Source organism: Neovison vison, chromosome 8 (assembly GCF_020171115.1).
Source record: "Neovison vison isolate M4711 chromosome 8, ASM_NN_V1, whole genome shotgun sequence".
Taxonomy (NCBI): Eukaryota; Metazoa; Chordata; class Mammalia; order Carnivora; family Mustelidae; genus Neogale; species Neogale vison.
Genome location: NC_058098.1, coordinates 14430065 through 14499306, shown reverse-complemented (window position 1 = coordinate 14499306; position 69242 = coordinate 14430065). Strand labels below are relative to the sequence as shown.

At 48.3% G+C, this 69242-nt stretch overlaps 4 protein-coding genes and 1 pseudogene across 4 annotated transcripts; 3 read left to right on the top strand and 2 right to left on the bottom strand.

Annotated features, from left to right (window-relative positions):
* Positions 1–15284: 15284 nt before the first annotated feature.
* Positions 15285–15435, top strand: LOC122916596 (annotated as a pseudogene).
* Positions 15436–22643: 7208 nt separating this feature from the next.
* WFDC3 (WAP four-disulfide core domain 3) lies at positions 22644–35677 on the bottom strand. Its single transcript, XM_044262951.1, has 7 exons — positions 35618–35677; positions 33694–34234; positions 33083–33214; positions 32267–32413; positions 24653–24784; positions 23456–23641; positions 22644–22878 (listed from the first exon to the last, which is right to left on the bottom strand). Exons 2-7 carry the CDS (start codon positions 33770–33772, stop codon positions 22862–22864), a joined length of 693 nt encoding a protein of 230 aa, XP_044118886.1. The 5' UTR covers positions 33773–34234; positions 35618–35677; the 3' UTR covers positions 22644–22861.
* A 75-nt stretch (positions 35678–35752) lies between these two features.
* Positions 35753–57260, top strand: DNTTIP1 (deoxynucleotidyltransferase terminal interacting protein 1). The gene is made up of 13 exons (XM_044262950.1): positions 35753–35905; positions 36484–36554; positions 37214–37310; positions 42059–42157; positions 48424–48492; positions 48754–48810; positions 49067–49125; positions 50033–50078; positions 52175–52233; positions 52336–52396; positions 54915–54986; positions 56725–56780; positions 56890–57260. The coding sequence occupies exons 1-13, from the start codon at positions 35801–35803 to the stop codon at positions 57026–57028; spliced, it is 990 nt and encodes a 329-aa protein (XP_044118885.1). The 5' UTR covers positions 35753–35800; the 3' UTR covers positions 57029–57260.
* Positions 57261–58098: 838 nt separating this feature from the next.
* On the top strand, positions 58099–61670 carry UBE2C (ubiquitin conjugating enzyme E2 C). Its single transcript, XM_044262949.1, has 6 exons — positions 58099–58272; positions 58827–58854; positions 59578–59664; positions 60594–60798; positions 60894–60953; positions 61419–61670. The coding sequence occupies exons 1-6, from the start codon at positions 58172–58174 to the stop codon at positions 61475–61477; spliced, it is 540 nt and encodes a 179-aa protein (XP_044118884.1). The 5' UTR covers positions 58099–58171; the 3' UTR covers positions 61478–61670.
* A 4368-nt stretch (positions 61671–66038) lies between these two features.
* TNNC2 (troponin C2, fast skeletal type) lies at positions 66039–68788 on the bottom strand. Its single transcript, XM_044262304.1, has 6 exons — positions 68516–68788; positions 67022–67073; positions 66739–66882; positions 66532–66646; positions 66266–66402; positions 66039–66126 (listed from the first exon to the last, which is right to left on the bottom strand). Exons 1-6 carry the CDS (start codon positions 68516–68518, stop codon positions 66095–66097), a joined length of 483 nt encoding a protein of 160 aa, XP_044118239.1. The 5' UTR covers positions 68519–68788; the 3' UTR covers positions 66039–66094.
* Between the last annotated feature and the right edge of the window lie 454 nt (positions 68789–69242).

The following is a 69242-nucleotide window of genomic DNA, read 5'->3' as shown; positions in this document are numbered from 1 at the left end:
ATGATGAAGGAACTCTCCCAATGAAAAAGTATCAGGTAGATTCACATGGGCTGATGGCCATCAGTCATCTGAGTCCATGAGGATAAGAATGCCCACTTAACAGTAGAAAAGAAAACCTGACTCCAGGATTCTCTTGCCCAGAAATCTGCAACTATCCTCCGGTATTCGGCACCTGTAAGTCTGTTTACACCAGATTCTACTACAACACCTTGACATTTCTGTGTGAGCCCTTCGTCTTCTCTGGATGTGGAGGCAACAGAAACAACTTCAAACACAAATATCTCTGTGAAAAATACTGTATTCCTGAAAAGTAAGTCTCCCAACTCCTCACCCCACCCCCAATGACACCAAATACTGGAAACTCTGGTTTGTTTCTTTGTTTCTTTGTTTTTTCAGGAAAAAGCATGTAAGAGGGCATAGGAGACTGAGCAATGGGACAAGGGATTTTACCTAGGTTGGGGACAATCAGTCACGGGCACAAATTTCAATGTCTCAATCATTTAGTCCAAAAAAACCCTTTTGTAATTGTGGAAATTGAAGCCCGGGAAGGTCAGTGACTTACCAAGCTCATTCAGAAGTAGGACATACATCCAGATCCCCTAGCTCTCCACACAGCATCTCACTACTACCATGATGGCCTCAGGTCTTTAAGTTCCCATCCAACCTTTATTGTTGTACAGTTAAAAAGAAGCAGTGAGAGTTGGCAGGATAGTTCAGTATCTACAGTGAATGTTACACAATGGGTCAGGCTCAAGAGCAAAGATCTCAGTTTATTCATTTGTATATCCTTGGAGTATAGCACTATATTTTCTCACTAATATTTTATAAATGGATTATGGATCAGGACAGATATAAGAATTAAAAACATCTCTGAAGTTCTGTTGAGACATAAAGGACCCATGGATTCTACCAAAGACCATAACAATCACTACATTTATTTATTAACAGAGACAGAACTGTTGGAAGAAAGGATGCTTAACATGACAGAAGGAAGAAACAAAGAAAAAGGAATATTCTTTATGCAAAAGTATACCAAAATAATTCTCAGTAAATAAATTGAACTATTACTGGAAGATTTTCAAATTCAGAATTCTTGCTTAATTTCTTTGCCCGGCTTTGCCTTTCATACTAATTAGATATATAAAATTTCAACTGAAAAATTCCTGTATGTCAGGCCTGGTCTAAATTCACCTGTCTTTCTCATCCCAGATTCTTCCAATGTAAACCACAAGTGACCTCTCGGAGTATAGTAGCCATGTAATGTTCAGTCTGTATAAAAGCAATTTTTGTTGATATTTCCTTGATATGACCTGCCAAAGCTGGTTTGCTTCTTTATTTTGTCACTGATCCCAGTGGATTTCCATGCAAATGGCACTAAAATAATCATCATTAAGTTATTTCATCTGCCCAAATCAGTGAGCATTAAACCCTCAACAATGCTCGTACTCTAGGGAAATGTCTCCAGTGCCCCCGGAAACCTGCAATATAGAAGTTGTGACTTTACACCTGGAAGCTGCAAATCTTGAACCAAGTTGAACTTCTATAGTCAGAGTATAGAGAGTCATTCCCCTTTGCCCTGACTGCTCTATTCATATTCTCACCAAGGACCCAGTCTTACAAAGGAGTCCAGCGATATGAACAGCCTTTACCAGTATTCTAAGGACCATATACAGTAGGGGGTACTGTAGCCCAGGGTAAATCCATACACGGGCATTCTAGGTCAGTCCCAACAAAGGCAACCCCTGTCTCTGAACTTTGTGCAGAGCTTTGGAGACATCTTGGGAATTGACAGAAAGTATAGGTTTGAGATATAACCCCAGCCCTTCACTCAGGAATTGCTCCCGTGTAAAAAGGGGCAAATGTAAAAGGTAGCTTCTGGGTATTGAGCCAAAGTCTAGTATTCCAGACCATTCTGAATCCACCGAAAACTTTTTTCTAGGTCTGGCATTATGTATATAACCTATCTGGTGCCCATTCATGGATTCTGGAGATTTTCCTCCCCCTGACTATGTGAAGCACAGTGTTACATAAAGAGGACTCGAGTGTAATTTCCTTGAAAATCCTTTCAGAACTAGAGTCTAGTGTTCCAAAGAATGACTATAAGTAAAATATTCTCTAAGGACAATTATTACCCAAAGTCCATTTTAGCCTCAGATGTTCAGATCTCTTATGGCTGCTCAAGGGATTGTCCAAGTTTTGTTCTCACTCAGTCCTAAGTTTACCTCTAAGAGGAAGGTTTGTGTGTGCTGTCTGTGGTGTTGAAGGAAGATATTCACAAGTGCCCATAATCATCAGTAAAATGGTACAGAGCCATACATTTGTGGACCTCTACAGAACTACACACCCAAGGAGTAACACAGAACATCAATCCACAAGAAACCCACAAGAGTTTCACATTAAATTCACGTGAGATATGAAAAACAATCTGAGGGGTTTGAAGTGGCGGGGGGGTGGGAGGTCGGGGTACCAGGTGGTGGGTATTATAGAGGGCACGGCTTGCATGGAGCACTGGGTGTGGTGAAAAAATAATGAATACTGTTTTTCTGAAAATAAATAAATTGGAAAAAAAAATTCACGTGAGATATTTTGAGGGGATGATCCCTGGTAAAAGGAGGACATAGATAACAGCATAAATCTAAATCTATAAATTGGGGTACAAACATAATTCATATCCTATATGAAACGTATGGGATAAAAACATAAATTGGGGTACACACCAAAGACAGAATGAAAAGATTACAGTCCTGAGTCTGGTCTCTTCCCAAGGTCCTATCTAATCACAAGAGAAACTTGAAGGGAAAAAATTCCATTATATATGACAAAATTAAAAGTAGTTTAAGAATGATTTGATTTCTCTTTCCAAGAGCCCCCCAAAGAGAAGGAATTGGTGCAGCAGATCTTGGAATGTGGAACAAGTTTGCCTGTCATTCAAGAGATCCTCAGTGCTTGCAAAATCGGAACTTTGAGAAGTCGGCTACAGCGGGTAATGTGCCTGGCTTGTTGGAGGTGCTCACGTAGCAAAGAGAGGTGGAATCCCAGGTGGGATAGCGGTGTCTCCGGACCCATGGGGTCACAAGAGGAACAGGTGGTACCTGAGTGCGGCAGACTTCCCAGGCATAGGAGTGGGGAAGCCAGCTGAGAACGAGTAGAGGAGCCAACTTTCTGCTCTGTGTTGCCATAAACTGTGAACCACTGCATAGTCCTGCAGTCGCTTTCCTAGGGGGTCCAGCAGAAGACAGAAGCGTGGTGAGACCCTCTCCCCCAACCCCCCCAACCCCACCCCTTCCCCACCCCACCCAACCCCCACCCCCGCCAATCCCTGGAGGAAGAGCATGGCTTGGAGCCAAGGAAGCCCCTAAATTTTGGAGTTTTGAAACTCAGTTGCATGACTGAGATAAAAAGGGCTCAGTCACAGGACAGGCAAACACAGAGTTCTGACAGTTCAGACAGAAATCGGGGAGACAAGAGTAGTTGATTGCTTTTCTGTGAAGGCTCACTGAAGAGTATGGGTGCCAATTTTCAGCTCTGGGGCTAGAGAGTAGGCAGAGCCATATTCATCCCGTCCATCAGAGCGGAAAACCTTCAGAGAGAAAAAAAACAGCTCCATCTGGTGGAGTCTGGAGCCCCTTACACGGAGCCGGCCTCCTGCACTCTGGAGGCGCTTTTCCACCAGGGCAAGTCCCATCCCCCGCCCCGCACATGCCCCTGCCCCAGAAGGCCGGCACAAATAAATGACTGGCACCAAGTTTACTGATCATAGGGGGCTGCAAAACTAGCTCTTGGGGAAAACAGTATATAGCATTCTTTGTATTTTTATTCTTTAGTCTTTTAGTGTTATTTTTCAGTAATTTTCTTATTTTTTAATTTTTTTAATTTTTATTTTTTATGTATTTTTTTAATTTTTTGTTTCCTTCAATTGAAATTTATTTTATATACAATATAATAATTTTATATATGTATATATAAACATATATGTATATATTTTTGTTTTCTATATAATAAAATGACATATAAATATGTATCTTTTTCTTTCATATATTTTTTTCTTTCTTTCTTATTTTGAGATCTAGGTTTTTTTTGTTTTTTTTTTTTAAAGATTTTATTTATTTGAGAGAGAGAAATCACAAGTAGGCAGAGAGGCAGGCAGAGAGAGAGGAGAAATCAGGTTCCCTGCGGAGCAGAGAGCCCGACGTGGGGCTCGATCCCAGGACCCTGGGATCATGACCCGAGCCGAAGGCAGAGGCCTCAACCCACTGAGCCACCCAGGACCCCCTTGAGATCTAGTTTTTTTAACCAGCAGACCAAAACACACCCAGGATCTAGGGTTTTTTGGTTTTTTGTTGTTGTCATCATTGTTGTTTTGTTGCTTTTTTTTTCTTTTTTGTTCTTTTCTTTTCTGGATTAAATGACAAGAGAGAGAAATTCACTGCAGAAGAAAGAAGAGAAGGTAGTATTCACTACCAGAAATTTTAAAAATATGGATGTAAGTAAGAGGTCTGGACTAGAACTTAAAACAATGATTATAAAGACAATAGCTGAGCTTCAAAAAACATAGAAAGCAAAAGAGAACCCCTTACTATAGAAATAAAAAAAATTAAAATCTATTCAAACCAAAATTTTAAAATGCTATTACCAAGATGCAGTCCCAAGTGGTGTCATAAAAATGAGGATGAATGAAGCAGAAGATCAAATCTGTGATATAGAAGATAAAATTATGGAGAATAAGGAAACTTAAAAGAAGAAGGAAAGAAAACTATGAGATCATGAAGGTAGACCTAGGGAACTCAGCAATTCCATGAAAGAAATAAGATGCATATTATAAGAGTCCCAGAAGATGAAGAGCTGGAGGAAAAGGGCAGAGAGTGTGTTTGAACAAATCACAACTTCCCTAATAAGGACAAGGAAACAGGCATTCAATTCCAAGAGGCACAGAGAACTCCCCTCAAAATCAGTAAAAATAGGTCAATACCTCAACATATTATAGTGAAACTTGCAAATAACAAGGATAAAGAGAAAATCCTGAAAGCAGCTCTAGACAAGAGGTTCTTAACCTACCAGGTTAAGACACATAAAGCTGGCACCAGACCTGTCCAAAGAGACTTGGCAGGCCAGAAAGGACTGGCAGGATATATTCAGTGCACTAAATGGGGAAAGTATGAAGCCAAGCATACTTTACCCAACAAGGCTGTCATTCAGAATAGAAGGCAAGATAAAGAGTTTCAAAAGACAAACAAAAACTAATGGAATTTGTAAAATGCTAAACCAGATCTGTAAGAAATATTAAAGGGGACCCATTGTGTGGAAAGAGAGAGCAAAAATAACAAAGACCAGAAAGCAACCGAGATGATCTACAGAAGCAGTGACTTTATAGATAATACAATGGCACTAAATTCATATCTTTCAATAATTACTCTGAATATAAATGGACTAAGTATATATAATACTCCAATTGAAAGACATAGGGTATAAGATTGCATGGGGAAAAAAAGACCAATTGATATGCTCTTTACAAAAGAGTCATTTTGGAACCAATGACACCTCCAAATTGAAAGTGAGGGATTGGAGAACAATTTATCATCCTAACAGACATCAAAAGAAGCCCAGAATAACCGTACTTATATCAGACAAACTAGATTTTAAACCAAGGACTATCATAAGAGATGAAGGACACTAGGTCATAATAAAGGGATCTATCCAACAAGAAGATCTAACAATTGTAAAAATTTATGCTCCTAACTTGGGACCAGCCAAATGTATAAATCAATTAATAACAAACATAAAGAAACACATTGATAATAATACAATAATAGTACCAGACTTCAGCATCCTACTCACAGTAATGGACAGATCACCTAAGCAGAAAATAATGAAACAATGGCTTTGAATGACACACTGGACCACATGCACTTAACAGATATATTCATAGCATTTCATCCTACACTTTTTTTGAATGCATGTGGAACATTCTCCAGAACAGATCACATACTGGATCACATCAGGCTTCAACAAATACAAAAAGATTGATATCATACCATGCATATTTTCAGACCACAGTTCTATGAAGCATGAAATCAACCACAAGAAAAATGTGGAAATGCCAAAAATACATAGAGGTTAAAGAACATCCTACGAAAGAATGAATGGGTCAATCAGGAAATTAAAGAAGAATTTTTTTAAAGATTTTATTTATTTATTTGTCAAAGAAAGAGAGTAAGCACAGTCAGGGAGAGCTACAGGCAGAGGGAGAGGGAGGAGAAGTTTCCCTGCTGAGCAAGGAGCCTGATTTGGAAATCAATCCTAGGATCCCAGGATCATGACCAGAGCTGAAGGCAGATGCTTAACCTACTGAGCCACCCAGGCATCCGAAGAAATTAAGGAAGAATTTGAGAAGTACATGGGATCAAATGAAAATGAAAACACAACAGTTCAAACCTTTGGAATGCAGCAAAGGTGGTCCTACAAGGGAAGTATACAGCAATATAGGCCTTCCTCAAGAAGCAAGAAAAGTCTTAAACACACAACCCAACCTTACACCTAAAAGAGCAGGAAAAGAACAGCAAACAGAGCCTAAATCCAGCAGAAGAAGATAAATATAAAGTTTAGGGAAGAAATCGATGATATAGGAATCAAGAAACAGTAGAACTGATCAACAAAAGTAAAGACTGGTTCTTTGAAAGAATTAACAAGACTGATAAACCCCTGGCCAGACTTACCAAAAAGAAAAAAGAAAGGATCTAAATAAGTAAAATCATGAATGAAACAGGAATGATCACAACCAACATCAAAGAAATACAAATAATTATAAGAGAGTATCATTAGCAAGTATATGCCAACAAATTAGACAATCTGGAAGAAATTAATAATTCCTAGAAACATATAAACTGCTAAAACTGAAACAGGAAGAAATTAAAAACCTGAACAGAGGGGCACATGAGTGGCTCAGTGGGTTAAAGCCTCAGCCTTCGGATCAGGTCATGATCCTAGGGTCCTGGGATCAAGCCCCACATCAGGCTCTCTGCTCAGCAGGGAGCCTGCTTCCCCCTTTCTCTCTCTCTGCCTACCTCTCTGCCTACTTGTGATCTCTGTCAAATTAATTAATTAACTAATTTTTTTGTTTAAACCTGGACCCAGGGGCACCTGAGTGGCTCAGTGGGTTAAAGCCTCTGCCTTCAGCTCAGGTCATGATAGGTCCTGGGATTGAGCCCTGCATTGGGCTCTCTGCTCAGTGGGGAGCCTGCTTCCCCCTCTGTCTCTCTGCCTGCCTCTCTGCCTACTTGTGATCTCTGTCCAATAAATAAAATCTTTAAAAAAAAAAAAAAACCTGGACCCATGACCAGCAAAGAAATTCATTCAGTAATCAAAAATCTCCCAACAAACAAGAATCCAGGACCAGACAGCTTCCTGAGGGAACTCTACCAAACATTTAGAGAAGAATTAATACCTTTTCTTCTGAACCTGTTCCAAAAAATAAAGATGGAAGGAAAACTTCCAAACTCAGTCTAGGAGGCCAGAATTACTTTGATCACAAAAAAACGAAAGACCCCACCAAACAGGAGAATTCTAGACCAATATCCCTGATGAACAGGGATCCAAAAATTCTCACCAAGATACTAGCTAATGGGATCCAAGAATACATTAAAAGGATTATTCATCAGGACCAAGGGGGACTTATTCCTGGGCTTCAGAGGTGGTTCAACATCCACAATTTTATTAATGTGATATTCCACATTAATAAAAGAAAGGACATTTGCAAATATCTTCTCCCATTCCATGGGTTGCCTCTTTGTTTTCTTGACTGTTTCCTTTGCTGTGCAAAAGCTTTTGATTTTGATGAAGTCCCAAAAGTTCATTTTCGCTTTTGTTTCCTTTGCCTTTGGAGACATATCTTGAAAGAAGTTGCTGTGGCTGATATCAAAGAGATTACTGCCTCTGTTCTCCTCTAGGATTCTGATGGATTCCTGTCTCACATTGAGGTCTTTTATCCATTTTGAGTTTATCTTTGTGTACGGTGTAAGAGAATGGTCAAGTTTCATTCTTCTACATATAGCTGCCCAGTTTTCCCAGCACCATTTATTGAAGAGACTGTCTATTTTCCACTGTATATTTTTTCCTGTTTTGTCGAAGATTATTTGACCATAGAGTTGAGGATCCATATCTGGGCTCTCTACTCTGTTCCACTGGTCTATGTGTCTGTTTTTATGCCAGTACCATGCTGTCTTGGTGATCACAGCTTTATAGTAAAGCTTGAAATCAGGTAACGTGATGCCCCCAGCTTTATTTTTGTTGATATCCAGGATCTATAATGAACTCCTCAAACTCAACACACACAAAACAGACAATCATATCAAAAAAATGGGCAGAAGATATGGACAGACACTTCTCCAATAAAGACATACAAATGGCTATCAGACACATGAAAAAATGTTCATCATCATTAGCCCTCAGGGAGATTCAAATTAAAACTACATTGAGATATCACCTTACACCAGTTAGAATGGCCAAAATTAGCAAGACAGGAAACAACATGTGTTGGAGAGGATGTGGAGAAAGGGGAACCCTCTTACACTGTTGGTGGGAATGCAAGTTGGTGCAGCCTCTTTGGAGAACAGTGTGGAGATTCCTCAAGAAATTAAAAATAGAACTTCCCTATGACCCTGCCATTGCACTCCTGGGTATTTACCCCAAAGATACAGATGTAGTGAAAAGAAGGGCCATCTGTACCCCAATGTTTATAGCAGCAATGGCCACGGTCGCCGAACTGTGGAAAGAACCAAGATGCCCTTCAATGGACGAATGGATAAGGAATATGTGGTCCATATACACTATGGAGTATTATGCCTCCATCAGAAAGGACGAACACCCACCTTTTGTAGCAACATGGACGGGACTGGAAGAGATTATGCTGAGTGAAATAATTCAAGCAGAGAGAGTCAATTATCATATGGTTTCACTTATTTGTGGAGCATAACAAAAAGCATGGAGGACATGGGGAGTTAGAGAGAAAGGGATTGGGGTAAATTAGAAGGGGAGGTGAATCATGAGAGACTATGGACTCTGAAAAACAGTCTGAGAGGTTTGAAGTGGTGGGGGGTGGTGGGAGGTCGGGGTACCAGGTGGTGGGTATTATAGAGGGCACAGATTGCATGGAGCACTGGGTGTGGTGAAAAAATAATGATACTGTTATGCTGAAAATAAATAAATTTTTTTAAGTGAAAAAAAAATTAAAAAAAAGAAAGGACAAGAACCATATGATTCTCTCAAAAGATGCGGAAAAAGCATTTAACAAAATAGAGCAGCCTTGGGCACCTGGGTGGCTCAGTGGGTTAAGCCGCTGCCTTCGGCTCAGGTCATGATCTCGGGGTCCCAGGATCGAGTCCCGCATCGGGCTCTCTGCTCAGCAGGGAGCCTGCTTCCTCCTCTCTCTCTCTCTGCCTGCCTCTCTGCCTACTTGTGATCTCTCTCTGTCAAATAAATAAATAAAATCTTTAAAAAAAAATAGAGCAGCCTTTCTTGATAAAAACCCTCCACAATGTAGGGATTGAGGGAACATACCTCAATATCATAAAAGCCATACATGAAAGACCCACAGCAAATATCATTCTACATGAGGAAAAACTGAGAGCTTTTCCTCTAAGGTCAGGAACACAACAGGGATGTCCACTCTCACCACTGTTGTTCAACATAGTACTGGAAGTCTTAGCCTCAGCAACTGAACAACAAGAAGAAAGAAAAGGCATCCAAATCCGATGAATTCAAACTCTCACTCTTTGCAGATGATATGATACTCTATGTAGAAAACCCAAAAGGCTCCATCAAAAAATTGCTAGAACCGATACAGGAATTCAGCAAAGTCACAGGATATAGAGTTAATACACAAAAGTCTGCTGCATTTCTATACACTTAACAATGAAGCAGAAGAAAGAGAAATCACAGAGTTGGTCCCACTTACAATTGCACCAAAACCCATAAGATACCTAGGAATAAACCTAACCAAAGAGGTAAAGGATCTGTACTCTGATCCAAAGAAATGGAAAAACATTCCATGCTCATCAACTGGAAGAACAGATATTGTTAAAATGTCTATACTATCCAAAGCAACCTACATATTCAATGCAATCTCTACCAAAATACTACCAGCGCTTTTCACAGAGCTGGAACAAACAATTCTAAAATTTGCATGGAACCAGAAAAGACCCCAAATAGCCAAATTAATGTTGAAAAAGAAAATGAAATCTGGAGACATCACAACTCCAGACTTCAAGCTCTATTACAAAACTGTAATCATCAAGACAGCATGGTACTGGCACAAAAACAGACACATAGATCAATGGAACAGAATAGAGAACTCAGAAATGGACCTTCAACCGTATGTTGAACAACAAAGCAAGAAAGAATATCCAGTGGAAAAAAGACAGTCTCTTCAACAAATGGTGTTAGAGAAATTGGACAGCCACAAGTAGAAGAATGAAACAGGATCACTTTCCTACATCATACACAAAAATAAACTCAAAATGGATGAAAGACCTAAAGGTGAGACAGGAAGCCGTCAAAATCCTAGAGGACAACACAGACAGCAACCTCTTTGACCTCAGCCACAGCAACTTCTTGCTAGACACATCTCCAAAGGCAAGAGAAACAAAAGCAAAAATGAACTATTAGGACTCCATCCAGAAGAAAAGCTTTTGCACAACAAAGGATACAGTCAACAAAACTAAAAGGCAACCTATGAAATGGGAAAAGATATTCACAATGTCTTATCAGAGAAAATGCTAGTATCCCAAATCTGTAAAGAGCTGGATGTTATATGCAATTAATGAATCTTTGAGCACTACATCAAAAACTAATGATGTACTATATGTTGGCTAACTGAACATAATAATAAAAAAGAACTTATCAAACTCAACACACAACAAATTAAAAAATCCACTCAAGAAATGGGCACAAGACATGAACAGGCATTTCTCCGAAGAAGACATACAAATGGCCAACAGACACATGATAAAATGCTCAACATCACTCAGCATCAGGGAAATACAAATCAAAACCACAATGAGATACCACCTCACACCAGTCAGAATGGCTAAAATTAACACCTCGGGAAACAACAGATGTTGATGGGGATGTGGAGAAAGGGGAACCCTCTTACACTGGTGCTGGGAATGCAAACTGGTGCAGGCACTCTGGAGAACAGTACGGAGGTTCCTCAGAAAGTTAAAAACAGGGGCACCTGGGTGGCTCAGTGGGTTAAAGCCTCTGCCTTCGGCTCAGGTCATGATCCCAGGATTTTGGGATCAAGCCCCATATCAGGCTCCCTGGGGAGCCTGCTTCCTCCTCTCTCTCTGCCTACCTCTCTGCCTACTTGTGATATCTATCTGTCAAATAAATAAGTAAAATCTTTAAAAAAAAAAAAAAAAGAAAGAAAAGAAAGTTAAAAACAGAACTACTCTAGGACCTAGCAATTGAACTGGCAGGTCTTTATCCAAAGGATACAAACATAGTGATTGGAAGGGGCACATGCATTGTTTATAGCAGCAATGTTCACAGTAGCTAAAATATAGAAAGAGGCCAGATGAATTGACAAAGAAGATGTTGTATATATACAATGGAATATTATTCAGTTATCAAAAAATCTTGCATTTTGGAATAATGTGAGTGGAACTAGAGTGTATTATGCTATGTGAAATAAGTCCGTCAAAGACAAATACCATATGATTTCACTTCTATGTAGGATTTAAGAAACAAAACAGAAGAACAGAAGGGAAGGGAAGGAAAAATAAAGTAAAATAAAAAACAGAGAGGGAGACAAACCATAAGAGACTCTTAAATCTAGGAAACAAACAGGGGGTTGCTGAAGGGGAGATGGTGAGGGGATGGGGTAACTGGGTGATGGGCATTAAGAAGGGCACTTGATGGAATGAGCACTGGGTGTTATATGCAATTGAAGAATCACTAAATTCTACCCCTGAAACTAATAATACACTATGTTAATTAAATTGAATTTAAATTTTTTAAAGCTTTTTTAAGAAGAGATACTCAGTGCATTCACCCTCACATCTGGGTGTAGAGCAGGACCTTGGAGAAGATGTACAAAAAGGGAGATAATCCCAAAGAATCATCAGGAAGACTTCAATCTCTTCCCCCATCTAACCGTCTCCTTCCATCTCCTGTAGGAGAATAAACAGATTAGAGAAAACCTCCAACTCTTCCTTGGTCTAGTCTTTACTGGGTCTGGTAGATCACTGTCTCCACATGGAATTTCATATTCAGCCCCCTCACACCAGTCCTATCCTGCCAGGTTCTCTTCATCAGATCCATTCATGATCCAGCCAGTGCCAAACCTCATTAGTTCTATCTGCTATTGCCAGAATAATTTTTTTAATTTTTATTTTTTTATTTCTTTTCAGTGTTCCAGAATTCATTGTTTATGCACCACACCCACTGCTCCATGCAATACGTGCCCTCCTTAATATCTACCACCTGGCTCACCCAACCTCCCACCCCCCCCCCTCCAAAACCCTCAGATTGCTTTTCAGAATCCACAGTTTCTCATGGTTCATCTCCCCTTCCAATTTCCCCCAACTCCCTTCTCCTCTCCATCTCCCCATGTCCTCTGTGCTATTCCTTATGCTCCACAAGTAAGTGAAACCATATAACTAACTCTCTCTGCTTGACTTATTTCACTCAGCATAATCTCTTCCAGTCCCGTCCATGTTGATACAAAAGTTGGGTATTCATCCTTTCTGATGGAGGCATAATACTCCATTGTATATATGGACCACATCTTCTTTATCCATTCATCCGTTGAAGGGCATCTTGGTTCTTTCCACAGTTTGGCGACTTTGGCCATTGCTGCTATGAACATTTATTGCCAGAATAATTAACCTCAAGCACCATTTCTGTTTTTCATTTTTTTTAAAGATTTTATTTATTTATTTGACAGACAGAGATCACAAGTAGGCAGAGAAGCAGGAAGAGAGAGAAGAGGAAGCAGGCTCCCCCCTGAGCAGAGAGCCCGATGCAGGGCTCGATCCCAGGACCCCGGGATCAGGACCTGAGCCGAAGGCAGAGGCTTTAACCCACTGAGCCACCCAGGCGCCCCATTTCTGTTTTTCAGACCTTTGATCCAAGACATGCAGTCTGTGGTTAAAATTTTAACCCAATATCCAGGTTCCCCATGTCTGTTTCATATTATTATTGTCTCCTATATGGTGTTTTTGTCTGAACTTCACTTGTCTTTTTTTTTTCTTTTTTAAGATTTTATATGTATTTGTCAGAGAGAGAGAGCACAAGCAGGGGCTATGACCGGCAGAGGGAGAAGCAGTCTCCCCGCTGAGCAAGGAGTCTGATGCAGGACTACGAGATCCCAAGACCCTGGGATCATGACCTGAACTGAGAGCAGATGCTTACCCAACGGAGTCACCCAGGCATCCATCAACTTCACTTGTCTTTTTTTTTTAAGATGTTATTTATTTATTTGACAGAGATCACAAGTAGGCAGAGAGACGGGTGGAGAGAGAGGAAGGGAAGCAGGCTCCCAGCCAAGCGGAGAGCCGGATGCGGGACTCGATCCTAGGACCCTGGGATCATGACCCAAGCTGAAGGCAGAGGCTTTAACCCACTGAGCAATCCGGGCGCCCCAACTTCACTTGTCTTTTTATGAGTAGCATAGATTTTGGGGAGAAGAAAGTGACTTAAAGATCCTCTAATCCAGTTCTGACCTATTGTGGAAGTGAAGGTCTGAAATGTGAGGCGAGACAAATTCCTCATCATGTCTCATAGCTGCATTTATGTCGTATACCTCAACTCTCAGTTGGGAACTTCCTTCCATGCATGATGCACTCTCTCCTACGTCTTCATTCATTCAGCACATTCACTGAGCACGTGCTATAAGCCAGATACCGTATAAGGCACCATGAGGATGGAGAGATTAGCAGGCCCAGGGCTTCAATATGACTTTATATGTCAGGGAAAGAAGTTTCAACATATTCCAGCTGAAATGGACAAAAATGGAGGGTTTCAAAAAAAGAGTCATGTTTCTAAGTGACCATTTGGAGAATTCTGGCTCTGATCATGGCGGAAGGGCTTACATCACACTCCCCAACATCGCTATACAATCTCCTCCGAAATCCCTGATTGTCCCGGCCGTCTGTAATGTGCAGGTGATACTCCAAGGATCCAACCATGACACGGGTGCCGAATTTGTAGACAGGCTTCAGAGCTTTGAATTTTTTTAAGATTTTATTTATTTATTTGACAGAGAGAGACATAGCAAGAGAAGTAACCAGGGAGAGTGGAAGAGGAAGAAGTAGGCTTTCCGCTGAGCAAGGGAGCCTGATGCAGGGTTTGAGCCCAGGATCCTGGGATCATGACCCTAGCCGAAGTCAGATGCCCAATGACTGAGCCACCCAGGCACCCCAAAGAGCTTTGATTTTTTTTTTATTTTATTTACCTACTTGCCAGAGAGAGAGAGAGAGCAGAAGCAGGGGAGCAGCAGGTAGAGGGAGAAGCAGGCTCCCTGCTGAGCAAGGATCCAGATGCAGGACTCCATCCCAGGACCGTGGGATCATGATCTGAGCTGAAGGCAGAGGCTTAACCCACGGAGCCACCCAGGTGCCCCAAAACTCTTTTTCTTATTTATTTTTTATTTAAATTCAATTAATGAACATCTAATATATTATAAAACATAAAACTCTTCACAGGAGTCTATACGGCCCTGAGGACTCATTGTGAGCTGCATCCATCTCTTTCCCATTCCTACAGCAGCTTATCTCCCTTTTAGGGAATTCTCTCTCTCCATCCTGTGATGTCTTGTAGGGGTCAAGTCCAGGTGCCTGCTAACCACACCTGAAGTCAGGGAACCAGACCGCTTCTCCACACAGCACTGCGAGGAGGCAACTGAGTTAAGATCAAAATTCCCATCCGGGCGTCATTTCACCCCTAGAGGACATTTGGCAATATCTGTAGACACCTCTTGTTGTCAACACATGAAGTCTGCTGGCAACCAGTGGGGAAAGCCAGGGATGTTCCTAAACCTCGTATAATGCACAGGACAGTCCCTCTACCACAACAAAGAATTATCCAGTCCAGGGGCGGTCTGTCTTCGGCTCAGGTCTTGCTGGGAACGAGCCCCGAATCGGGCTCCATGCTTCCTGCAGAGACTGCTTGAGATTCTCCCTCTCCCTCTGCACACCCTCCTCACTCCTGCTCTCTCTCCTCTCTCTCTCTCTCAAATAAATAAATAGTCTTTTAAAATAGTATTAATCATTTAAAGAAGTATCCAGTCTAGCTTTGCGCAGTGGCAGTATCGTAGCCAATGAGGTTTATCCTAGGCGCGATTATTGCTAATTAAAGAAGTATCCAGTCTAAAATGATAGTAGAACCAAGGTGGAGAAATCCTTAATCAGGAATCATATTCTTTGTCTCTCAGAAAACCGAAATCCTGAGAGAAGGAGCAAAGACATAGAGAACATGACTGTCACAGCAGTGCCACCACAACCCAATCTAGATGACCTTCCTGCTTAGAGGATGTGCCCCCTCCTTCTTGACCACGCCCACGGTGCCACCAGTCCCTGACCATGGAGCCCCAGCGGTCCGTGAGTAGTGTGAGTACCAATATCCTTCCGGCACCCTCTCGTTTGAGTTAGCCGGTATCTTCCTGCTGCTGGTCGCCGAGAACCCTGACCCCCAAGTACCTGTCAGATGAGGGCTCCCCCAGCTGCGGGGCGAAGCAGGCACGTAAACATAGCAAAGTAAAGTTCGGCATGAATGAACTTTACTAGAATTTACCATCAGGAAAACCAGAAAGAAAACTATTTTCGTTTCTGTCTAAAGGTACGTTTTGCATCTGGCACCTTAAACAGTTCATTATTAGGAGCCCAAGGATCTGGACCCCTGGGCGGGTACGGAGCCCGCTTGCTTCCCTTTTGAGTTGTAGTGCAATGAAGGCGGAAGCAAACAGGGCAGAGAGAAGAGACTGGACGGCTTCTATAGGGCCTTGAGCAGAGAGAATGGTGGGAAAAGAAGCCTATGTTGAAAAGACCAGAAAAATATTAAAACTGGGAAAATGTTAAATATGGATATTAAATTATATTAAATATTAAATATGGAAAACATTAAAATGGGAAAATGAAACCTATAAATGGAGCACTGCAGAACAGGAGAACCTAGAAATTCTGATACACAGAACACTGTATATCAAGAAACATCCACAACGATCTACCCGGGAGTCGAGGAAATGTTGCGAAAAATAGAGGCTTTGCCACTTCAATACACTTCTGGTTTAATGGCAGTAAGAGAGAAGGTAAAAGCCTTTGAAGCCGTTTGGCCAAGAACATGGCAACGGGTGAAACAGCAGCTACAGAGTTCCAGGGTCTTGTTAAATATAAAAAAATTCATATGTATTTAAAGAAACCAAACACTTTAACAATTAAAATTATGCCGATCAGGGCGCTTGGTGTGGCTCCGTCGATTAAGCAGCCCCACTCTTGGTTTCGACTCAGGTCACCGTCTCACGGGTCATGACATCGAGCCCTGCAGCGGCTCTCCACACGGGGAGTCTGCTTGGGGACTCTCCCCCCCTGCCGCTTGCCCTGCTTTCTCCCTCTTTCTCTCCAGTAAATAAATAAATTGTTTTTAAAAATCATGTCTATTGGGGCATCTACATGGCTCGGTTAAGCGTCTGGCTTTGGCTCAGGTCATGATTCCAGGGTCCCGGGATCGAGCCCCACCGCAGGCTCCCTGCTTGCGCTGTCTCTCTCTCTCTCTTGTAAATAAATAAAAGCTTTAAAAAATAATAAAATAGGGGCACCTGGGTGGCTCAGTGGATTAAGCCTCTGCCTCAGCTCGGGTCATGATCTCAGAGTCCTGGGATCCAGCCCCATGTCGGGCTCTCTGTTCGGCGTGAAGCCTGCTTTTCCCTTTCCCACTCCCTCGCTTGTGTTCCCTCTCTTGCTGTCTCTCTCTGTCAAATAAATAAAATCTTTAATAATAATAATAATAATAATAAAATGGGGCACCTGGGTGGCTCAGTGGGTTAAGCCTCTGTTTCCAACTCAGGTCGTGGTCTCAGGGTCCTGGGATCCAGCCCCACATCCGGCTCTCTGCTCAGCAGGGAGTCTGCTCCCCCGCACCGCCTGCCTCTCTGCCTACTTGAGATCTCTCTGTCAAATAAATAAATAAAATCTTTTAAAAAAAAATAATAATAATAAAACTGCAGTTTCTTTGGCCCACGCCACCCTTCACCTACTGAACCAAAACATCTGGGATGGAATTTGGGAATCTGCACGTTGACAAGCCCCCTCAAGTAGTTCTGTTCTAAAACCAGCCCCTGGCAACCTCTCCTCTGCTTTCTGTCTGTGTGGATCTGCCTGTCCTAGACCGTTCTTATGAACGGAAGCATACAGGAGATGACCTTTCGTGTCCGGCTTCCTTCCCTGAGCGCAGTGTTTGCAAAGCTCCTCGTGCTGTAGCAAGAGTCAATACTTCATTCCTTTCCGTGTCTGAAGACTACTCCGTTGGAGGGCTAGGCTGCATTCTGTTTTGTTTATCCATGGATCCATTTATCTGTTGATCCTATGCCCTGCTGGGCAACTGTGTTGCTTCCACCTTCTGACTATCGCAAAGGGCCTTCTGTGAACATTTGTGTACATGTTTTGATTTGAACACCTGTTCTCCAGTCATTTAGTTAGAGACCTGAGAGCAGACTTCCTGGGTCCTATGGCAACTCCATGTTTAACTTTTTTTTTTTTTTTTAAAGCAGGCTCCCTACTGAGAAGGAACCCAGGGATCTTTTTTTTTTTTTAAGATTTTGTTTTTTTTTTATTATTTATTTGACAGACAGAGATCACACATGTTTAACTTTTTGAGTGCAAGAAACACTGATACAATGTGATCATGTCCCCAAGGTAAGGGTTACCTAAAGGACAGGTTCATTCCACACGGCATGAAAAGGGAGAGCATAATGTTAGGTCTCGGAATTGATAAAGCGCAATTCAGTAGGGCTCCGGAGGAAAAAGTGTAACTTTTTCTCAGAGTGACTGGAAAAATCTGGGAGGAACTCAGATAATACTGAACTTTCCCCTTAACTAGGCTTCTAGAGTATCAATCCTTAACATTTCTCTGGCCTGGAAGCAGTCTATGACTTAGGCCTCTGCTGCCCTCTGGTGGCTCCGAGAGTAAAGGCACCCAGCCAAGAATTCTTTCCATTCAAAACTCCCTGCCCGTTGTTGTTCCCACAAGCGTCCCCAAAGCAGCTGAGCCCAGCATCTGAGCTCCCCACCGCTCCAAATAGGCCTTGAGCCCTCGCTGAATACCCGCACTGCATCTTCACAGTCTGGACTCTGTCCCCACCCTCACAAACTGCATTTCATTTCCCCCTCTTGGTTGCACAAGGTCCTGGCTCAGGCTGGAGGGGGGACCCAGGTCACTCTTGGAAGAAAACAATTCAAGAGCTGCTATCTGATGGCCGGTCTGTAGGACCAGGGTGGCGGAGTGACCAGAATATAAATGAGAAAGCATGAAAGAGAGAGTACGAATAGGTCACAGATATCCAGGGCCAAGCTCCTCCCACCTGGGACCTGCTCTGCCAGACACAGGGTCTCAGGGCTGGAAGGGACTGTGACTCTTGAGGAACTAATGTTTGTCTCTCTGTGTGCCCTTCTCCTTCTCTTTTCTCCCTCCCTCCTTGTCCTTCTCCCTCCCTCCTCCATCGCTCCCTATCATTCCTTCTCTCTGCCTTCCTGTCTCTCCCTCTTCCTCCTTCCTTCTCCCTCCCTTTCTCTTCTCTCTTTCTCCCTGCCTTTCCCTATCTCTCCCTCCCTTCCCCACATCCCTCTTTTTCCCTCTCCCTACTCTCTGCTTCTCTCTCTCCCTGCCTCTCCCTATATCTCCTTCTCTCTCCCTCTCTCTCTCTCTCTCTCTCTCTTCTTCTCTCTCTCTCCCTCCCTCTCTCTCCCTCCTTCTCACTATAGAGAAAGAGGCAGCCCGCCCTAGCTCATGCAGCCAATCTGGACTGGAACCCAGAATTTCCCCTGCCTGTTCCTTTTCCTTACTTCCAAAAATATCACAGTTGATCCCAAATCACTTGCCTACCTCCGTTTTATAGCGAGAGAAAGTAGAATATCAAAATTGTTGAAGCATACAGACCGAGGTACAAACTAGCCCCACAACTCACTCTGAGACCTTGGGCGAGTTCTGTTTCCTCATGTGAAAGACACAGGACTTCCCAGGGCTGCTGTGCAAGCCCAGTTCTTAGCCCAGCACCTGGGACATAGTTGGTGCTCAGTAAGGGTTAGCTGTTAACTCTTTGGGGTGTTTCTTCGTTCTTTTCCAATGCTTGGGAATCTATAGGAAGCTGGCCTTCTAGGCACCAACGCCCTTGACAAAGGAGCTTAACTTGGGTAGGAAAAGGAAGGTAGCCCTTAAGAACACCCCCTTGCCAGGGGCACGGGTTGCACCTCACCCCTCTTGCCTCTTTCAACCCACCTATCCCACTTACCAATGACGTTACGCTCCGCAGAGAGAAAGATCCAGAAGAGCAGCAGGGAGAGGATGCAGGGCCCATGATGTCACTGAGGCAGCACACGCATGTGCCACCTGCGGTCTCCACCACCTGATGGTCAAGGAAAGGGATGGAGAAGTGGGGAGCTCAAAACCCACTGACTCTGGTCAAAGAACGGGTCTTAGAGGACTCACATTTGAGGATCAGTATGTGTCAGAGCCCCAGAAACTCCTGCCCACTGGGCAGAAGGGTTGGAGGAGGTCATGGAGAGGACATGACTGCCACTTGACCTGCAAGCTGGCCCTGAGCATTTGGGGGGGTTCCTCCCCATTCCCTGTCCTTGGAATGTTCCGCCACTCACTGTTTCCATAGTGGGAGCCATTTTCAAGGATGTAGCCTTGAGGGTTCAAGATGTTGTTGAGACCCTCTGGCCGGTGCATGGGACTGAGCCCTGTAAAGGTCTCTCTGTAAACTGTTAAGGTTCAGGTGGTCAGGTGCTGAGATCTGCTGGCTTCTGGACCCCAAGACAAGCGTCCTGTTTAAGTTCCCTTGCACCTGCCACCTGCTGATGGGGAGTGATCTTTCTTCATCTCACCATGCCCTCTGTGTATAGGGAGCTGGTTTCAGATTTCACCCCCCAAGGTGAGCCAGCAGGAAGCTAAGGTTGGGGAGGGGCGTGGTTGTGGTTTTTCATTCTGGTCAGAGCTCATTTCAGGGTGCAAGTTTAGGGCATCTGTAATGGAAGGACCCACTGAGATCTGCTTCCCCAGGCCTGAGGCTGAAATGGTCTTAAACTGAGAAAGGACAGGTTCTGATGGCTTCTTTGGTTTAGGGTACAACAGTAGGAAAAGAGGCCTAGAAAGGCCCAGAAGAGGAGGAGGGAGAAACGGAGTTTGGCCCCATCTCAACCTTTGACCTCCAACTCCAACACAATCAAACAAAAACAAATTCAACCCTTTAGTTCATGCACCTCTCGAGAGCTCGCTCTCTCTCTCTCTCTCTCTCCCCTCCCCCCCACCCCATGTCATTGCTCCCATGTGGACAGGATGGGCTCCCCAGATGAAGAGGAAAGATCTGGAAGGGCCATCTCTCCTGGTGCTCAGCCTGAGCTGGGCTGGGACTCACACCTTCCTTTCCAGTCCCACCCCCACCCCCAGCAGAAAATCATCCTACCACATTTTAAGATCCCAGGATTGCTGTTTTCACTGAAAGCTTCTCCATATTGATTTTTTAGATGGTGTCCGTGTACTATCTCTTTTTTTAATAAACAAAAACACGATAAGGAAAACAATGGAAGAAGAACCTACCAAATTGTTCAGCAGCCAATTACACGGACACGGGAGGTCCTCCTAGGTCCCTGCACTATGAGCCTGGGACCCTGAGGGTCCCTAGGATGCCACTGCAAGGCTCCCACTAGCCACTCCTCTTCAGATCAAACGCAGACGTGTCTTCTCAAAGAGATGAGTGTTCCGAACCAGTAGAAACCAGAATTTCACAGGCCAGTGTGAAAACAGAGGGAAAGGGAGCACAAAAAGACAACAGTGATGGAAATTTTTTTTAATTTTAAAGTTTTATTTATTTATTGGGGGAGGGGCATAGGGAGAGGGAGTCTTCAGCAGACTCAGAGCCCGACGGGGCTCGATCTCACGACCCGGAGATCACAACCCGAGCAGAATTTAAGAGTCAGACACCCAACTGAATGCGTCACCCAGGTGCCCTGGAAGGTTTTTTTTTTTTTTACGTTGTAACTTGCCTTTTTCTGTTTCTTTGAGTTGGGAATTATAAAAAAAATTTTGCAATACTCACGGTGAGCACTTGTTATAAAAGTCCTGCCTACTTAGAAATTTCTGTCCAAATTTTGAATGCATGTGTCCTCTAACCCAGTACGACACACGAGGTTCATTACTTCCCTCCCCCATTCTCTCCTTCCTTGCTAATAGAATCTCAATTTTTAAATCCAGGTGGGCCCCTCCCTCAGCCTCAAGGATGAAGCATGTTTCATCTAAGAAGTCACATTTTCTCCTTCCTGTTTGCAGACATTTGCTTTTCCAGCCAATGAGAGGACAAGGGAAACATGGGGAGGGGTCAGCTTGCAGGGAAGATGGTCTCTGTCATTAAAAGGAGAGAGCATTTGAGGGGAAGGTCTTTTCACCATTACCCTTTCCACAGACCTTCCTGCTGTGACATCCAGGGTTCCAGCAACTGTCCCACATCCGTGAGGGGACCGTCTTGAGGACAAAGGCCAGCACGCCGAGGTTGGTGGGGAAGGAAGGCAGGAGCCTCCTCATTAGCACTGTGGATGCCTCTCTCCACACTCCAATGTGAGGAAATTAGATTGTCTTTATTGACGAAGCCACTGTTTGGTGGGTTTTCTAATACTCAAAGCTCAACACATTCCTTACGGACAGACTTGGGAATTATATTCATTCTTTCAGTCACTCAACAAACACTGATTGAGGGCCTTTTCCGGGGGGAGGGGGGATCAGGGGGCGGTGTCAGGCTCTATTGGAGAAACTAGAATTCTACCACAAAGAATTTCCCCAGATGTGACTGCAAAAGAAGACCAACCTTTATATGTACAGGGAGTCATGTTCACCAAGAGAAGACTAATTAAATTAGCTATTTTCATGGTATCCCATTACAAAATAATGTGATAACATAAATTTCTCCAGGATATAGAATGTGATCTGTTTTGCATGCATTTTTAAAATTTATTTTATCTTTTATATTCTGAGAACCTGAAGGCAACCCTTCCCTATAGCAAAGCTACTTGAAGGGACAAACTGCCTTGTCTTGGAGCCAAGGGCAGGCCCCCAGAGAAGGAGATCCAAGGTGGGACCATCCAAGAAACTATAGTAAACTAGTTTCCCACCCCAGTTCCATCCCCAGCTCACATTCTCTATTAAAAGATCAGCAGGTCCAAGAAGAGCCCTGATGGTCCCACTCCTGAGGCTTGAGAGAGAGAATCTATGGCAAATCAGCTGAGACTGACTCCCACCCAACTCTGCCCTCACCACTGGGGCAGCCCCCACTTTCAGTGTTCTCGGAAAGGATGGGTTGCCCTAAGTCCCGTAATCCTGCAGCCATGCTCAGACCCCCTAGCTCTCTCTCCTCATCCTGGCCCTCCAACAGCACAGGCAAGAAGGTCAGTACAGTCTTTATTGGGGAAAAGCAGTACCACACACCATTGCCCAAACCCATGACTCTGTTTCCCTTGCTCAGGGCCACAGCAGGAACAGAAGCAGAGCAGAGAGGGCAACGAGAGCCCCCAGGAGGGTCACAGCTCCAGGACATCACTCTCTCCTGGCAGCCAGGAAAAGCCCCCCTGTCATCACCAAAGCAGCTCAGGACAAATCACGACAGCTAAGGCACCAGGATCCCTACAGAAAGAAGGAGCCGCAGGTCACACTTGTGCCCTCCTGTCTCCGGCTTCCCCCTACCCTAGAGAAGTTGGGCATGCATGGCTCCCCAAAGCCTTGGATGGCACCATTTCCCAGACAATCCAGTCCAAACGGCAGTGAAGATGACTCACTCAGATGTCAACCTTGTATCTCCTAGCACCAAAACAGCTCACTCTCGCCCCATCCCGACCCGGGTCCCCAAGTGTGTCACACACATTCCACCTTTATGCCTTTGCTCACCACCAGACCACCTGTCCAGCATGTTCTCTGTGCTTTCCTCCCTTTGCCACATCCTGCCTAGTCTTTAGGGCCCAGATCCAATCCTACTTGGGCAGAAAGACCTTCCCAAGGAGCCACACCCACTCAGAGCCTAGAAGCCCATGCGGTCTATATAAAGGTTTCCCATCTGGGGCATTGGATCTTTCTCTCCCACCAGACTCTCCAGGGCAAGAACTTTGTCTTGATCCTCTGAAGGCTCCTACCCAGGAGCTAAGCCAGTGCTCTCCACACACAGCAGTCAAGTGCGCTCTTATCAATGAGGTTGGCCGTGACTCACCTCTGGCAGAACCAGGGCTGAGGGTCCCGTTGGGGTTTGTGGCCAGTTCCGCTGGCAGAATGGGCGGGACACAGAAGCGGCCACAGCCTGACTTGCAGCACTTTTCCCCGGCCTGGCAGTTCTCATCCATCATGCAGGTGACAATGCACAAGCCCACCAGAAGGCGTGGACACTCACCACCCCGCCCTGCGGGGTCAACAGAAACAGGGAGGGATCGGAGTGTCAGCGCCACTGACTCTGGATGCAACTGAGACTCAGAGGCTCCAGACGAATCCATCCCTGACTGTAGCCAGATCTTAACCAAAAATCTGCCTGGGAAACCTTGGAGTTAGAGCCTCTGAGAATCAGTGGGGCCGTGAGAGATCATCTGGACCAGCAGTTTTCAAATGGTCTCCCACAGACTTCCCCGGAGGTCCCTGGGTTTCATACCTCTGTGTGTGGGGCTGCGTGGAGTGCCACGGAGCTCCCCACCCCCTCCTCCCATGGCTGGGCCTCTCAGTGTCCCTTCCTCCAGGAGGCCTCCCTCTGCCACCCAGACAAGGTTTGGTGCCCTGCTTTGTGTTCCTCTCATCAGAATTCATTACAGCTCTTGATCTGTCTACCTTCCCTGATGATAAGGACAAGAATCTATCTTCAGAAACTTGAACACTACCTGGGAATCTACACGTTGTCTAAAAACAACATCTGAGCCAGTAATTCTGAAGTGGAGTTCTACAGTGCCTGGTACGAAAGGAGCATTCAAAAATATGGATTCGTTTAAAAATACATATGTTGAAACAAAGAAATCAGATCAGGAATGCTCTTATCTGTTGTGAATATGTCGCTAAGAATCTGGTCAGAAAACCATGACCTCGGGCAACTCCCTCACCTTACAGATGAAGAAACTGCCTCAGGACAAGTCTGCTTCCCTGAGGTTACAGAGCTGGTCAGCAGCAGAACCAAGACCAGAAGCCACACCACCTGGCTTCCAGTCTTGGGACTTTTCCTTCTAACTCACTGCCTTCCCCGAGTTCTTTCAACACCAGTGCGGGCCCCTGGGCCCCAGGAGAGGTGAGGTGGCTTTGGGCTGGGTCTAGGAGGACAGGAGGGATGAGAACTCTGACTCCTCCCAGGGAGGGAAAGACCAGAGGCCACAGATGGCTCCCTCCCCAACCCACCCTGAAACTCACGAATCCCTTCCCCAAGGGGCCAACATACCTCCCTGAATGTCTCCACGGCATGAGTGGCCACAGCCGGTACTGCAGCACTTATGCCCCTGGGGACAGGACTCGTCCCTGTCACACAGCTCCTCGCACGGAAGGGGGTCAGCAGGACATTCACCACCAGACGCTGCCACAGAATCAAAGCATGGGACCCAGAGGTGTTCAGACCCAGTGTTCCTGGATATTTTCACTGTGACTCTTGAGTTTTCTTATATTATATATATTTCATTGTGCATGTTAATCCGTATGATTGCTTAAAATATGTATTTATGTGCATATATATATGTACTTTCCAGTCTTTCTAATTCTTTCTTTCTTTCTTTCTTTTTTTAATGCTGGTCATCGACTACTAAAGTGATCTCAAGACTCACAATCTGGAAAACACTATGGAGATCTAACCCACTGTGGCAAACAGACTTACAGCCAGCCCCACATTCACTGTCCCTCCCTCCTTCCCGCGGTAGACACCTATGCTGGTGGCCCCCAAGGAGCCACACCTCCCATATGGTCTCTGGGCTGGACTGTGTGTCTTGCTTTGACGAACAGGACACCAGCAAGTGTGATGCAAGCAGAGGCTTGAAAAGCACTTGTGTGTTGCGGTTTGCCCCCTTAAAACACGCTCCGCCTTGGAAACCAGCCGCTATGCCATGAAGAAGCTTGAGCTCAACTCCAGAATGATGAGATGCCCCACAGAGAGAGGAGCTGGATGAAGAGACGCATCCCGCCCGGTCCAGCCACCGTCAAGTTCCCCGCTGGGCTCCCAGCTGCACGCAGCTGTATGAGTGACCTAGCTTTGCCGTGTGGGCAGAAGAACGGCCCAGGTGAGCCCCGCCAACCCAAACAGCCAAGGGAAAGAGGCAACTGTTGTTATTTTGAGCCACTAAGTTTGGGAAGTATTTGTTATACAGCTGTGGACAACTGAAGCACTTGCTAATGAAACCACAGTTAGGTTTGGAGAGGCAGTGAGCCCAGCCAGCTGCGAAGCTTTGCTTCCCCAAGTTACCTTGTAACTAGGAGTGGCCACAAACTAGGACAGAAGCTGGAAAAACTTGTGCATTCTTGACCCGGCTACTGCACCTTTCCAACTGCGCCCTGACTTCTCTTTCTTCCAGTGCAAAGACAGAGCTAACCCAGGGAGGTAGAGCCATCTTCTTTCAACCACGAGGCAACAAGTATGACGAAGCCAAGGCAGGCAAAGGGGAAGGACAAAAAAAAAAAGTAACCTCATCCTCGGTATCGTGGAGACACCATCCAGCCTTGGTCCCCACTTCAGGACTTCTTGTTATGCGAGGAAAAAAGGAACCCCTCTTTTGTTAATTTTCTGTTGCCTACAGCCAGGCACATCCACCATGTGCCCCTTCACGACCCCTCTGAAGATAGCGACACTCAGAAAAGAGAAGGGGTGGGGCGCCTGGGTGGCTCAGTGGGTTAAGCCGCTGCCTTCGGCTCGGGTCATGATCTCAGGGTCCTGGGATCGAGTCCCGCATCGGGCTCTCTGCTCAGCAGGGAGCCTGCTTCCCTCTCTCTCTCTCTCTCTCTCTCTGCCTGCCTCTCCATCTACTTGTAATTTCTCTCTGTCAAATAAATAAATAAAATCTTAAAAAAAAAAAGATTTAAAAAAAAAAGAAAAGAGAAGGGGTTTGCCCAGAACGACAGAGTGAGTCAGTGGCAAAGCAGGACAAAACTCAGCCTCTTGGTTTGCAAGCAAGAAGCACTCTTTGTACTACATTGTCCTTAAAACACGCAGGCCCCGGGCCAGGTCCCCCGGAGCAGGCACACCCTAGGAACCCACATCCAAACCAAACTGCCTTGCCATGACTCATTCATCTCAGTGTTTATTTCAGCTTCTTTAAGTGGAGAAAAGGAGCGACAGGCTATTAAAGGCATTGTGGAAAACCGAAGCAGGACTGGCCCAGTGCCTCTGAGTTGGGACATGTAAGTACAATTGCCTATGGCTGGCTCTGGGAAGTCCGCCATGATGGAAAAAAGCCAGTGCTGGCCTCCCAGGAGGCTATGTGCAGCTGACAGTCAGGGTCTAATAACCCGGGATCACGGGATTTTCCTGAACAGTCCCTATTTCAAAGAATCTCTGCCATTGTCAGAACACATCGAATCTGATTTTTTATCCAGAACACATGGTCACGCTAATTGAAAGATGTGCCTTTCCACACCTCCCCACCTACTTGACAAACACTACAATCTATTTAACAAAGAACAAAGCCTTTCATCCCACAGTTGAGAAGGCTGGGCATAAAAAAAAATACCTCTGGTGGGAAAAACCTAGCAATATAACTTCTTGTGGAGCTACACAGAGAAGCACCCTTCCCAGATGTCACCATTTTGCTGAGCTTGGCCCTGAAGTGACTAGTGCCAGGAGCGCTCTGCTCCTCCTCATCCCCACGACAGGCATGGAGAAACCTCTACTCTCTTCCAGGCTAGGCTTCCTTGAGGTCCCTGGAGTTTTGTCAAACAGTAGACACAGTTAAGGGACTCTTGGGGAACAGGCTGAAACCCTGAGAGTCAGAGCACACGCCCTTTGACCAGTACCCACCACGGCCATCACTGCATCCCCCATGAATTCCTGCCAAATAATTCCCTACTCTCAGCTCAAACACTGGAGCTGATGGCCTCCACACCAGACTATGCCATCCTTACAATATTTAAGATTTCTTTATCTATTTATTTTAAAGAGAGAGGGAGAGAGAGCACACATGGGAGAGGCAGAGGGGAAAAGAGAGAGAGAGAGAGAATCTCAAGCAGACTCTGCGCTGAGCACAGAGCCTGATGCAAGGGTCCATCTCACAACCCTGAGACCACAACCTGAGTAGCTGCTTAACCAACTGAGCCACTTGGGCACCCCACTTTTAACACTTTATACTCAACTGAAATCTGGATTCCATCAGTCCTTGTCCTATGCCCAGACACCTTGTGAAAACATGGCTAGCACCATGATCCCAGGCAGGACACTCTGCCTCTCATTGTCTCAGGTTTCCCAAACTAGGTAAGCTCAGTTCCTCATACCACATGGTTTCCAGGCACCTCATAGTTATCTAACCAGGAATCTAACCAGGATGAGGAAGAGGAATGAGAGTCAGAATGGAAATGGTCATCCCCACTCTTTATATATGCCCCTATCCCAAGACCCACGCTATCACACACAAAAAAAGTGCAATAAAAACCTGACACCCTTGGGTGCCTGGGTGGCTCAGTGGTTTAAGCCGCTGCCTTCGGCTCAGGTCATGATCTCGGGGTCCTGGGATCGAGTCCCACATCGGGCTCTCTGCTCAGCGGGGAGCCTGCTCCCTCCTCTCTCTCTCTCTGCCTACTTGTGCTCTCTCTCTCTGTCAAATAAATAAATAAAATCTTTAAAAAAAAAAAAAACCTGACACCCAGGAAATACTCAGACATAGGCTTTACTGTTGCCCCAGCTCTAACCATCCACTATATTTGAGAGAAGGACAGTAGTGCTGATATAAAAGTGAAATCTCAAAACTTCTTAAGCCAAGAAGGGCCCTCTGAGCCATCATACCTCCTCTTGCAAACAGCCAGACAGACAGCCAGACAGCCAGACATCCGGAAAAGGAGCAGGACTGGCCTGTCGTCAATGGTAGCAGAACTAAGTCCCAAATTCCCAGCTCTGACACCAGGACCGATGATGTGGTCCTTCAAGCCACATCATTGTGATTCCCTACAGTCCATGAGGATTAACCCAAGAACAAGAGCTGGAACTCACTCACGGGGAGACTGGGTGGCTCCCTGCTCAACAGGGAGTCTGCTTCTCCCTCTCCCTCTGCCCCTCCAGGGCTCCTTCTCTCTCTCTCTCTCTCTCTCTCTCTAATAAACAAACCTTTACTTTTAGTCTCCTAATAAAGAAATCTTTTTAAAAAGATTTTTTTGAAGATTTTATTTATTTGACAGAGAGGGAGAGATCACAAGTAGTCAGAGAGGCAGGCAGAGAGAGAGAGGAGGAAGCAGGCCCCCTGCTGAGCAGAGAGCCCGATGCGGGGCTTGATCCCAGGACTCTGGGATCATGACCTGAGCCGAAGGCAGACGCTTAACCCACTGAGTCACCCAGGTGCCCCAAAAAGATTTTTTTAAATAAAGTAAAATGAAAACCAGACTGGGCCTCACTTCCCTGCTTTTACTAGCCCCACAGAGGCTTCCCGGTGCGTTTAGAACAAAGCTTTAGACAGAAGCCCTGGAGACTAACCCGAAATCTGGACTCTCCCTAAGTGGAGCCACTTCCTTCTCTTTCCCTTTCCTCCAACCCCACTGACCTCCTTTCACTTCCTTGAGACAGTAAGCTCTTCCCTACTCCCAGCCTTGGCAAGTGCAGCTCCCGCTCATCCTCCAGGGTGAAAGGACACCTCCTAGCCTCTGCCTTTGGCTTGGGTCATGATCTCGGGGGGCTGGGATCGAGCCCCACTTCGGGCTCTCTGCTCGTTGGGGAGCATGCTTCCCTTCCTCTCTCTCTGCCTGCCTCTCTGCCTATTTGTGATCTCTGTCTGTCAAGAATAAATAGAATCTTAAAAAAAAAAAAAGAAAAGAAAAGAAAGAAAGGACACCTCCTCTCCAGCTCGCTTTGATGTCCCTTTGCAGCCCTCATCACAGCTGGTGCCCAGTATTTTTAACCACGGCGGCCTTGCTCACCACGGGACATGTATGCCAGCCAGGCAGAGGCTCAATAGGTAGTGAGCAAGGGAGAAAGTAGGGGCGTGGACAGACAGGTCAGACTTGGGATGGTGGGGAGGGAATCTGAACAGAGAGGTGCTGGGCATCACAGCACAAGCTGCTGAACGTTATTTGGCAGGCTTTCTAAAGGCTTTTTAAATACATTTCTTGGGGCACCGGGGTGGCTCAGTCATTGAGCATCTACCTTCGGCTCGGGTCGTGATCCCAGGGTCGTGGGACTGAGTCCCACATCGGGCTCTCTGCTCAGCGGGAAGCCTGCTTCTCCCTCTCCTGCTCCCCCTGCTCGTGTTTCCTCTCTTGCTGTCTCTCTGTCATAGAAATACATAGAATCGGGGCACCTGGGTGGCTCAGTGGGTTAAGCCACTGCCTTCGGCTCAGGTCATGATCTCAGGGTCCTGGGATCGAGTCCCGCATCGGGCTCTCTGCTCAGCAGGGAGCCTGCTTCCCTCTCTCTCTCTCTGCCTGCCTCTCCATCTACTTGTGATTTCTGTCAAATAAATAAAATCTTTTTAAAAAAAAAGAAATACATAGAATATTTTAAAATAACAAATAAATAAATTCTTCCAAAGTGCATGATACAGACCCCCAGTGACATGGGTTTAGGAGATGGGGGCTTTGGGAGGTGACGAGGTTGTGAGAGGGGAGCCCCCATGAAGGGGACGCTGCCCGCACTGCGCCCGTCCACCGTGTGAGCTCCTGGAGAGGACAAGGCAGTCTGTGAACCAGGAAGCTGGCTTTCCCCAGACACTGAATATGGTGGCATCTTAACCTTGGACTGCTCAGCCTCTAGAATTTAAGACATAAATTTCTTTTATTTATAAGCCACCCAGTCCATGGTATCCTGTTCTAGCTGCCCAAAGGACATTATCACTCTTTGAGGTAAGTACACTCATCTCCACTGTACAGAGACAAAGGCCAGGACCAGAGAGGCCACACGGCAAGCAGAGAAGCACGGCTCCCATCATACTCAGACCAGAGCTGCCTCACGGGGCAGGTCCCAGTGTCTGCCCCAAGCCCTCGGGCGGCCTGACCGTCCCACTGCCTTACCAAGCCAACCAGCAGTGGCTCGTAAAACTCTGGCCATGTCAGAGCTGAGGGAGAGCAGGAACCGTTCAGAGCCCAGGACGGACAGCCTCCTGTGACGCCAGGTGTAGTTACCAGTCCCACTGAGCAGCCCAGCCCAGCCCTGGAGCCCTAGGGAAGTCATTGCCCACTAAGAGAGCAGCCAGTTCCACCTCCCACTGGACGAGGACCCACACTCAGCCAGTAAGTATGCTCCGGGAGATCTGCAGGGAGGTCACCGTTGCAGGCGGCCTGGCTCCAAGGGAGGAGGCAGTCCTGTCTGGCCTGCCAGGGCTCAGAGCTGCTCACAAAGGGCCTGGTCTGGGTGCCAGCCTGTCCCTCAGCCCCTGTCACTAGGCCATCAGCTTCACACACTGGAAGACTGTGCTGGGCCCTGCAGGCTGGCAGTGAGTGACTGGCCTGACACAGGTTCCCAGGCTCTGGTTCCCAAACTGGGCCAAAAGAGTCCTGGCAAGGAAGACAACCCTCTGTTCTCTCTTATGGGCAGGGTGCCCGAGCGAGCTGCTGAAGCCAGACAGAGACAGCCCCACGGGGTCCAGGGAAGGGGCTGCTACCTGGTGAGGTTTGGTTGGGAGGAAAGAGGCGGACACATGCTGCGGAGTTCCAGGGTCTCCAAGAGGAAGAGGTCCGAGGAGGAGAAAGCGATCCTGGTTCTTGATAAAAGGGGCTGGTTAGCAACCGCACTCCTGAGGAAGCCCAACTTACAGGCAACAGGAAGGAAGCCAATGTCTACTGAGGGCTAAACACTTTCCATACTTTGAACCTTTACAACAACGTCCAAGGCTTATTCTTTCCATTTGACAGAGAAGGGAAATGTGGCCCAGGGAAACAGAAGACACTTGACCAGGGACCTGCCGGCCGGTAACTGGGGAGCCTCAGGCTTGAACCCAGCTCTCTGATGACCAAAATATAAGCTTTTCTACTGGAATAGCTGCCACATGCACTCACAGAGAATGGTTCCAGTTTCTTTAGGAAACATAATGGAAGGTATGATGTAAGACCCCATTTAATGCAGTGAAGAAAAAATAAAACTCAGGAAGTACTTTAAAACTATAAAACACCCTGAAATACACCAAACACACCTGGACAATGGGAAGACATAAAGATTCAACATAAAAATGTCAGTTGTGCCTAAGTTAATTTTTTAAAGATTTTATTAATTGGAGAGAGAAACAGTGAGAGAGCAAGCAAGAGCAGGGCAAGGGGCAGAGGGAGAGGGAGAAGCAGACTCTCTACTGAGCAGGGATCCCAACATGGGGCTCAATCTCAAGACCCCAAGATCATGACCTGAGCCAAAGGCAGATGCTTAACCCACTGAGCCACCCAGGTGCCCCCCCTGAAATTAATTTATATATCTACCAACTCTCTTAAAAATAGCAGCCTCCATATTTTCAGGGAGGGGAGTAGTGTGAAACAATATCATAATAAAATTTATTTGGAAGCACAAACAAGCAAAATTAACCATAAAAATCTGGAAACGACAGGGACATGAGAAGGAACAAGCCATAGAGACATGAGAGTGTTGTCAATTTCTAATACTTTTTGGAGGCCTCTCAGGAGCCAGGGGAGGAGGCAAGCACAAGAGCAGAAAATGCCACAAGCCCCAGATCTCCCTGCTGGCAGCCTCCTCTGCCTGCCTGGATCCCATGCCACAGATCATCCTGGCTGGGGTACCTTTTGTCTGTGGTTTGTTTGTTTTTAAGGTTCTCAGAACTTGGCAGGCAATTATTGTGGCTCAAAGTAAGGAAAAACCGTAATAGTATGGTGTGGGCTTATTTGAGAAAGGAGACAGCAGGCCAGCGAGCCCGGGAATGCCCGGGGCAGTATTTCTTACCCAGCTTGGGTTTAGTGACTGGGACCACACAGCGCCTGTTGCAGCCAAACGTGCAGCATTTCTCTGTACCTGGACAAGTCTCATCAGTGACGCACCTTTGGAAGCAGAATTGTTTCCGAACAGCCCTGGGACAATCTCCTTTCTTCCCTGTAGGGAAAAAGGGAGACAGCCACACACACACAAAAAAGAGAGAGAGAGAGAGAGAGAGGCTATCTATCTATCTACCGGTGGCTCCCACAGATTTAGCAAAAGGGAAAATCAAAGAAAGGAAGGAAGACCTGAGCTTCTTTAGGACACTCAACCCTGGTGCTAAGGCAAAGACAGTAAGAATGATGAGAGCTCACATTTACTGAGTTCGCCTTGTGCCAGGAACCTCTCATTTGATCCTCATAACAATCCCAAGAGGTACAAACCATTATCCCCATTTTACAGGTGAGGAAATTGTGGCTTAAAAGCTTAACGCTTACAAAGAGTGGCTTATGGCTTATTTGTAGCAAGGAAAGTCTCCCTGGCTTGAGCTCTACTCTTGTGATCACTACCTCTAACAGGCTTCCCCTCACAGTTTGGCCCCCCAGCCTTCACGGGAGCCCTGAGTGCAAATAAAAGGCAGAGATCATTAGTGTGTCTTCTTTTCTGACAGAGGACAAAGAGCTGGGGGTTGCGTGATTAAAGAAGAAACCCCCAAACCGGGGAGAGATGCTGCAGACAAGCTCCATTTCCAGAGCCCATCTAGGAGGTAGGAGGTTCTCTGGGTCTTTCTACCCCAGAGGCAAGGTCAGAGAGCACACCTGGATTGTGCCCCTCCAGCCAACATACCTTCTGGAAGGCCTCCTCGGCAGACACGACCGCAGCCGGTGCTGCAGCACTTTTGCCCAGCAGGACACGACTCATCCCCCTGGCACAGCTCTCTGCACGGGTGATTATCAGGAGGGCATTCTCCTGCTTTCACTGCAAAAGATGTCCCACGAGGTTGAGGTGACCAGCTAAGCCTCAAGAAATGGGGAATGGAAGCCGAGCACTTCAAGGCTCTTCAGCCTCTGCCAACATTCCTATCCAAGATAGCTCTGCCACTGCTGTCCCCTCCCCTCACACAACCCCTGACACTTGCCCACCACTACTGAATGTCGGGCCACTTTGCAGATAAAGAGAGGGAAAGGTTGGTGTGATCCTGTTCACGTTTAAGGAGCTCTAGGGAAAAGCCAGAACCTCTACTAAGCCAGACTGGAAGGCCTACCTCCTTGTCCAGAGAGGGTAGAGAAAGCCAGGAAGACCTATTCCGGCTGTCCTGAGAATCTATGCATCCAGTCCTGTCCTACAGAGATGACCATCTCCACAAAGAGGACTCTCACTCCAGGAAGAGACAGGGGAGGTCTTCTTCTTGGTCACTGTCTGTTACTGTTGGTCGGGGACCCCAAATAATAGCTCACCATGCTCTCCTGCAGCCACCCAGGATGTCAGGGACCCAAGAGCAAGAAGGGCCTTCAGGAGGAAGAGGCAGCTCAGCATGACGATGGCGCCGAGAGTGGAGATGAGCGCTCAGTCCAGGCGGGAGATGTACACCTTTGCCCAGGGCACCCACCAAGGGATGGGCAGGACTAGGAGACTGCCCTAAACCCAGCCCCAAAGTCTTCCCTTTTGCAATATTCCCCCAAGGATGTGTTCTCCTGACAAGAAGAAAAGTGACTGGTTGCTGGTATGTGGGAAAATTCCTGGCACTCCCAAAGGCAGTGATGACAGTGATCAAAGTCTGTAATGGAACATACACAACACCCATGGACAATGAAGAAGAACCTGATGGGTAGTTGGGGGAAATGAGGGATGGCCACTGGATACAAGATCAGAGGGAGCCCTAAAGGGCTTTGGAAGGACACAGCTGCAGCCAAAGCGACAGAGGGAAGGACCAGAGATGCAACTTTATAATAACCACAGATAATAAAATGTAGTGTGGCTCCTGTTCATCCTAGCAACCTTGAAAACAGAGAAGGGAGCAGACTACTTAGAAACCATGAAAAAAAAAAAACTACAGCAAAGCCATATTTCAGTTTGTTCAGAATGAGTACAAATGCACCAATACCTGCATCTTCATCTGTCTAGCCCATACAGGTCATTTTTTGATTGTGTGAAGGCTAGTTCACAGAACCCAAAGAAGTTGCTATGACTCAAGTAGTCTAGACCATCTATATTCCCTTTCTTCATCTCCTCTTCCTCTATTTCGTTTGAATTATCTGTCCTGCTTATGACTTTGGTCAGACATGGTATTTCATGGTATCCACTGGGACTGCTTAGCCCGTAAGATTATAGAGCAGAGGAAATTCAGGCTTAAAGTTAAAATCTCCTTAATAGAGCCAAAGAGTTTGGTGCTAAAGAGTTGCCTTATTGTTTTAAGGCTGATATTGGAACATGGATATATTTAACACTTGTTGACTTACCAACAATTCGATGAACATGTGTTTTATGTATATTGTTTATTTTAGTCCTCACAATAACCTTGCAGAGGTAATAAAACTGGTTCAGAGGGGTTGAGAAAGAATACCCAAGGTCATAAAGCTAGTAAGTGGTGGTTACTGGAATTTAATAATAGTAACGACGATAGCATTGCTCGAGGGTTTACTTGCACCACAATTCTAAGTGCTGTATATGAATTGACTCATTTAATCCTCACTGCAACCCTATGAATTAGGTACTATTATCCCCGCTCTACAGATGGGGGAAACTGAGGCACAGAAAGAAACGTAAGTCACACAGGAGGCGGTAGACCAAAGGCAGGCAGCGCCAATTCCATAGTCGGTGTTCTTAACCACCATATCATCCTGGATTTGAAGCCAGATCCTTTTACATGAAAAACTCGTACTTTTTACTACCCCATATTGTGACCTGGTAAAAATAACTTTCTCTACTACCCATAAATCGATCCAGTTCTATTCAAGAACATCTCACCTCTAAGCCAGAGCTAAGGGGAGTTCTGAGGAACTCCACAGCTGTTAAACCCCTGCGTCCTCTGCCCATCCCAGAATCACCAGTCTGGAAAGAGCAGCCCAGCTCCCTAGGGCTTGGGGAGTCCACCCAGCCCTCATTATGATGCTTTCAGATAAAAAAAGGCAGCCCCTGGGGCCTAGCCCCAGAAGGACCCTGTGGGCCAGACCCCCTCTTGGGGTTGGGTTTTGGGTCCCCGCATTAGACCGACTCTACCGCTTTGAAAGACTGAACTGCAGGCGCCGCTGCGCTCGCCGCCTCCTCCTGCCCCGCACTTCACCAGCCTGCGCCCGGAGGAAAGATCCCCCAGACCAAACACCCACAGTCTGCACCCGAGGCGCGCCCCCACCCCCCACCCTCAGCAAAGCCCCTGCCAACCGCTCTCACGGCGCCGTTAGGAGTCCGGGACCCCAGCGAGACGCGCCTTGCGGTTCCCATGGAAACCCAGCAGCTCGCCGCGGCGCGCTTCCGGGTCGGCGCGCGACGCGTTCCAATGACGTCACGGGGCCACTTTCCGGCCGGTGGCAGAGTCGGACTGAAGTTGTGGGGGCTGCGGGAGCCATGGGGGCCACTGGCGACGCCGAGCAGCCGCGGGGACCCGGCGGGGCAGAGCGGGGCGGCCCCGAGCTAGGCGACGCGGGCGCAGCGGGGCAGCTGGTTCTCACGGTGAGGACGCCCCCGGGGAGGCCGGGGCTGGGCCTGGGCTCGGGGCGGCTGGGCCTCGGGCTCCCGGGACCCTAGCCCGCGGGCGAGAGAACGCGGCGGCTGGTGCTGCCCAGGGGGTTGGCGTTTTCGCAGTCCGACGACCTGGATTCAAATTTTGGTGCCGCCCTCCTAGCTAGGTGACGTGAGCCAGTCCTGTCAACCTCTGAGCTCCAGTTTCCTCTTCTGTAAAATGGAGATGATTAGTGCCGCTTCATAAAGTTGTTACGGGGTTGGGGTGTAAATGCGAAGAAAGCGCCCAGCACACCGGCTGCCCCAGAGTAGTCCCTCGGTAAACACTGATTCCCTTCCTCCTGCCGTCCCAGAAAAGGTGGGTTTGGGACTTTGGAGGCAGGAAACTTTTCCTGAGTTCCTCCACCTCGCAGGGCCTTTCTGCTGCCGCCCTCCCTCCTATCCCAGGGTGGAAGAAGCGCTGAAATTCCCTGAGAAACAGGGCTGTCTAAGTTTAACTTCATACTCACCTTCCACCTCTACTCCAGTGTCACGGGCCTTAGTGACATCTGTTCCCTTGGTCCCCGCAGAATCCTTGGAACATAATGATAAAGCACCGGCAGGTGCAGCGAAGGGGCCGCCGCTCACAGATGACAACAAGGTAAGGCTAGTCCTGGGTATTCACCTCCCAGCACCCTTGGGGTCCCCACTGCACAGAGCTGGAAAGAGCTCATCAGCCATTAGAAAGAACACTGGACTAGGAAAGTGGAAACTCAGCTTCTGTAACTCTGTGTTGACCTTGGTTGAATCATTGCCCCCTCTGAATTTAGGTACAAAATGGGGAATCATGGATTCAGCAGTGCCTGAAATCCCTAACATTCAGTCGGCTTTGTGGTCAAAGACTGTAAAAAGGCAGAATAGCAAACATTAGGATTTGGGGTTTTTTTGTTTTGTTGTTATGCAAACAGTAATATTTATGTCAGGGAAGGGAGAGAGCACAAGATGGAGCTTGGGATGCTGATTATATTCTTGACAGGTCGTGATTAAGTGGATGTTCTCTACAACTACTCGTTGAAGTGTATAGACTTTGTATCTCATAAAACACTTTAAAAAATAAAACTCCTTTCATAGGGTTATTATGGAAATGGAATAAAAAACCATGTCCCATGTAGTTTGCACAGAACCTGGGCATGTAGCTTGTTTTCAGGTGAAGCTATCTATTATTGCTGTTAAAGGAGCCTGTGTCAGTAATTGGCTGGGCAGACTAAGAAAGATATGTCTGGGACATAACCCCTGACTGTGTCTCCCTCCTGAATGCAGTTTCACAGATCCTGCCATCTCCATGGACCTCCTCCGCGCTGTCCTGCAGCCTAGCATCAATGAGGAGATCCAGACTGTCTTCAACAAGTACATGAAGGTGAGAGGGACAAAGAGGCATGGGCAAGCCTTTCCTGCATCACATTCCCCTGGATCTCTCTGCTACACACAGATGTGCAAAGTCTTCCAGTTCTGAACCCCTGAGAACTTTTACCCCTTTCTTTAGGGGTAACTTGAATACCTCTTCTGCCAAGCTGTTTTGAGGATAAAATAATTTAAGTGTAATCTACTCAGCACCAGGCTTCAAACAAGTGTTTTTGTTTGTTTGTTTTTTAAAGATTGTATTCATTTATTTGACAGAGAGATCACAAGTAGGCAGAGAAGCAGGCAGAGAGAGGGGCAAGCAGGCTCCCTGCAGAACAGAGAGCCCCACGCGGGACTCAGTCACAGGACCCTGGGATCGTGACCTGAGCCGAAAGCAGAGGCTTAACCCACTGAGCCACCCAGGCGCCCCCAAACAAGTGTTTTTATTATTTGTGTAACAGTATCAATATTATTATTATTTAAAATTGCTTTCTGGGGCACCTGGGTTGCTCAGTGGTTAAATCCTCTGCCTTCGGCTCAGGTCGTGATCCCAGGGTCCTGGGATCGAGCCCCGCATCGGGCTCTCTGCTCAGCGGGGAACCTGCTTCCTCCTCTCTCTCTGCCTGCCTCTCCGCCTGCTTGTGATCTCTGCCTGTCAAATAAATAAATGAAATCTTAGAAAATAAAATAAAATAAAATAAAATTGCTTTCTAAATCTCTAAGTAAACTTCTGCATGACTCTGATGGTCCCATAGATGCTTCAAGCGGCTTATTCAGAACTGACCTTTTTTCTTCGTAAACCTCTTCTTCTTGTGTTTATTCATTCAAGAAGTATTCACTGAGCTTCCACCGTAATAGCAGGCACATTTCAAGGCACTGATGATGTAGCAGAGAACAAAATGAACAGTGTCCCTGCCCTCTTTAAACAGATATGTACTATATTAGGGAACGCCAGAGAGAAGGGGGAGAGAGAGACCAGTGGGAAACAGTAAGGCTGTTTCATAGACTGTGCCCAGGAAGGCCACATGTGAGCAGAGACCTGAATAAAGGAAGGGAAAAACAAGACACACCAGGGAAAAGCAGTCCAGGCAGAGGGAACAAGGGAAAATGCCCTAAGGCAGCAGTATGCTTGGTACATTCAAAGCAACAAAGTCTCCAATGTGGCTAGAGCCAGCTGAGCCAGGAGGAGGGTAATAGGAGAGGTAATCAGAGGGGAAAGAGGGGCCCAGTTCATGGAGAACCTTTGAGGCCATGGTAAGGATGTTGGGGTTTACTCTGAGTAAAATAGAGGCTCTTGGAGAGTTTTTCACAGAGTATTTGATGTGAACATTTTTAAAGGGTCACCCTGACTGGTGTGCAAAGAATCACCTACGGAGGAGGCTTGAGATGATGGTGGCTTGAGTGTTAGCAGTAAAGGTGTTGGGAAGGGGAGATTCCACGTGTGTTTTAGAGGTAACAACAAGCTTTGCTGATGATTCAGATGTGCGGGTAAAAGAACAAGAGAACTGAACGCATCATTTATCTGCCCTGGGCAACTATAAACACAGCATTGCCACTGGCTTGATATGAGGAAGACAGGAACGAGCAGGGGGAATCAGGAGCTCATTCTGGGACATGTGATGTTTGAATGGGACTACCATTCATTTAGAAACCGGGAACCAAGGACTCTGCCTTGCCTTCATCTCCCCTGTCCAGCCACAGTCCTGTACATTCCACTTCACAATCTTCGTGCCCTTCTTCTTCCTCACCTCCGCCTTGGTTCAGGCCTTCATTTTCTCTTACCCAGGCCCCTCCTGTGACCCCTACTGCTGCTCTTCTTCCCCACTTTCATCCCACCCTCCCCGAAGATGCCAGTGACTTCAAAGGTGTAAATCTAAGGCTGTCACTACCCTATTTAAAATCCCACAGCAGGGGCGCCTGGGTGGCTTAGTGGGTTAAAGCCTCAGCCTTCCGCTCAGGTCATGATCCCAGGGCCCTGGGATCAAGCCGCACATTGGACTCTCTGCTCAGTGGGGAGCCTGCTCCCTCTCCCCTCTCTGCCTGCCTCTCTGCCTACTTGTGATCTCTCTCTCTCTGTCAAATAAATAAATAAAACCTTTAAAAATAAAATAAAATAAAATCCCACAGCGGTCTCCTGGGTGGCTCCATTCAGTTAGGTGTCTGACTTCAGCTCAGATCATGATCTCAGGGTCCAGGGATCAAGCCCTGTGTTGGGCTCTCAGTGGGGAGTGTGCTCTTCCCTCTGCCCTTCCCACACTCCTGCATGCAGCACTCCCTCTCTCACTCAAATAAGTGAATAAAGTCTTTTTAAAAAAAAAAAAAAGAAAGAAAGAAAGAAAGGAAAACATATTCTTTCCTCAAGAAAATTTCTCTCTAGGGGCACCTGGGTGGCTCAGTGGGTTAAGCCTCTGCCTTCAGCTCGGGTCATGGTCCCAGGGTCCTGGAATCGAGTCCCACATCGGGCTCTCTGCTCAGCAGGGAGTCTTCTTCCCCCTCTGTCTCTCTCTGCCTGCCTCTTTGTGTATTTGTGATCTCTGTCTGTCAAATAAATAAATAAAATCTTTAAAAAAAAAAAAAAGAAGGAAAGAAAGAAAGAAATACAATTTTGTATTTATCCCAGCAGCGTTTTTGAATGCCTTATGCAGGACCAGATTTCATTCTTAGGTCGAGAGTCCACTTACGGTCACCCCTGTATATTCATCACGCTGCCCACTTCTCAGGCTGGTTGTAAAGAATCCAGATTGTTTTGGCTAGCTTTCACTTAGCCAGTAATCAACACTGAATACCAGTATTCATCTCCAGTTCTTAGGGATTTTTTTTTTTTTAAGATTTTATTGATTTATTTGAGAGAGAGATCATGAGAGGGAGGAGGGGCGGAGGGAGAAGGAGAAGCAGACTCCCCACTGAGCAGGGAGCCCCACAAAGGACTCGATCCCAGGAACCTGAGATCATGACCTGAGCTGAAGGCAGACGCTTAACCAACTGAGCCACTCAGGCACCCTAAGGTTTTGTTTTAAAGTGAAACTCATCTGACTATTCATTTAACTTTGCCTGAAGAATTTTCCTCTTCCCCTCATCAGACTTCTGATCCACTTTCTCGTACTTCTCCTTAGCTGAACATTAACAATATCAGGCATTCGGCCTTGTCAAATATAAAATGAAAGAACATTCCCTTGGGGAGTGCCTGGCCGGCTTACTCAGTACAGCATGCAACTCTTTTTTCTTTTCTTTCCTTTGGTTTTGGGGGTTTTCTTGTTTTTGTTTTTTAGATTCATTTATTTATTTGAGAGAGAGAAAATGCAAGTGGGAGAGGGGTAGAGGGAAAGAGAGAAGTAGACTCCTCGCTGAGGGGGAACCCGATGTGGGACTCGATCTCACAACCTGAGATCATGACCTGAGCTGAAATCAAGTGTCAGGCACTTAACCGGCTAAGCTACCCCAAGCGTGCAACGCTTATCTGTGTCCTGAGTTTAAGCCCCAGGTTGGGCGGGAGGGGGCGCCATGGAGCCTACTCAAAATTTAAAGAAAAGAAAGAAAGGAAGAGAGAGAGAGAGGAAGGAAAGAAGGAAGGAGGAGAGGAGATAAGAAAAGAAAGTACATCCCCATAGTTGTCTCCTACAGTATATAGGTACCAGAATTTTTCTGTATGACATTGTCTTCTGGAGACACAACTTAGATTCTTTTTTTTTTTTTTTAAAGATTTTATTTATTTGTCATAGAGAGAGAAGCGAGAGCAAGCATAGGCAGACAGAGTGGCAGGCAGAGGCAGAGGGAGAAGCAGGCTCCCTGCCAAGCAAGGAGCCCGATGCGGGACTCGATCCCAGGACGCTGGGATCATGACCTGAGCCGAAGGCAGCCGCTTAACCAACTGAGCCACCCAGGCGTCCCCACAACTTAGATTCTTAATGAATGTGTTCCTAGTGCCTCCATTTGGAGACCTCCCATCACCTGTCCCTCAGTGTTTTCAGGCTCTGACTCTCCCTCTTCCACAATGAAAGAAACTTCTGCCTTCCCCTTCCCTAGCTGATTGGGACAGCGGGTGTCCTGGGGCCCTGGTCAGGTCTTATGCCACCCATTCCACACCTTTCTTTTTTGGCTTGGGCAAGGTCAGAATTCAGTGAGGACCTTCTACTCTCAGGATCTTTTCTGGTCTGCCCTGGGTTGATGACTGTGGGCACTGGCATTCTTTTTTCCTTCTACAGAAACAATGCAGGTATGTTATAAGTTGAGCCACTGCCTTCGGCTCGGGTCATGATCTCAGGGTTCTGGGATCGAGTCACGCATCGGGCTCTCTGCTCAGCGGGGGGCCTGCTTCCCTTCCTCTCTCTCTGTGATCTCTTCCCTTCCTCTCTCCTACTGTGATCTCTCTTTGTCAAATAAATAAAATCTTAAAAAAAAAAATTGAGATACTATAGATAAGCAAAAAAAAGAAAGAAATCATCCATAATGTCACTGTTACTTTAATATATATCCTTGAAGTTTTTTTGTCTTTCTGTATTTGCTTTTTGCTTTTTTTTTTTAATAAGATTTTATTTATTTATTTGACAAAGAGCAGAGGACCTCCATGATTGTGATCCTCCTTAAGACAGGATAGAGTGGGAAGTGACCGACTCTCTATCTGTCTGATCTGAAAGCCACGTTCGTAATCACTGTTTCCTTCTCTATGAGAGGAAGATAAAAGCTTCTCTCTTATATTCTGTTTCCTTTAAGTTATTGCAGATTAACAGGTCTTCTGACCTTGTCCTCTGCTGTACTTCTCCCTAGTTCTTCCAGAAGGCAGCACTGAATGTCAGAGACAACGTCGGGGAAGAGGTGGACGCAGAGCAGCTGATCCAGGAGGCCTGTCGGAGCTGCCTGGAGCAGGTGAGACCCAAGGGGACAAGAGATGCAGAGACGGAGGCCCAGGCTTCGTCCTCAGGGCTCTACTAAGAAGTGTGATCGCTTCATTCATGGTACTTGGGGGGGATACCTGATAAGCCACGAGCCTCCAGAGAGGGCCTGGAGAGAAGAGAAGTGGCTCCTCTGTACCCAGTACGGGACCAGTGCTTTCACGTGTACTAGTTTGACGCCCCAGAAGACAAATTGTAATCCCTAGTTTCCAGATGAAGAAATTGGGGCTCTGAACAAGCAAGAGTTAGGATAGCTGAGCACTTTCTCACCTCTGCGAGTGGTGACATCACAGCCCCTTTTATTACCGTGGGGCCTGTCACCCTTTCTGCTTTCCTGCCTCTCGGGGGGTGCTCGGGAGGCATGACATCAAGTCTAAAAATGCCTGTGTTCCCAAAATAGGAGTGAACCTGTTTGCATGTATCAGCTGTTCTTATTAATAGGAATTGTCAACATCACCCGCTTCTGTGCTTAACTGTGAAACCACTGGCTGTCAGAGATGGAAATTTCTACACACTCAGAGCCACAGAGACGGGTTTGAACTTAGTCCTAGGAGAGTGATTCTCCGGAGATGAGAGAGTCATGTCTCCCAGGAGGTGGGCTGGCCAGCTGCTCAAGCACAGCCTCAGAAAAGAGCAAGACCAAGGCCTGAGCCTCAGCTTTTGAGAGAGCAGAACTCTATCCATTAGTGCTTTTGAGAGGGCAGAACTCTAGCCATTAGTGCAGAGAAAGCTGATCTGCTTCCCATGGTTTTATACTTAAGTCTGCCAGACTCCTAGGAGGCCAGTTCAGTCTAGGACTGGAGTATGTTACGATCAGTTGTAACATCTGCTCATAATCAAACATGGAAGTTTGAATATTCTTCTAAGTTTGAACTGAATCAAGTTTAAACTGATAAACCTTCAGTCTCGGTTGCATCCCAGAATGCTTTCTCGAGTTTCTTTACCTCTCCAGCTCATATATATCGTGCGCCTTTTCTGTGCCAGGCCCCAGCTGCGCCATACAAAATGGACACAGGCCTTACCGCAGCTCCCTGATGTTACTCCAGTTATCATTCAGTAGATTTGGAATTACAAACTGTTCTGAGTGCTGTGAGCACAGGAGGCAATGAAGAGAGTACACTAGAAGGTGTGGAACCTGGAGGTAAAAGGAAGCGGAGTACATCCAAGGCACAGAAAGAAGCCAGGGCTGCTGGTTTTCAGAGGGTGGAGAGAATGATACTTGTTGAAGTGGAAAAAGTAGCAGAGGCCAAATTATAGGTATGGAGTTCTAAGCAGAAGAGCTACCTACTGAGACTGGCATTTTGAGAGATCACTCTGGCTGCCATAAGGAGACTGGTTTGGAAATCTGCCCTAGAGAATGGAAGGGAAATGTATGCAACTGTTCAGGAGTCCCCGGAAGGATGAGATGAAAGTGAATGGGGGGCATGATCTGTACTCCGTGGATGGGTACACCTTTCCTGTCTCCTGAGTCCCCACGTCCACCTCCTGGAGTCCCTTGGCCGGTATCGATATGACCGGGAAGCTGGAGTGTGGAAAACACAGTGTGTGATCAGGGCACAGGAATTGGAGATCGGGAAGGTAGAAAGCCCAAAGTTCAGCAGGAAACCAATGAATCAAGAAACTTCAAACAAGTCTTTTGACCCTTCTTTTCTTCAGTTTTCTTATCCCTAAAATTGGGAGTAAGAATCCCAGCACCAGTGGTTTGCTGTGAGGATTAAATGAGAAAATATTCATACACGACCAGCACCATGTGGGTACATTACAACAAAGAACATACTACACGTTAAATACATGGCAGTTCTGTTCATGGTTATAATACACAGCGGCCTCCTGACAGAGCCTGGTTTTCAGGTAGCCCAGAAAACTTGGAAGTTCTTTGGCGTCCCCTCGTCTGAACTGCACACTGAACTTCTTGTTGCTTGAAAAGATTGTTCCCATCAGACGTGAGACAATTAGAGAAGGGTTTTTAGTTTGTTGGTGTTGACTTGATGTTTGCACTTCCGACCCCACATCATGCTCCCTAATCTCCTGGGCTACACCTTTCTGGCTGTTTCTCAGGGAGAAAAGTCTGATCTTATCTATATCCTGTTACCTTGCATTTTTTTGTTTGCTGGATTTTGTTTGCATGGTAATTGGTTTTTGTTTGTTCATTTTATTTACTTATTTAATTATTTATTTGCTACACATCCTTTAAGAAAAATTTGGCATGGTAGTTAAGAATGCAGGCTTTCTTTTTATTTGCACTGTCCAGATAGGAGTCCTGGGGTTTTTTTGTTCTTGTTGTTGGTTTTTTAAGATTTTATTTATTTGAGAGAGAGCATGAGAGGGAGAAGGGTCAGAGGGAGAAACGGCCTCCCCGCTGAGCAGGGAGCCGGATGCAGGATTCGATCCCAAAACTCCAGGATGGTGACCTGAGCTGAAGGCAGTCGCTTAACCAACTTTACCAGACTAGCTGTGTAACTTGAGGCGAGTTACTTCACCTTACTAAATCTCGGTTTTCTCATCTGCAAAATAGGTGTCGAGGTGCTGCACCATAGGATTGTTGGGAGGATTAGTTGTTGTAAGATCTTTAAAGATTTTAGGTCAATAGCAAGGGCTCAGTAAATGTTACCTGCTGCTGCAACTCCCCCCACCACCCCCTCGTTGACTACCTTCTAGCTGCGCTGGAATCCTTTCTGGTTCTCCAGTACACTGAACTCAGGGTCTTTGCACTTGCTGTTCTCACTTCCCCGCATGCCCTGTCCTTAACTCTTCATATAGCTGCCTCCTTTTCTTCAGAATTAGCTCAAATATTGCCTCTCTGAGAGGCCTTCCCTGGCCACTTATCTAAAGTAACACCCCCCCATCCCTGCCCCACCCCCGGCCTGGGTGGCTCATCAGTTAAGCATCTGCCTTCAGCTCGGTCCTGATCCGGTCCTGGGATTAAGTGTGCTCAGCGGCGAATCTGGTTCTTTGCCTCCCTCTGCACCTTTTCTGCCTCCGGCCCCACTCCCACCCACCCAATCCCCCACTCCACGCTTCCTCTCTCTCACTCTCTCTCTCTCAAATAAATAAAATCTTTTTTAAAATAAAGTAAGGACATTATATGTTTATAAAAAAATTTTTTTAATTAAAAATAAATAAATAAAAATAAAGTAAGGATCCCGGGATGCTCAGTTGGTTAAGTGCCTGCCTTTAGCTCAGGTCATGACCCCAGGGTCCTGGATCCTGGGATGGAGCCCCTCCTTGGACTCCTTACTCCGCAGGGAGCCTGCTTCTCCCCTTGCCTGCTGCTCCCCTGCTTGTGCTCACTCGCTCTAACAGAGAAATAAATACAATATTTTTTAAAAAATAAAGTAGCTCCTCATTCTCACTTTTTCCCCACCTCCAGTTAATCTCTATCATCTTGTTGATTTCTATCCCTGACTTCAGTCAGAAATTATTAATAGTTCATGAATTTCTGTCTCCTTTATACCCCCACCTCTGCTAAAAGCTTGAGCTTTATAAGAGCTGAGGTCTAACCTTGTTCACTACAGTTTGCCCCGCCCTAGAATAGGACTCTTAACATGGGGGACGCTGAGTGTGTGCCGAATGATTGCGTGCATTAGTGAAGGAGGAAGCGAAGGAACAAATGGCAAATGAACACGCAGGGCTTCTGCTCTCCTAAAACCTACAGCTTGGTTAGGCAGAGAGGTATGAATTCCGTTACCGCAAAATGTGCACATAATTTCACATGGAGACTTGTGCACTCTTCACTGCAACGTTTGGAGGAGGTTTATGAGTCTAGTATTGGACTTAGCAAACTTGGGACCTCCATGCATAGACACCAGGCAGACCGTTGTATAAATCTGGAGCTCAACGGAGAGGCCACAGCTGAAGAGAAAAAAAATCATAGGGTCAACATGGTGTGTCAACCATACTCGGATTTTTTTTTTAAGATTTTATTTATTTATTTGACATAGAGAGAGATATCACAAGCAGGCAGAGAGGGGGAAGGAGGCTCCCCGCTGAGCAGAGAGCCCGATGCAGGGCTCGATCCCAGGACCCTGTTACCATGACCTGAGCTGAAGGCAGAGGCTTAACCCTCTGAGCTACCCAGGTGCCCCTGAACTCAGATTTTTTTAGAATTACGGTATCGTCCATGCATAGATGTTAACTGAAGCTGTGAGCGTGATGAGAGCAGATAGAATACCAAATGGAAGAAGACAGAATGAACCACACTGAGGAAGATGAGCCAGCAAAGAAGGCTGAGAGAGAGTGGCCAGACAAGTAGGAGGAAAACCAGGGAAGTGTGGCCACAGGAGCCAGTAAGAGAGAGTTTCCAGAAGAGGGGAGTGCTCAGGCTCACCGAATGCCACGCACTTTCTCTTGTGAAAGAACACAACTCTTCCCGTAACCTGCAGGGCCCTGCCTGCCTCATTCACGCTCCTCGTTCACGCCTCTCTCTACCCACTACTTGCCAGGCCATCTTTTTCTTCAAACAAGCCGAGTCTGTTCCCACTTTGGGGCTTTTGCCCTCCTCCCTGCTGCTGACACACTTCTCAGTTCTTCTCCTTCTCCTGCCCAGCCCAGAAGGCTGCCTGCTCAGCACAGCCTCCCCTGACCACCTACTTAAACAGCCCTCCCCTCGCTAGTTCTGTCACATCTGCCTGGGGTTTTTTCTCTACACTGTTTATCACAATCTGAAATTACCTTGTATATATGTTTGTTTATTTGCTTATTATCCAGATCTCCCACAGAGTAGAAGCTCCTTTGCATGTGCTGCTTACTGCTGTGTCCCCAGCACGTCTGCACTGGGAGCTCAGTATTTATTAAATGAAAAGCAGCAGCTGGGACGCCTGGGTGGCTCAGTTGGTTGGACGACTGCCTTCGGCTCAGGTCATGATCCCGGAGTCCCGGGATCGAGTCCCGCATCAGGCTCCCAGCTCCATGGGGAGTCTGCTTCGCTCTCTGATCTTCTCCTCGCTCATGCTCTCTCTCACTGTCTCTCTCTCAAATAAATAAATAAAATCTTTAAAAAAAAAAAAAGAAAAGAAAAGAAAAGCAGCAGCTTGTTGAGGAATATGTATTATGTTAATACATTTAGTTAGGAAAAATAATATATAGTATATATTTACATAGGAAAAAGTAATGAATATTTTACACTGAAATATTAACAGTAGGGGTGCCTGGGTGTGTCTGTTCGTTGAGCATCTACCTTTGGCTCAAGTCAGCTTCCTGCTGACTTTTTTTTTTTTTTTTTCCTGCTGACTTTTTTGCATTCTGCTTCTCCCTCTCACACTCCCCCTGCTTGTGTTCCCTCTCTCACTGTCTCTTTCTCTCTGTCAAATAAATAAATAAAATCTTTAAAAAGAAAAAGGTGGGGCACCTGGGTGGTTCAGTGGGTTAAAGCCTCTGCCTTCAGCTCAGGTCATGATCTCGGGGTCCTGGGATTGAGCCCCACATCGGGCTCTCTGCTCCATAGGGAGCCTGCTTCCAACTCTCTCTCTTCCTACCTCTCTGCCTACTTGTGATCTCTGTCTGTCAAATAAATAAATAAAATCTTTTAAAAAAAAATAAATAAAAAGAAAAAAGGAAAAGAAGTATTAACAGTAGTCGGTAGATACAGAGATTTCAGGTTTGGCGTGAGGATTTTTTGTATAGTTTCATCTTTAATTTTTCAGCAATGATCATTAATTATAGTTGACCCTTGAAGAGAATTAGGCAGGGATGATGGGCACCAACTTCCTGCAGTGTAAAATACACAAATACACATACATCCTTCCCTTTTTTTTTTTTTTTTTTTTAAGTAATCCCTGCACCCAACGTGGGGCTCAAACTCATGACCCCAAGATCAAGAGTTTCATGCTCTACCACTGAGCCAGCCAGGCGCCCCCACATATAAACTTTCGATTCCAAAAACTAACAGCTTATGTTGACCAGAACTACCTTACCCATAACATCAACAGCTGATTAACACGTATTTTGATTTATAGATTGTATACTTGCAATAAAATAAGCTAGAGAAAAGAAAATGTTACTAAGAAAACTGTAAGAAAGAGAAAATACATTTGCAGTACCGGACTGTTTTTATGGAAAAAAAACTGTGTAAGTCAGCCTATGCAGGGTCAAGGGTCAACTGAATTTTTTAGAAAGAAGGTAGATATCTATGTATATGCATCTCTCACGATGTTATGAAAACATTTCAACCCAATCTGAACTTTTAACCCAGCTGTTACCCACCACAATAGTGACTGTTAACACTTGGTCTTTTCTTTTCAGGCTAAACTACTGTTTTCCGATGGAGAAAAAGTAATACCCAGATTGACCCATGAGCTTCCAGGGATAAAGGTCAGAATCGCTGGATCTGGGATGTTGCAGGGGGAGACCGATGAGGCTGGGAGGCAGGTGAACTCTCTGGGCCCAAGGAGCTTCCACATACAACGCACTTGTAGAAAGAGCTCCAAACGGCGTCATGCTGGGAGAGCTCAGGAGGCCCAGCCCAGGGAAGGGCCCGATGAGGTAGTCCAGGGCTTTGCTTTCAGCAGCCCCTGAACCTGCCCATCCCAGGCACTGGCTCGCCACTGACCCCTCCTTTCCATTTTCCTCCAGCGCGGCCGACAGACAGAAGAGGAATGTGCCCATCGAGGAAGCCCTGTTCCCAAAAAGGTAACTCATCTCCATGCCTTCTGGCTAGGAAAAGACCCTACGACTCCAGAAAATAGAGGGCTTCCTCCATGCATCATGGGGGGCTTTCTAGCATGAGAAGCAGGACCCCTGGAGACTGTTAACTCTCCCTGTTCGCTCTCAAGCATCATTTGGTCTCTTTGGAAAAGCATCTCCACCAAGTGACCCTCGGCGTGTCAGGGGCGTGGGGTGGGGCTTCCCACGGGGTCAGGCCTCTGACAGCTGTTCTTTCTGGCAGAGGAAGGGACGGCCTCCTGGACACATGCTGTCAAACGACCGGGCAGCCGCTGGCCTGGTGTGAGTAGGGGCCGGCAGTGCCGGGAGAGCAGGGAGGGGGTGGGCCTGGAGGGAGAGAGGCCAGAGCTCCTGGCCTGCCAAAATCAGATCCCACTGTTTGAGTCACCGTGGGGAAGGGTTAGTCTGGTTTGAGGGCTGGGGAAAGAAGGCAGCAGGGAGGACATTGTTTTATCCTGCTTTTGCCCCAGAACCGTTCTGCCCAGCTTGATTAAAGATCAGGGCTGTTTTTATTGTGAGTACATACTGAAGGCTCATAACGTGTTGTAACTTCTCTAAATATCTTACATACTTTACCTTCTAACCCTTACAGCCACCCACTAGTGAAGGTTTAGTTAATTTTGTAAATCAGGAAACAGACTCAGAATTTTTGTCCAAGGTCAGCCAATTAATAATGAGCAACATTGTACTACAAAGGTTTTGAAGCATCAGAATCTTTTTTTTCAAATAAGACTTTACGTGGAAGTCTGATCCACTTGAAGTGGAAGTCTGATCGAGAAAGCACATCAGTCTAGTTGGGAGCAGCGGAGACTGTCTGGAACCACTGGCTTAGGGAGACAGAGCAGTAGAGCAGTGAGGCCGCCACACTGTGGCTTGGTCTTCCCACCCCACCCCCAGGCAGCCCCCTGGCTCCCAAACATGGGGGAGGGGCAGTTGCTGTTTTTCCCTCCTTTTCACAGAGAAGGAAAGGAAGGCTCAGAGAGCTTCCTGGACCTGCCCTCTGGCTAGGTAGTCTCAGAGCCAGTCCTAGAATGCCTTTTTGCCTTTGTACCTCCTCGGTGGGTAACCGGGAGGAGAGACCACCAGGGCCAAAGTGAGAGTGTGTGAGGAACTCCTACCACCACCAGCAGGCTTTGTTCAGTCTAGGCCTTACCTCGGAGAATTTACCTTCTTCTTTCCTTCCAAGCAGATGGAAACCAAAATCCTGTGAACCTATTCGCCGAGAAGGCCCCAAGGTACGATTATGTGAGCGTGGCAGTGACCACTGCCCCAGAGAGACCCAGTCAAGGTTCTGGACCCACCATGAGGGAAGGGGCTAGAGTGTGAGGGAGGCGCACACACCATTGCAGAGCCATCCCATCTATTCCCCAACCTCCACCCTGTACCCACACCCCCCTCTGGCCTCCCAGAAGAATCTTAAACAGGGATTGGAACTAGGGGTGCTTAATATAAGACAGGCCCTGCACTAAATCTTCTGTATGTCATCTCATTTAATCTTTATAACAATCTTCTGAGAAAGATTCTGTTGACCTTCTGTGGTATAGTGTATTAAGTGTAGTTATCATATACACTTAATACCCTTGAACTTAATGAAGGCTCAGAGACCTGCTCAGAGTCACACAGCTGCTAGATGGTCAAGTCAAGTGTCAAAGCCAAGGTCCATTGCCACCAGAGCCTATGGTCTTAACCATTAGCCTCTCTTGGCTCCAGAACAGTTGTTTGCAAGCTCTTTTAGTAGAATCCTTTCTTCAAATAAAGCCACGAATGGAAGCCCAGTAAGGTAGGCAAAAGCTCCACTGGCCTGGCGGAGGCTCTGTCTGGTAGAAATGTTCCACCTCCTGTGTTACTGGCCCTCTCTGCTCTCACACCATTGACCGTGCCTTTCGTCTTCAACTCCGCTCCCCTCGAGCTAATAATCCTGCATTTCCCTGATTTTTGTGTTCCTCTCCGGACATCCCTTCTCCCTCTCATGAGTCCTTCTTCCTCAGCCGTGAGCCTTGTACGTGGGTATCCCTCAGAGTCGTCTCCCTGGCCCACTCCTGCACGTCAAGTTCCGTGAGTCAGGATCTCAGGGACCAGTGTGTGCCGAGGTCACCATACCTCTTTGTCCCACATGTCTCTTTCTGGTTTAGAATTTACGTCTCCTGCTGTCTGCTGGACCTCCCTGCCTGGAGCTTCTTCAGCATTTCAGACTCAGCCTATCTAAAATTGCAGGCAGAATCTTTCCTCATAGACCTTCTTTGACATTCTCCACTTCAGTTATCTTTCCCTCCTTTCCATCTGTGTCCCCTCGTGGCCTGGCTGATCCCACTCCCCACAGAGATCCCAGTTCCTCATCCCTCCTTGTCATCCTTCCTGCCGCCTGAGCTCAGACCTTTCTCTTGTTTCAGAAATGCTTTAGTCCAGCAACCCCTAAACCGCTCCCTGCCTGTAGTCTTGCCACTTCGAATCCATCAGCCGTGTGTGGGCGAGTGAGCGGTCTTTAAATCAAATCTGGCTCTCCCTATTTAGAAGCCTCAGTGACTCCCCGTGGCCTACAGAATGAATAAAGTGCAAACCCCTAAAAGCAGCAACTCAAGCAGACTCAGGAGGGCCGAAGCCTTTTCCAGCCTGTTGCTGAGAGGCACCACGTCCCTCCCCTAAATGAGGCTGCGAAGGAATCAGCCAGCTCTTACCTCCTCCTGGTAGTTTTCCTTTCCCACCCCAGTTTATTTTTTGTGTCTCCTCTAGGCCCTGTCTCTGAAGCCATTTAGTGAACTGTCATGTGCCACCCGATCTTCTAGTAAAAACGAAAACAGACTTTCCCTTTCGGAGGAGTGGGGGGAGGAAGCACATTGGGGCCTCTAGCCCCTCTCTGCTTCTCCCTCCTACCTCATTTGTTGCCTCTCCCTAATCTGTGCTCTCTCTCCTTTTACTACACAGAACCCCTTGTGGTCTCTCCAGCCTGCCAAGCCCGCTCTCACTTCCTACCATTCATACTGTACCGCCCTTTCTTCCTCCCCTCGGCCCTTCCAGAATTAACCTGGGAATTAAACTCTGCAAGAGAGCCTTCCTGTTGCCCTCCCCCGTGGCATCCCTCACACCCAGCATCTGTATCCCTGCCTGTCTCATGCTGGTTTAATTATCTATACATAATGTCTGTGGCCCCCAGAGAGCAGAGACTATCTTACTCATCTCTTTATCCCCAATATCTAGCCCAGTGTATTGTCAATGCTTGGTTTCTTGATTCAGCTGTTCAGAATAGTGGACGAGGATGGTAATAGGAGAAGAGCAGTTCCATCCTGCCCACCAGGTAAACCTCACCTCACCAGCCTCTCTGTCTTTTGCATAGTGGGACCCAGCCCGGCTGAATGAATCTACCACCTTCGTGTTGGGATCTCGAGCCAACAAGTAAGTTTGAGAGCTTTGGTGCTGAGGGGGCGGGGCAGCTTGGGGGCCTACCCCTGGGACTTCTGAGGCTGGAATCCTTAACACTCCTCTGTCCCTTTTCAGGGCCCTGGGGATGGGGGGCACGAGAGGAAGAATCTACATCAAGCATCCACACCTCTTTAAGGTAGGCAAGTGCAGGGGGTGAGGCGGGCCACCGCAGTGCATGCTGGGAGCTCTGGACCGCACAGAGATGCTTGGAACAGACACTGATCTGGGAGTCAGGGCTTCTGCGCTGTAGTTACCCCTCTGCCCTTAACCTTTACCTTTTGGAATTTACTGAACATTCTGCCCCTCAATAACAGCTACTTTTCTTGTATGCTTATTGCAGACCAGACAGGGTTCAGGCGCTGCACTTACATTATCTCTGAGAGCTATTCTTTAAAACGGAGATGGTTATCATTGTTTCACAATACATAAAAAATTAAAAACAGAGGTAAAGAAAGGCTAAGTGACTGGCCCAAAGTTACTTAGCTGGTAAGGGGTAAGTCTAATGTGAGTAGGATTCCAGTCTGGGTCTGTCTGCCCCAAAGCCTGAGCTATTAACCATTACCTTATTCAATTGTATGTAAAATAAAGAGAGTGGAGCACCTTATTCAATTGTATGTAAAATAAAGAGAGTGGAGCACGGGCAGACGCAGTTCTAATCCTTTTCAGAGAGGTCCTTAGGTCTGTCCTATTTAAGAAAATAATGGGGGGCAGGATAGCAATCACCCCCTAAGTGAATTTGTGTTTTTTCCATCACAAAAGTATCCAAATATATTAGAAAAATAGTAGTGCGTGTGTGTTCAAGATGTGTTTTGCACCCATACATAAGGCTTGGGGTCCCAGAATTACGGCTCTGTCTACTACATTCTGTGCAAGTTCAGGTTCTTTGAAGGGTGGACCCGCTGCTGCTTTTTCAGTCTTATATCCTGAGAGCCTCGGCACCTGGACAGTGTGGCCTACCTGCTACTTCATTTTCCTTTCAGCATCTTCACTCCTGCTGTTCCCTCTGATGACCTTCCTCCCCTCCCGGCTTAGATCTCTGCCTGACTCTTCTGTAGATCCACCTCTTCCAAAACCCTCTTGGCATCATCCCCCAAGTGTATGTGCTCTGGCACCTCCTTGGAACTCCAGTAGCGCGATGGTTAGAAGTGTGGCTTCAGCCCTGTTTCCACTGCTTGGTAGCCGTGTGACCTTGGTCAAGCGACTTCACATTTCTTTTTCTTTTTTTTTTTTTTTAATTCAGTTTAGTTACCATATGGTGTATTACTAGTTTCAGAGGTAGAATTTAGTGATTAATCAGTTGCATATAACACCCAATTCTCTTTCCATCAAGTGCCCTCCTTAATGCCCGTCACCCTCCCCTCCAGCAACACTGGTTCCTAGAGTTAAGAGCCTCTTAAGGTTTGCCTTCCTCTCTGTTCTGTTCTTATTTTATTTTTCCTTCCCATTTCTGAGCCTGTTTTGTTATCACAAAAATAGAAAGATACAATCCAACCTTGTAGGCTTGGTAGAATAAGGGGAGAGTGCGGGAAAGCTCCCAGCGCACTGCTGACACTTGGCAAGGCTCCGTAAATGTTCTTGATTACCGGCGCACATTCCCAATTCTTTGATCTACTGTTTGTAATGAACTGCCAACCCGCATTCATTACCAGTGGGGACGATCTCTCACTGTAATCTTTCCAGTCTAAGAAGTGGAAGGAAGGGGGCACGTGGGTGGTTCAGTTGGTTAAATAACTGCCTTGGGCTCCAGTGATGATCCTGGAGTCCCAGGATCCAGTCCACATCCAGCTCCCTGCTCAGCAGGGAGTCTGCTTCTCCTCCTGACCTCTCCCCTCTCACACTTTCTCTCATTCTCTTTCTCTCTCTCTCTCTCAGATACTGTCTTTACCACTTTCTTTTAATGCATTTTTTTAAAGAGTTATTATTTATTTATTTGACAGAGATCACAAGTAGACAGAGCAGAAGGCAGAGAGGGAGGGAGGAGCAGGCTCCTTGCTGAGCAGAGAGCCTGATGCGGGGCTCAATTCCAGGACCCTGGGATCATGACCCGATCCGAAGGCAGAGGCTGTAACCCACTGAGCCAACCAGCCGCCCCTCTCTTTACCACTTTTTATGCATGATCTCATTTATCCTTGACAAGCTCCTGAGTATTAATACTGTTGGTTTCACAGATGAAAAAACTGAGTCTCAAGGAAATTGCTGCCCAGGTTGACACCATCTACTAAGAGGCAGGGACCAGAATATAAACCTAATTCCAAAATGAACTTCTTACCCACAGTGCTGTTCTGCCTCCCCCAGAGCATGACCTGTCCTGAGTTTTGTTTCAGAAAATATGGTTACCATAACATTTCACACATGTGGCAAACTACCTCAGGTCATTTTTTGAAAAAGAATAGAATTCTGGAATAATAGTCACCGGTCTGACCAGTTGACAGAATGCTGTGCTTTGTGAATGGAAGGGGTAGGGAACTTGCTAAATCTCTGGTATTTGAGTCCTGTCCCCTGGCCTCCTGGGCTCAGCTCAGCTCCGCTCGCTGGGAAGAGCTTGCCGAGCCCTCTGCATTCACCGGGCTGGGACAAGGTCTTGCTGAGAGTTGCTCTGGGACCAAATGAGGATCCTCCCACTAGTCTAACATCTGCGACTTCATCCCTTCCAGTACGCAGCCGACCCCCAGGACAAACACTGGCTGGCCGAGCAGCATCACATGAGGGCAACAGGGGGGAAGATGGTAAGCACTGTTCATGCATGCCCTGTCAGAGACCCACCCAGCCCAGGAGCCATGGGTCCCGCTGTTGCTGGCAGCTTCCTTCCATGTCTGAGACTCCCCAAGCCTGATGAATGTGGAAAGGGAGACTTGTCGGGGTGGAGAGGGCCCTTCCCACTGAAGACTGGACTTACTCCGTGGATTCCCTTCCCACTCACCACTCCCTCACTCCCTCCATCATCATCCCTATATTCAGATTCTCTTAGCTGTGTATAAGAGTGGCAGGTGCCTGACACACGGAACGCTATTTGTCCCTCCTGTGCCCATTGACAGATGCTTCTCACGGATCACCACCTCTGCCATTAGACACAGCTGTAGGCTCTTCCCCCAACACAGTGCTCCAGGGAGCACCTCCTGTCTGCAGGAGTTAGCACATGTGGTGAAACCCATTTGCCACGCCTAGCACCCCCTTCCAGAATCACCTCTGCTTAAAAAGTTCTTAGCTCATCAAGCAACGCTCTTGGGAAAACCATGGCTGCAGGTGTTCTCAAACTAGCAGGGCTTTGTCCAGCATACGCGGTGTCCCCCACCGAGGACTCAGTCCTACCATGGGACTGCTCCTGTTAGAATTCAGGGGCCTTGCAGACAGTGTGCCATCTCCTTCCTGGCAAGGAAACTATTTTCTGTTTTACTACTGGGCTGACTCCTATACCCCATTTCAGAAGATTTTAGGGCGCTTACCACTGATGGATAAAATGCAACATATGTAAATAAGAAATGGATGGGTAAAAGGAAAGACAGGATCTAATGTTAAGCCATGAGCAAAAGTAGCTTTAAAGGGGGTGTTTGTTTTTTTTTGTTTTGTTTTGTTTTTAAGATTTATTTATTTATTTCACAGACAGAGATCACAGGTAGGCAGAGAGAGAGAGAGAAGCAGGCTCCCCGCTGAGCAGAGAGCCCGATGTGGGGCTCGATCCCAGAACCCCGGGACCATGACCTGAGCCGAAGGCAGAGGCCTTAACCCACTGAGCCACCCAGGCACCCCGGGTGGTGGGTTTTTTTTAATAGCTGACTTAGGAAACCAGCACACTTCTGTGCATTTTTGCAAATTTAACTCTAGGCCTTCTCAAGGACATCTCGCTGGTTACAGAGTTCACAGTGCTCATAAGATGACAGATGACTCCAGGGACACACAGTCCTGACCCTAAGACTTTCTAGAACTGTCTCCCATGGGAGATTTTCCCATGTGATGAACAACAGCCTCTGTGTGGTAAGCACACGAGAGGGCTCCCTCCCCCTGCAGCCATGGCACTGTGCCAGAGCCATGCTGCCGGCCGCTGGTAGGAGACAGCTGCGCAGCTTTTCACCTTTGCCCTTTTGCCACGAAGTTCAAAACCAAATCATCTCACTTCCATATTTAACACACAGCTTCCTCCTCCTCATTCCCTGTTTCCATGTGTGTTTTGCTAGCGCTCTTGCCATTTCATGTTAAGCCACCTCAGAGTCCTTTTTTTTTTTTTTTAAGAGGTGGGGGAGGCTGTAAGGAAGTCGCCCATCCCAGCTCCCTTACCCATCAGATTTCTGTTGGAGTGAAAGGTTGTCTCAGGGAGCTATTCTCCAGTCTCTCCCTACTCACTCCCCCCTCAGCTGTAAATAAGGCCCCTCTGCCTTCCAGCCCTTACATTAATCACATGTTTAATAAAGTGATATTGAGTTGAAATGAATCAGAGGCAGTGATCACCCTCCTTTGCTCTTGCCCTAGGCTTACCTCCTCATCGAGGAGGACATCCGGGACCTCGCGGCCAGTGATGACTACAGGTGAAACCGGTCATGGGTACCCTGCCCCACCCCCCGCAGTAGCCCCTTGGCATGTGCTTGGGCCTCCACCCTCCCTTGCTTTAACTCTCCTCCTCAATGTCTATTCCAGAGGATGCCTGGACCTGAAGCTGGAGGAGTTGAAATCCTTTGTGCTACCCTCCTGGATGGTTGAGAAGATGCGGAAGTACATGGAGACACTACGGACAGAGAACGAGCATCGTGCTGCTGAAGCACCTCCACAGACCTGACCGAAGCCAGGTCCCGTGGCTACTCTTGGCAGCCCTCTTCCAAGACCCTGTCACCCACACAATGGCTGAGGCCACTGCTGGGACTGCTCCTGGATGGATCTCAGCGGCATTAAGCTGTGCCTGGGCTAGTCTGTAGTGACTTACTACAGAGCACCCCCACACTGGCACATGGTTCTATATTTCTAAAGTTATTGGGTTAAGAAGCAATTAAACAGTTTGTAATAAACAGACAGTGAGCTAGCTGTGCGGTCTGTTGTAGGGCTGACAAATGCCAAGCAATCTAGAAGTGGGTGTAGGAAAAAAGGAGCAGGTACCCCTCCTCCATCGCAGGTAGTAAGATCCCACTGACCGGTGCAGATCTGCTTTAGGAGACAAAGCTGGGAACACTGTGTACCCTGCAAACCTTCCCTGTTTCTTATTTCTTCATGCTCTAAGGTGTGGAAGTGGCAGAATGTGTTGGCTGGCACTGTGGGGGTTGATGACCGACCAGAAGAAAAATGCGGAGAGGCGTTTATTACGCCCGTTTTACTCGCCCGTGTTTGAGGTCGCAAAGCAAACCGTTGGAGAGGCCGAGTAGGAGCCTGTTTGTTTCCAGCAGTGCCGTGCTTTGGCCCTCCCATGAATTTTCAGACACAGGTCCCAGGAGATGTGTGGGACATTTAAACTAGTGGAGGGGCAGGGGTTTCCGGGATGAGGGAAGGGTACTGATGTCATCAGACCCGAGCCCTCCCTTCCCCTTGGAGCAGGGATACCGGGGCGCAGCCCGGAGTTGCCTCCTGTAGCCAGGCCTGGAACCCGAAAGGGTTCATCCCACGTGGACTTTCTCTTGGCCCTTTAATGATCGGCGTTTTCCAAAGGCCAGCAATCCGCGGCAGATTCGTTAGTTAATGACAGCCTCTTCTGCCAATCGCCCTTCAGAAGCCTGTTCCCGCCGCCCAATGCTGGTGCGCTGGGGGGTGGGTGCAGCAGTTGCGCGGTGACAGCGCACTCCGGCGCGCCCTATTGGCTGGATCAAACGCAAGCGAGCCGCTGATTGGCCGGTGCTGCTGGAGGGTTACAATTCAAACGCGGGCGGGCGGACCCCGGGCCCTGCAGTTGCAGTCGTGCTCTCCGAGTTCCTGTCTCCCTCCTCGCGCCGCCCGGATGGCCTCCCAGAACCGCGACCCAGCTGCCGCCAGCGTCGCCGCCGCCCGCAAAGGAGCCGAGCACAGCGGGGGCGCCGCCCGTGGACCCGTGGGCAAGAGGTAAGGAGTGTGGAGGGCCGGGCCGGGCACGGCCTGGGCCTCGGCGTCTGGAGCTCGGACTTCCGGGCCCCCACCCTCCTGGGGTGAGTAGATGTGCGGGGACGGGAGGGCACGCAGGGAGCTCGGGTTGCCCTTAGAGGGCCCCCGGAAGGAGGACAAAAGGGGGAGGCACGCTGCCATGATCCTCCGCGGGTGAGTCAAGATGAAAGTGTGCCTGGGACCCTCGGTGGTCCGGCGAGGTGGGGGCGAGTGGAGACGGAAGTGGGGAGAAACTGGGATCCGGCACCGGGAGAGAGACGTCAGAGAAGCCGAGGGGCTTAAGAACAAGGCAGAACCGTCCTGTTGAGCCTGGTAGCTCACCCAATTAGGAAGGGTGAGGACTCACTAGGACTCTTCGGTGGAAGTGGGGGTGAGTGTGCTCCAGCTGAGTCTGGCCTCAGGGCAGGGGGAGCCTCCATGACCGCTCCTCCAGAGTCATTGGGGTGAGGGAAGAAGCGCCCTGGGGAGCCTGGGCCGCCCACACTCCCAGGTGACTCCCAACGCTTATGTTGCAGGCTACAGCAGGAGCTGATGACCCTCATGGTGAGTGACTCCTGCCCAGACCCTCAAGCCAACCGATCCACCCTCCACCTCCCACTCACTTACCAGCCCTGGGGACAAAATGATGAGTCCACTTCCCTGTCTTCTGGGAAGAAGTTAATAGATCCCACCTGCACCTTTCTTTCCAGGAGTGTCTACTCCAGGTCCCACCCAGCCCCACCATCACCGTGAAGTTCTCTCTAAAATACAGTTCCCTGAAGCCATGCAAGGCCTTCTGTCTACGTTGCCTGGCCCTACTTTCCTGCCCTGAGATTTACCCACACCCAACTCTGCCCTTACTATTCCTAGGAAATACACCTGTCATACTTTCAAGTAATTTTCCCTAGATGACCTTGTCTACTTTAACCCTGAATATCCCACTTGTGTCCTGATAATTATATCTCTCCCTAGTCGTGAGTCGTCTTTAGGCTTTGTATGTAACCAGCACTAACTAGCATGTCGAACTGAATTTTCCCAGCATCCAACAAGATTGGGGGGTGCAGAGCTGCCTTCTGTTGCTCTGCATAACCCTTCCCTCCTTAACACACCCAGTACTCCTCCCCAAAGGGCAGGTTCCGCCCCAAGAATTGAATCACTTCCTCAAAAAAAGCCTATAGATTTGATCCAAATTTGGGATCAAGATTTGATGAGCTTAAGGGGGAGGATTTCACCCACTGACCCCCAAAAGCGTACTCTGCAGCCCATCAGATGTTGTTTCTTCCCCAGATGTCCGGTGACAAAGGAATTTCTGCCTTCCCTGAATCAGACAACCTTTTCAAATGGGTGGGGACCATCCACGGAGCAGCTGGCACAGTAAGTGTAGTCGAGGGAGGTGTGAGTTTGCTGGGTCTGGGGAGAGGTTGGAGATAAAAACCAAGTACAAGTCAGCTTCAAGCCTGCCAGGACACTTCCTTGTTCTGTCCTTGTGCTCTCAGACTGTGGTCCTCATCTCCCTTTATACAGTAAGAGATTGGGTTTAAAGCAGAGCTTTCCATCTTAGATGCCTGTGGAAGGCCAGACAGAAAAGAATATGGAGCGTACCTGAGGACATTGGCCAATGGAAAGGGACAGGTCTCAAGATGGCAGCTTCCCATTGCTGCACATCTGGTTTAAGATGAGTCAGAAGGAAAAAAAAAAAAAAAAGATGCGTCAGAAGGGGCACTTGGGTGGCTCAGTAGGACGGCTGCCTTCGGCTCGGGTCATGATCCCAGGGTCCTGGGATCAATCCCCGCATCAGGCTCTCTACTCAGTGGAGAGCCTGCTTCTCCCTCTCCCTCTGCCTGCAGCTCTGCCTACTTACTTGTGCTTTCTCTATCTCTCTGTCAAATAAATAAATAAAATCTTAAAAAAAAAAAGTCAAATCCAGGGGCACATGGCTGGCTCCGTCAGTGAATGTGCAACTCTTGATTTCAGGGTTGTACGTTCAAGTCCCATGTTGGGCATAGAGATTACTTAAAAATGAAACCTTTCTAAAAAACAGAATTTCAGGTGTATCCCTTAAATATCCTAATTTTGACGTGTCAGCAGCTAATGTGCCTCACTAAAGCACAGGTAGTCCTCAGGATGCCAGTTTATACCAGGGTCACTGAGGTCCCTCCCAGCTGGAGAGAAAATACCAAGCCAATGTAACACTTTTTATCAAGTCCCAGACAAACTCAAAAGCCCTTGAACGGCCCTTACTGGGGCTTGGGTTGGTAGGTGAGGCTCAGGCTCACTCCCCAGCTCTGTTTCTCCAATGCCAGGTGTATGAAGACCTGCGGTATAAGCTCTCCTTGGAGTTCCCCAGTGGCTACCCCTACAATGCGCCCACGGTGAAATTCCTCACACCCTGCTACCACCCCAACGTGGACACCCAGGGGAACATCTGCCTGGACATCCTGAAGGACAAGTGGTCAGCCCTGTATGATGTCAGGACCATCCTGCTGTCCATCCAGAGCCTGCTAGGAGGTGACTTCTAAGACCAGCCCCTCCCTGAGCCTGGGAACCCAGCCCCGGCCAGCATCTTCTCCTACTGACAATTCTCTCTTTCCGTCCACCCACAGAACCAAACATTGATAGTCCTTTGAACACACACGCTGCCGAGCTCTGGAAAAACCCCACAGGTGGGTCCTTCATCCTTCTCGGGCACTGGGTGATCCCTCCCCAACCTTCAAAGACTCCCCCAAACAGAAGGATGCTGGTGACTTGGGATTGTGTCCTGAGGACAGGGTTGGGGTGGGTGTCAGCCCAGATAACCCAGTTCTGCCTCTGCCTTGGTGTTTCTGATTTGCCTGTTTGCTGTCAAATCAGAAAACCAACTTTCTACATTAATGTAGGTTGAGGGGCTTTGAAGTAGAAAGCAAACTTTGTGTAAATGACTTGCTCACTAAGACCCCCAGTCACCTCCCCCAGCGTCCCTGGGGTCGCTGAACCCATCCAGGAGAGCTGACAGGCAACCAACAGAAGGGGAATTCCCCCCTCCCCCGACAGCTCCCCAGACTTGTCCCACCTTTGTATCCTTGCCTGCCCCCTTGCCCACCGTAACCCTTGTCTTCACCACTCCCTGAGACCTGCCTGTTCTCTTCCAGCCTTTAAGAAGTATCTACAAGAAACCTACTCAAAGCAGGTCTCCAGCCAAGATCCCTGACTGTCCAGCCTCTGTCCTTGTGTTGTCTTTTTATTTTCTCCTTAGACAGTCTGTCTTTTTCTTCATTTCTATCTAGGACTGTGTATCTTCAGCTGTGGTGTCATTTTTGTTTTGTTTCTGTTTTTTAAATTAAGTCTCTGGTTGAGCCCTTGTGATGAATATATTAAATAAATACATTGGATTTTTTTTTTTACAAGTTGCCTTGTTGTTACCCCAGGGATGGGAGCACTCAGGGTCGGTGGAGTAGGATCCTGGCTCTCGCCCTGCTCCTCTCCCCAAGGCCTGGAGGCAGCCGACAGGCTGAGCAGCTGAGCAGGGGGGTGATGAAGATTCCTTCCCTTGTGACCTTAGTCATTTTATGACTGCATCTGTCTCCTCTTCTAGAAGACGGTATTACAAAATGCCTTTCCATCTAGTTGTGATGTGCACTGGGAGCAGCAGTGGATATTGGAGCTGTCCCAGCTGAGTTACAGAGGAGGCTGAACCAGACCTTGAAGAGAAAGAGCTATAGCTATAGAAGGAGTATATATATATATATATACACACACACACACACGGGCACACAGCAGGGGCTTGGGAGGTAAGGACCAGCCACTGTGCTCTGACCGGGTGTTCTGGTCCTAAGACAGAAGAAAAGCACTCAGGTCACCCTACAGCAGACCCGGGGTCTGGGAGACCACCAGGGAACACCTCTTCCTGCCAGAGAGCCCAGGACAGCTTGACTCACCCCTTAGCCCAGCCCCCCCTCCATGGATGGCCCCACACTCGCAGGGAATATATTCACCTCATCACCGGTGAGTCCTCCCGGCTGCTGTCCCCACTGGCCCAGGCCCCTGGCCCCAAGGCCCTCTTGACCCTGGCCTGCCACAGACCTCAGCCTTGAGCCCCTGAGAAGAAACTCCTGTGCCAACCAGGTGGGATCTCTGCAGGGGCGGGCAGGGGGAAAAGCAGGCTAGGGTGATGGCCCTGGCCCAGGTCCCATGAAATGTCCAGGATGGACCAATAACAACAGCCAGGTGCCCTCCAACACTGCCTGGGTCTTGGCCTCACCCAACCTACCCAGCTCTGCCAGCAGCTGGTTGTGCAGGCCCAGGGGGTGGGGGAGGAGACAGTAGTGGAAGGCATCAGGAAGGTTCTCACCATCCTCCTGCTCCTGCCAGCCCAGGCTTCTTTCCTCCCTGTTCCCCCATGAGCAGTGGGAGAGGCAGGCAGGTGAGAAGTGGTGTAAAATCCAGATGTGGATGTCCTCCATCCGGGTCCTCTTACATGGAGCTGTTCGCTCTCCCCTATGGGTTTGGAGCAGGGCTGCCCAATCCAAGGTCCCGATAAATCTGCCAGGGGGCTACCTCAGATACAAACTTTGATTCAGTCGGTCTGGGTGGGGCCTGAGGTCCTGCATTTCTCTCAGTGTTAAAGGTGAAGAGCGGTGTTCTCAAGGTGTGACCCTCCCGTCTTTCACCTGGGACTTGGTAGAAATGCAAAGTCTTGGTCCCAACAAGCTCTCCAGGATTCTGATGCCCTCCCAACGTTGAAAAGCCCTGGCTAAAGGATGTCTAAGAACAGGGCCTGCCTTAGGACACCTCTCCACATAGTCCTTGATCAAAGCGTTTGCTCCCTGCCCCCAGGATGGCCACATGGCCTGTCTCGTGTCAGTCCCAGGGGCTGACTGTAGTTCAGAACTAATCAGAGTGTTCCCTGGGATTAATTCCTGGGAGAAAGTAAAATTATTTTACTAATAGGGCTGCTAAAAAGAGGAGGGAGTCCGGGCAGTTGGTGCAGTCAGCTGCAGATGGAAGAAAGCCAAGCAGAGACAAGGAGCTGGGAGCCAGAGGTGACATTGAGATTGGCCTCTGGCTGGGATGCCTCAGCACCCCAGTTGCAAGAGCCAGTAAAGCCCTTTAAAGTCTGTTTGCTTTAGGTTTTAGCCCTTGCAACAAAAAGAAGCCTAGTACAGGAAGTATTCGAAGGTATCATTGTTCCCATACACGCCCTACAATTACTGAGTATCTACAAAGTAAAAGCCCAAAGCAGGGGGAAGGAATAGGACCTGTCCTCAGAGGCTGAACTTGGGCAATGAGGGCGGGCAGACAGGCACGTGAGTGGGGTAGAGTGCCCTACAGAGGGGTGGTGAAGAGCTATGACCCAGCAGTCCGCACGCCACCCCCATGTTACTTGCACACACTCAGACTTAACCTCTCTGTAAAATGCAAATATTAGGAGCTACCTCAGAGGCTAGATGGGCCTTGGAATAGTGCCTGCCTCGTCAGGTAATAAACATTGGCTGTTAGACTCACATGTTACAAAAGCTCAGAGGTGGGGTACCTAATGCAGACCAGGGGGGGCAGGGAGGGCTGTCTGGAGAAGGAGATGGGGTATGAAGAAGTTCAGGGGTATGGAATACTGGCAAAGTAGCATGGTAGTCAGGTCCCATAGGGCTTGTAGGGCCTTCCAATTAAAGGCCTGTAATTAAAATGCAAGGGCTTTACCTTGAGGCAGCTAATGAAACCTTGAGTAGGCAGGGATGTGATCAGATTTGGTTTCAGAAAGCTGCTTCTGGCTGCCACCTGGGGACTGAGTGGCAGGGAGATTAACTGCTGTTCTCAGCAACCTGGCGAGCTGTGGCAGCGGCCCAAGTCACAACACAGAGTAGGCTCAGAGAGCAGGGAGAAAAGGGTAAGGGGATAGGAAGAAAGGAGCAGGGCAGAGTCAATTACATGGGGCAAGCGGGCTCCGGAACTCCTGATTTGGACCCATCCCTCGGGGTGCCACCCCTGAGGTAAATGAGTGCTGGGAGAACAGGATGGAAGGTGAGAGGGATTTCTCCGTGTAGGGCAGGACCAGTGCCAAGGACTCGGGACAGGCAGGCAGAACTGTCACCATGTGTCCCCATGGGGCCACAGTTAAGAGCCTTGCTCTTGTTTCCTCCAAATGTCCGCATGCCTGGCTACGTTGCCTCACTCTGCCTTCATGTCCTCTGCTGTAAAATGGGGAGAACAGCATCGGACTGCCACAAGGGTTGTGTGGACGAATGAGACCTGCCTGCAAGGCGTGGGGCCCAGCACACAGGAAGCAGTCCTAGTGATGAGGGCTGACCCCTGCTGGAGATACACACTGGGGAACATGAATGGGTCAGAAAGGGGAGCAGAGAACACAAAGGACTTGCTGAGGGAGGACTGTGGCGATGAATAACAGGGCGGGCCAATGTTTCGAGGTGATAGTAGTGATATTAATAATAGCATTAAGCACTTAGCATGTGCCACGCTCTGTTCTAAGCACTCTGCACTGCACAGACTAACTTGTTCTCACAACCCTGCAAGGTACGTACTGTCATCAAACCCATTTTACAGAATAGGAAATTGAACCACAGAGTGGTTTGTCACTGGCAATGAGGATTCAAACTCTACAAGCACAGTCACCACTGCACTGCATTAGCTTGGACCTGAAGCCTGCTCTAACTGAGTTGTGTGCAAAGAGCCCTGGAAGCCAGAGCCCACTCAGCCAGCGGGAGCAGGGATCAAGGGAGAAGAGGGTACCTGAGCTGGGTCTTGGTCTCTTTGAGATGGTATCTGAGCTGAGTTGAAAAATTTGCCAGGCTTGTTAGAGGAGGAAGGGCACCCCAAGGAAGGAGAAGAGCATGAGCAAAAGCCCAAAGGCTTGAAAGTGCACCCCCACTGTCCAGAGCAGGAGCCACAAATCGCCCGGTGTGGCTGAAACCAGAGCACGGAAGGAGAGGAAAGGAATTTGGACTTGATTCTAGAAGCAAAGGGGAACCTTGAAGGTCTTTCAACGGGGGACCAGCGAGGTCAGATTTCTTTTAGCTAGATCATGTTAATGGGCCCTGTGTTGAGCTCATTGGCAGGAGCTAGAGGCAGGGATCCAGGGTGGAGATGATGACGTCAGAAACGCCTTCCCGGCTGTGCGCCCCCACCCTCCTGTCCCACCTGCAGTATGTAGCACCTAAAAACACTCAGAAGAGACGAAGTAGAAGTCACGCAGGAATGCATGCCGCCTGGAACGGATGGATACAGGGCTCAACTTTCCCATTCCCAGCCCGTGAGCCTGCGCGCAAGAACCAAAGGCTGCAGAAAGGAAGGACGGTGGGGAAGGAAAGGGGCCTCACCTCGGGCTCCTCGGAATTCCAGCCTCTTGCCACGCCCTCACCCTACCCGCCACCCCAGCACCCTCACCCCGACAGTTCCAAGCCCCCGCCCCGGGCCTCCCTCTTCCAGCGTCAGGCGCGTCGCGGCCCGGTAGGCCGAGCTGTCCACGTCCACGTCCAGCTCCAGCCGCAGGGAAGCTGCCCAGCTCGTCCGCGCGGCCCTGGGCTCCTGCGCCTCGGGGCGCCTCGCAGCTTGGCATCCCCCTCTTCCGAGCCTCGGGTGGCGCCCCAGTCGGGCGGGCCCTGACACCTCCCCCAGCCCCCCCCCACCCCCCACCCCGCTCCTCCTCTCACTCAGGCTACGCGCTTTGCAGTGTCTGCTTTTATTCCCTCAGGACGCGGAGCCAGCAGGGGCCGCGCCTCCCTCCGGGGGCGGAGAGCCGGGCCGGGCGGGGGACGGGAGGTGACAGTGCCCTCGCCGGAGGGACGCGCGGTCTGGGCGGAGGCGAGGGCGACTTTTACTGCACGCCTTCCATCATCTTCAGGAACTCTGCAGGGAAGGAGAGGAGAAGCATAAATCGCACGAAACCGCCGAGAGCTCCCCACCCCGCCGACCGCCCAGTGCGTCGGGGCCACGCCCCGGGCGTTCCTCCTGGCTCCGCCCCCCCCCGCGCCCCCGCGGCCCTCACCGTCGAAGTCAATGCGGCCGTCGTTGTTCTTGTCTCCGTCTTTCATGAGGGATTCGATCTCCTCGTCTGTCACGTGCTCCCCAGAGGCCCTGAAAATCTCAGCCAGCTCCTCCGCATCGATGTAGCCGTCCGCGTTCCTGGGGGGGCGAAGGGACAGGATGGGACTCAGGGCAGGCAGGGGCGAGTCGCCCTGGCCCCGGCGACGCCCCCTCCCTCCCGGCCCCCGCGGAGAAGTGAAGTGCGGTGCGGCCGGGCCCCCAGCGCACCTGTCAAAGATGCGGAAACACTCGGCCAGCTCCTCCTCGCTCTTCCCCTTCGCATCCTCTTTCATCTGGCGCACCATCATGACCAAGAACTCCTCGAAGTCGATGGTGCCGCTGCCTGAGGGGAGCAGGTGGCGGATGAGCCTCACCCCTGTATCCCCACCTCTCCCGCCACCGTCGCAGCCCCGCCTCGGAGAACCACCTGCTCACCGTCCTCGTCCACCTCCTCGATGATGGCGTCCAGCTCCTCTTTGGTGGGTGTCTGGCCCAGCATCCTCATCACCGTGCCCAACTCCTTGACGCTGATGTCCCCGCCACCATCAGCGTCAAACATGTCGAAGGCAGCCTTGAACTCTGAAAGAGCCAGAGGACTGAGGTGGGACTGGCTGGACTGTCCGCCTCACACCTTCTTTCCCACCCTGCCGAACACCAGACCTTGCCCAGCACACCTCCCCCCGGCAGCCAGCCCTCCCACCCGCACCCCTGCACTCACCAGCGATCATCTCCTCGCTGAGGTAGGACCGGGCCTCCGCCTGCTGGTCCGTCTGCAGAAGACACAGAGTCAGAGAGTGGAAGGGGCGGCCCCAGAGTTCATTCTTGCCTTAACCCCATTCTCTTCAACCCCCTTCTGTCACTGTGCTTTGGTTTTCCAGAAAAACGATTCCAAACCAGCACCGCATTTTGGGTGCTCCCACAGCTACCTGACCCCAGTTTTGAAGAACTAGGGAGAAAACACAGATTATGCCCAAGGTCTTCAACCTTGCTAATCAGATGTCCAGTCAGGAATCCCCCCCGCCCACTAACCTCAGGCAAGTCACTTATTCTACCCTCTCTCTTCTCAGCAGCTTTTCAGGGATGAGGTGACATCCGGGATGTGAAAGGGTTTGGGACAGTGCCAACGCAATTCCAGTTTTCCCTAGCTCCCAGCAGAGCCTGGCTCTGTAATAGGGGCTCAATACATTTGTTTGTTCGCAAATAAATAATGATGCAAGGAAAAGTCATTGAGCACTGGTTAGGTGACAGGCCAGAGACTGGGCCCTGGGACCAAAAAGACTCAGACACATCATCCCTCCCGTCCAAGAACTTGTGGAGATGGAGATTTTAATTTTCTTTCTTATCATTGAGCCATTGGAGTACATACTACTGGTGCTGGGGAGAATGTGATGGGGGCCTTGTGGAGGTGAAAATAAGATTTGGGGGAAGGGGGTCTGGCCACCTCCAACCCAAGCCGTCCAGCTCTGGGGGCTTTGAACTGAGGCTGGTTGGGGGGAGGGCTGAGGTGGCCAAGGCGTTCTGCCGGCTGGCTACTGCCCTCTTCCTTGCCCTCCCCTCCTCCCTCCTCCTTGCCCACACAAGAGGATGGGCTATTTTTAGCCCGGCATGGGCAACAGCAGCTGTCCTCCAGGGTCTAGTTACCCCTTGAAGTGAAGTGGGGAGGGGGACCTCAGGGGAATTGATAGCCCCAGATTAGGAACCCTCTCTGGGAGGCGAAGGTCTCTCTAACCTTGGTCTATCATCTTCTGCCCCTTCTCCGCACCCTCAGAGCTCTTGGGATCCTGCACCTTAGCTGGCTTGAGACCCTGCAGCGCAACGCCCCCCTTCTTCCAGAGGAGTCTTCAGGAGAGTTTGGCAAGGCTTCTAGCCCACCCCTGCTGCTGGCTTGCTGGGTGACTCACTCTGGCCCTCAGGATCCCCCCCCCCATCATGAGGGAGACAAGCAAGGAGCCCCTCATGGCTCCATGACCAACACAGCCAGAGCCTCAGGTCTGCAGGGAGTCAACAATCATCGGAACACCCCAATCCCCCCCACCCCGGGGAAGTCCAAGGCCTTCTTCCCAGACTTCCTCCTAGACATCTGGGCTCCAGGAACCTTCATGTTCCATCTTCAAATGTCCAATTACTGAACTACAGAACACCCAAATCTGGCCTGGCAGAGGTCCAGAAGAGTTTCAGCAAGCAAAGGGATGAAGTCCCTTCTTGTCCTTACCATGGTTGCTAGTCCCAGGGCCTCCTCCTCTGCTGCGCGTCACCTCCTCAGCACTCCACCACCCGAAGATGCCCCGGCCTGCTCCAGCCCCTCGGATTTGTAGGGTCACCCTCTCCTCCCACCTCCCTGCTCCCCAGGACTAGTTGCCCTGGCCAATCAGATCCTGGGGTCAGCGAGCACCTCCTCCCCCCACCGCATCCCAGAGTCCTAGCCCATTACCTAATTTAGCCAAGGGCCCTTGCAGAGAAATTTAAGCCTCTGAGCAGGTGGCAGGCCTTGATGTCCTAGATTCTTGGGAGGAGAACCCGCCCTGCTCCACTGCCTTAGGGAGCCCCTGCTCAAGAAACACGGTGGCTCCAAGATGGGTAAAGGACAATTGGAATGGAGAAAAGCGAAGCAGCACAGCAGACAGGGAAGAGGACAAGCCTGTCTGAAACCCAAGATCCTGGTCCTGTCGCTGCTAGCTGTGCACTCTTAGGCGCAACCTGCCACTCTGAGCATCAGTTTCCTTCTCTGGGAGGTGGAGATGGGGACAGTCGTGACCTCCCTCACAGACAGACCATGGGAAATGAAGCCCAGCTCGAAGTCACCTAGCCTGTGCTGGCTCCATAGGGTTCGCAAGTGGAACGGCCGGCCTGTCTGAACTGTGGTAGAGGGCCAGGAAGGGGAGGAGGAGAAGGTGACAGCCGCGGTCATTGAACCTCTAGGACGAGCCACACACGATGCT

Excerpts from the sequence above, each read along its gene's own strand:
- WFDC3 (XM_044262951.1), bottom strand. The coding sequence starts at position 33,772 with ATGCTGAGCTGCCTCTTCCTCCTGAAGGCCCTTCTTGCTCTTGGGTCC. Across the intron at positions 33,215-33,693 it reads GGTGGCTGCAGGAGAGCATG|TGAAAGCAGGAGAATGCCCT; the intron begins GTGAGCTATTAT and ends CATCTTTTGCAG. Across the intron at positions 23,642-24,652 it reads CCGTGGAGACATTCAGGGAG|GGCGGGGTGGTGAGTGTCCA; the intron begins GTATGTTGGCCC and ends TTGACCCCGCAG.
- DNTTIP1 (XM_044262950.1), top strand. The coding sequence starts at position 35,801 with ATGGGGGCCACTGGCGACGCCGAGCAGCCGCGGGGACCCGGCGGGGCA. Across the intron at positions 35,906-36,483 it reads CGGGGCAGCTGGTTCTCACG|AATCCTTGGAACATAATGAT; the intron begins GTGAGGACGCCC and ends TGGTCCCCGCAG. Across the intron at positions 54,987-56,724 it reads GGGCAACAGGGGGGAAGATG|GCTTACCTCCTCATCGAGGA; the intron begins GTAAGCACTGTT and ends CTCTTGCCCTAG.
- UBE2C (XM_044262949.1), top strand. The coding sequence starts at position 58,172 with ATGGCCTCCCAGAACCGCGACCCAGCTGCCGCCAGCGTCGCCGCCGCC. Across the intron at positions 58,273-58,826 it reads CGTGGACCCGTGGGCAAGAG|GCTACAGCAGGAGCTGATGA; the intron begins GTAAGGAGTGTG and ends CTTATGTTGCAG. Across the intron at positions 60,954-61,418 it reads GCTCTGGAAAAACCCCACAG|CCTTTAAGAAGTATCTACAA; the intron begins GTGGGTCCTTCA and ends GTTCTCTTCCAG.
- TNNC2 (XM_044262304.1), bottom strand. Across the intron at positions 66,647-66,738 it reads CGAGGAGGTGGACGAGGACG|GCAGCGGCACCATCGACTTC; the intron begins GTGAGCAGGTGG and ends TGCTCCCCTCAG. Across the intron at positions 66,127-66,265 it reads CGGCCGCATTGACTTCGACG|AGTTCCTGAAGATGATGGAA; the intron begins GTGAGGGCCGCG and ends CCTTCCCTGCAG.